Source organism: Arachis hypogaea, chromosome 15 (assembly GCF_003086295.3).
Source record: "Arachis hypogaea cultivar Tifrunner chromosome 15, arahy.Tifrunner.gnm2.J5K5, whole genome shotgun sequence".
Taxonomy (NCBI): Eukaryota; Viridiplantae; Streptophyta; class Magnoliopsida; order Fabales; family Fabaceae; genus Arachis; species Arachis hypogaea.
The window spans coordinates 151207226-151279314 of NC_092050.1; the positions used below are offsets into that span (position 1 = coordinate 151207226).

Sequence of the window (72089 nt, forward strand, 5' to 3'; positions counted from 1 at the left end):
GTGAATGTTATCGCCGGGATGTCGGGTGTTTCCTCCTTTCCCTCGACATGATATACTTCTTTGAGATATCTTTTTCGGGATGATTTGGAGATCCCACCTCCTGCGAATCCGCCGTGTATCATGTGAACGTGTCTTTCTGGTGTCCGAGGTGATTGTTCAGCTCGTCCGTCATCTTCGTCCCTTCATCTCTTTCTTTGGTCGTCATCTCGGGTGGCTAGAAATTGATCTAATTTTCCTTCTCTCACCAATTTTTCTATGATATTTTTCAAGTCGAAGCACTCGTTGGTGGAGTGCCCTCGGACTCGATGGTATTCACAATATTCCTTCCGGTTTCTTCCTCCTCTTTTGCCTTTGAGTGGTCGTGCTGGGGGGATTTTCTCTCTGTGGCAGACTTCTTTGTATACGTCGACCAGGAATACCCTGAGAGGAGTGTAGTTATGGTATTTTTTTATTTTCTCCCCCTGTCGATCTTCTTTCCTTTTGGAGTCCTTGTCTTTGTCTCGGTAGGGGGCCCCAGATTTTGAGGTTTCTCCCAGCCGAGCGTTCTCTTCCATGTTGATGTATTTTTCTGCTCGCTCCTGTACTTCGTCTAAGGAGGTAGGGTACTTTTTTGATATAGATTGGATAAAAGGTCCCTCTCGTAGGCCATTGATGAGTCCCATGATGGCAGCCTCTGTTGGTAAACTTTGTATGTCTATGCATGTTTTGTTGAATCTTTCCATGTAGTTGCGGAAACTCTCCCGATCTCCTTGCTTGATCCCTAGTAAACTGGGTGCGTGCTTAGCCTTATCCTTCTGGATGGAAAATCTGGCCAGGAACTTTTTGGCCAGGTCGTCAAAGTTTGAGATGGACTTTGGAGGTAAGTTGTCGAACCATCTGATTGCTGTCTTTGTGAGGGTTGTTGGAAAAGCTTTACAGCGAACGGCATCTGAGGCGTCGGTAAGGTACATTCTGCTTCTGAAATTGCTGAGATGATGGTTGGGATCTGTGGTGCTGTCGTAAAAAATCATATCCGGGAGTTTGAAGTCTTTTGGGATTTTGGTTTTCATGATTTCCCTGGTAAATGGATCTTGTTCTTTGCGTGAATTTTCCTCAGGAGTAGTCCGAGGAGTTTTCGATTTGAGATCGGCTTCTAATTGCTGTAGTTTTTCTTCTAGTTCTCGGCGTCGCCGTACCTCTCTTTGTAGATCCTTTTCGATTTCCCGTTGTTGTTGAGTTTCTTTCTCAAGTTGCTTTAAGCAATCTTGAAGCGCTTCTATTGCTCCCGGTTTTGGTGAGTTCTTGACTCCGTTGGATTCCGGGGTATCTTTCGGTGTGGTGTCCGTGTTTTTGTGCGGCGTTCTATTTTCTAGATCTGAGTCGTGGTCGTTGTCATGGCCGTCCGCCATGGTGTTGGGATGACTTCCAGGTCCCCGACAACGGCGCCAATGTTCCGAGGGTTACCTGAAACTGGAGGTCGATCTCAGATGAGATCTTCTGTATTGGTCGGAGATGGTGTGTCCGACTGGCTGGTGTCGGCCGGAGCTGTCGTGTCCGACTTGTTGGACTTGCTGCACTGCTGATCCTTGGTCACCGGAGGGTGGGGGGTACCTGCAAGAGACTCCGATGCTTAAGTTAGCACAGGTATTAAGCAGGTTTATTGTAGAATCAGAGTATGAGTTATACCTGGGTGCTCCAGTGTATCTATAGTGGTGTAGAGTGACCTTTTTAGATAAGATAAGTTAGTTATCTTATCTTATCTTATCTTATGGTGAGGTCAGCTTATCTTCAACGGAACCGCCCTCTCTCTGTAGGCTTGGGCTGCCTTTGGATTGGGCAGTGTCCCTTCATTTAGGCCCTTTAATGGGCTTTCCTGTCGATTTGGCCGAGTTCTTCGCAAAGAAGTCGGTCCGCTTGACCTGAATAGGTCGGTCGCTTTGCTACTGAACATCCCGGTTCGGACACCTCGACCCAGGGTATGAACAGTAGTGTAGAGTGACCTTTTTAGATAAGATAAGATAGTTATCTTATCTTATCTTATGGTGAGGTCAGCTTATCTTCAACGGAACCGCCCTTCTCTCTGTAGGCTTGGGCTGCCTTTGGATTGGGCTGTGTCCCTTCATTTGGGCCCTTTAATGGGCTTTCTTGTTGATTTGGCCGAGTTCTTCGCAAAGAAGTCGGTCCGCTTGACCTGAATAGGTCGGTCGCTTTGCTACTGAACATCCCGGTTCGGACACTTCGACCCATGGTATGAACAGTGCCCCTGCTTGAGCTCGGTTTTCTTTTTTGAGGCCGAGTTCTCAACTTCGGTCCTTCTCTTAGTAGAGCCGAACTCAAGCACTTTGTCGATTCCTTTGTAGAAGCCTTTTTTGAATGTAGAACGTTTTTTTCTCTAAAAGCGCGCGCTTTTATATCGGCGCTTTGGGAACGTGCAAGGATTTAATGCTTTCATTAATTTTAACATTAATTGCCCCGTTTCCTTTTTGGCTCTTTATTTTGATTTTGAAAACCCAGAAACGGTTTCTCTCCTTCGCCCTTTGCGTAACTTCTTCGCACTTATCCCTTCATTCTCTGCCTTTCACCCACATTTCAGCTTTTCCTGCGTTGCGGCGTCGCTTGGTGATTTTTCTGAAGCTTCTGTTTTTGCCTGTTGTTCCGCGTTTTTCCCTGCGACATTGCTTTTGTTCGTGCTTTTTTGCTCGTGAGAGGGCGACTCCAGTTTTCGTCTTCCATCCTCAATTTCTTTGAAGCTTGCTGCTTTTTCCAGGTTGGTACTCACTTTCTTGCTTCCTTCATAGCTTCGTCTTCAGTTTTTTAGTGAAGCTTTGATTTTTTTTATGTTTGAAAGTTTGAATCTTTTTCGTGGTCTTGTATTTGCTTGTCACTGTAATGTTTTTTTCTTGACTTTCTTTTATAAATTCTCCTGGCATTTCCGTCGAGGCTTTCTAGGGTTTTATTGTTGCTTCTGGTTGTTTCCTGTCTAATACCGATAGAAAATCTGCATCTGTTCCTTGCTTTGTTTGGATATTTCTTTTTGTCTGATTCTGAAAAAGTTTGCACCTTTGATGGTTTCTACTTGGCGTGCTTTGATTTTGAGAATGCTTTTTGCTTGGTAGACCGAAATGACTTTCTGTGTTTTACTTTGATGAAGAATGTTTGCTGTTTGAATTCTTTCTAAGAGATGCTGGGGTGCGAGTTGTAGATTTTTCCTGGAAACCTTGCTTTGTTACTGCCTCCAAAGGATGCCCCAGGACTTTGGTTTGAGTCTTGGGATGTCCGATTGGCTGGACTCCCTTGTTTTGTTGTGTGTTTCTGTTGTGGATGCTGAATTTTGCACAGAGCTGAGGAAGCGCCATAGGATTTGTGGTAACGGTACCTGTGAAGGGGATTACGAGCTTGTTGCCCCTGATTCTGATGAGAGAGTTTGTTTTCCGACTTCCGTCGAGGGGGAGCGTCCCTCCTTCTATGCTTACGAATACTTCTTCAGCCAATTAAACGTTACTTTCCCTTTGACTGCTTTTGAAACTGACTTGTTGTGGTCCTGTAACATTGCTCCGTCCCAGCTTCATCCTAACTCCTGGGGTTTTATCAAAATATTTCAACTTCTTTGCCAGGAGTTGGGCGTAACCCCTTCTGAAACCCTTTTCCTTTATCTTTTTGTCTCGGCCAAGCCCGGAGGTACTTCCAAAAAGAAAGCTTCCTGGGTTTCTTTCAGATCGGCCCAGGGGCATAAAGTTTTTGCCATGTATGATGAGTCGTTTAAAGATTTTAAGAACTATTTCTTCCGAATCCGTGCTATTGAGGGGGTCCGCCCCTTTTTTCTTGATGAAAATGATGAGCCTGCTTTTCCTCTAGAGTGGCAAAAGAATGTAAGAGTGCCATGTTACACATGGGAGATGCTTAGTGAGGTTGAGCGGGCCTTTGTAGTTGTTCTTGAAGATTTGTGGGGGAGGCCTCCCCATCTGGACACGAAGAGATTTTTGAGTGATCCATCTTTGGTTCGGGCTGCTTTGGATACTGTCTGATTTATTTTTATACTTGCTTCCGAGCTTTTCTTCTCCTATGTTGTAACTTGTCTTTTTGATTTTGTGTTTTTCAGAGATGTCGAAGAATAATGATTCTATGAAGGCCTACAAGAAGGCGAAGAAGGCCACTGCTGCTTTAAACATCTCGGCCAAGGCGGCCGGAGAGGGATCTTCTCAGGTTCCAGTTAAACCTCCTATACCAAGTTCTCCCGGGCCGAGGAAAGCAATTCCTACTCCTCGGGTTCGTCTGGTCGATCCTCCACAATCTTCTGCTGCAGCTTCTGGTGCCCCTCCTAGTAAGAAACAAAAAACCACTGAGCCTTTCGACCTTGATGCCCCAAACTTTGATGCGGTTGAGTTTGTGGATCAACAAATCGGCCCTTATGGTGTTCTTTCTATGGACGACGTGTCGCTTCTTCATCATTTTGATTATATAACTCGGAGTGGTATTAAGTTGGCACACATGGGGGCGGCCTTATATCGAACTGCTCAAAGTCTTCCTCTCCATGCCACTAAAGCTTTCATGGAGGAGGCCAAACAGGAGTTTGATCAGATAAAAGGTTTGAAGAAGGAGCTTGAAGTGAGGGTGGCCAGGTTGGAAAAAGATATGGAGAATGAGAAGGCAAGTTCCACTTCTCTGGCGGCTTCTGTGAGACTGGCCGAGGACACGGCTGTGAGACACAAGGATAGTTATGTGACATCTTATCGGGAGGTGTTGCGTCTGAGAGAGGAGTTGGAGAATGCCCGAGCTAATTATTCCGAACTCCAAGGTCATCTTGTTGGCAGCGTAACTGCTGCCTATGAGAACCTGAAGGAATAAGTTCGGGTTATTGCTCCCGAGGCTGACCTGACCCTCTTTAGCTTAGATAACGTTATCAGAGATGGCAAGGTTGTCCCTGATGACGAGGATGAGGATGATGTCGAACCTCCCCCCGTATCCTCTGCCAAGGTGTCAACTCCTGCCGTTCCCACCGAGGTCAGTCCTCCCGCTTCTGATCCTGACTGTTAGATCTTAAATCGGGATGATGGTACTGTGGATGCTGTTCCTCTCTAGACTCGCCCTCCGTCTCCTCGAACTGATGCTGCTAAATAGTCTTCTGGCCCTTAGCCCATTTGTTCTGGATATTTTCGTAGTTGGCCCGGCTTGTGGGATTTTTAAACTCTTTTTGTTAACTGTTGATATTTTCTCGTTGCTTGCCTAGCAACCTTTTGTTTTGACAAACAAAAGTAACTTTCTAGCTTTTGAGGTAGATTTTGGTAGCCTCTGAATCTTTATAACTTTGTGGATTATATCATGCTTTCACGCTTAACTTGGTATCTTTTTGTTTTCAGAGGATGTTGAACCTTGCAGCTCGACCTTTTTGGATTGCTTTGTACTTGAATCCTTTTGTGGTTGTGGTTATGTGGGTCTAACTTATTCTTCAATTTTCTCGTTCTTGCTTGTGTTTCTGACGATCTATGACCGATTTCTTCAAGTTGGTCCTCCAAGTTGTTTTTGTAATCCTCTTTCTTGGATCTTTGTTAGATCTCTTTCAGGGACTACTTTTATAACTTTGTTTAGTAGTAGGAGTCCGACTTCGTTATGTCGGTCTCCTTTAAGTTATTTTGTAAATAACTTTTTAGTGGTAGGAGTCCGACTTCGTTATATCGGTCTCCTTTAAGTTACTTTTGCAAATAACTTTTTAGTAGTAGGAGTCCGACTTCGTTATATCGGTCTCCTTTAAGTTATTTTTGCGAATAACTTTTTAGTAGTAGGAGTCCGACTTCGTTATATCGGTCTCCTTTAAGTTATTTTTGCAAATAACTTTTTAGTGGTAGGAGTCCGACTTCGTTATATCGGTCTCCTTTAAGTTATTTTTGCAAATAACTTTTTAGTAGTAGGAGTCCGACTTCGTTATATCGGTCTCCTTTAAGTTATTTTTGCAAATAACTTTTTAGTGGTAGGAGTCCGCCTTCGTTATATCGGTCTCCTTTAAGTTATTTTTGTAGTCCTCTTTTTTGGACCTTTGTCAGGTCTCTTTCAGGGACTACTTGTATAACTTTTTAGTTTTGGGCTGTCTTTGTTATGTCGGGCCCTTCTAAGTTAAAGTAATCCTCTTTAATAGGGTTGGCCAGACCTCTTTCCAGGGTTTACTTATAACTTGGGTTGACTTGGTCCGACTTCTTAACGTCGGCCAGTCTTTAAGTTATTATTTTAGTAATCCGTAAGACCTCGTCAGGTTCTTTTTTAGATTACTTTTGATAACTTCTTACATTATTCTGTGTTCATCTTTGCCGATTTGTAGAAAGTGGTTGTCATCTCTAGGTCGTCCTCGGAACAGGTCCCCTGCACGAAACAAAACAGTTTACCACTATCAGTACGTGTCAACATCGGAATATGCATTACCACACATCAAAAGCTTTACATCTTACATAATGTACACTAACCTTGAGAAGGTATGCCGAATAGATTGCCGATAAGTTCTGCAGTAATGCGAATGTCCCCGGCGTCGACCCTGAGAGTATTTGTCTCCACGTCATAGGCCCTTGCTAGTTGGAGCATGATGCTCTGCTTCACATGCCATTGAGGTACCCGGCGTAGGAAATCAAATCCAATGGCCTCAATCTCGGCCAACTTACCTTGCTCATTATGTCGTTCCAAGTGGGTAAATAAGTTGTTAATGTAGTAAGGTGAGCAACGCGTCTCGACTAGTTTCTGTTGAGCAAAACAAGTATGGATCAGCAGAAGGTGGTAAAAAATACCCAGATATATTCATTTACTCATGTAATCAATGGGATACCTTTTTACCCATCTGATTTTGTCTTCGGCCGGTTTAGAGATAGGTTTGTCTTTTGCTTAGTCTGGTGTAGTTGCTGTTTTCCACTAGCTGCATTATTGCAAGTACTAATTACTTAAATAAAATCTCAGCAACAGTCCAAGATGGTCTCAAAATCAATTCCAGAGGCAGTTAACAATAAAAAAAATAGTCTAATAATATATATAGTGACATAAAAAATTTAAAGACGACCACTCTATTATTTTATGGACTAATTAATATTAAACATTCAACCTGTTCTATAAAAATAAAGGTCAACAATTGATAGAATTCACGTAGAAAAAATTCTACCAAAGTCGTCATGTAATAAGATCACACATGAATGTTCATCCAAAGTGAGTAACAAGGTGAGCCACATTAATTTTATTTATTTTTAATGGTGTAAGAAAACTAAAATTTTGTAAATAGCATTCCAAATTGCTAAAACCAAGCCAACAAAAAATTCTGAAATTACATAATGTTAATCTTTTTATGAATATTTTTTATCAGTATTAGTAAAATTTATGGATACAAATAATTGTTTTTTTCTGAAAAAAAGACAAACAGAAACAAATCTTGAAAATGATGTGGAGGCCTTATACATATGTTCCATACACTTTTCTAATAAACAGGACCAACGAAGATGAAAAAATAAATCAATAAATAAATAAGAGCTCCAGTAGACAAAATGATCATAGGAATAAAAAAAGAAAAGCACACCATTTTGTCCAAAGCACTCACAATTCACAAAACCTTAAAAAAAAAAGCAAAATATCCAAAACACTAATGAATAATTTTCTATTGCTGGATTATCTAGATACAAGACTAGTATATGGCACACCACTTTATTTATTTAGAAACTAGAGAGAAAATGATAGAGATCAGCGAGATAAAGAACAAAGAGGGCGAAATAATCAAAGTGGGTTACATCTAACAAATTGGGATCCAATTTTTGAAAGTCTGGAGATGAAGTTAAAACATAACATCTCTAAAATACTGCTCTTTATAACAATAATAATTACTTCATCTTAAAAACAAGAACACTCACTACTCTGCAAGGAAACACAAAATTAAAAATAAAAAAAAACACCCCCAATTAAATCAATTAAAACAAAACTAACTAATCTATGAACACCATTACCATCTAATCAGTAGAGTCAATTTGTATCATTCATCACAAATATTTTTTTTATCCTAAATGCAATTTTGCCGTCCAGGTTTAAAAATCATAACGGTCCAGTCCTGAGATGAAAATAATTTTAAATTTATTACAAACCAATAACAACTAGTTCAGGTAACTATTTGGCTGTAGCGGCGAGAGCAACATAGCAGGAATTAGAAATTGTTCAGAATTGAGAAAATTCGCCAAAACTAACCATCCAATATCCTACTAAAGTAACCATCCAACAAATATCAACCAATTTTCAACGATGGTCAGCCATTATACGTCACGTTGCATGCACATGGTCCGCACCGAAAAAGACAAAAAATTTTCAAACTTAACTCATATATAAACACGATTCCAAACTTTTCCGACCTTTTCCGCGCTAAAAAAAATCATGAAGAACTTCAACAACCTAAACTAACTACAAAAATGGCTCCTATCTCACCATGGCTAATCACGCATTTCATCAACAAAATCTTTCTACAATCAAACATGCAACCGCGATTACCAATCAAAAACCGAACTACCTCACCCACTTACCTTGGATGGTTAGGATTCTTCCGGTGAAGATGTTCGTTGTCTTTCCGGTGAACCGTTGAGTAGCAGGCGGCTGGGTTGCAGTTCTGATCGGCGGCTGGGTTGCAGCGAATGCCGGATGCTCAGCGACGACGTCGTGCTTGAGGGCAACAAACAGATCACTTGCGTTCACCTGTGACCTTCCTTGGTTGCAGGTTGCGGGGCTCAGGGTTCTAGCGCAGTCAGGGTCTCTGCAACGAATTGGGAGGGTTTGAGTGGGAGAGGAGAAACGGCGATAAAAAGAAATTGGGGATTTGGGAAAAAAGTGGAAATAGTAAAAATATGGTGGTGTGTTAAAGTAAACAGCCATAATAGAATTAGGGTTAATTTTCTGCTTTAATTTCAATTGGGCCTAATAAAAAAATTTATTGTAGCTATTGTATAGATATTTCATTGTGTCTCTAGCGGGATCCTTATATATATTATAGTCTATAAATATTAAATAATTTTGTTTTATATATTTATTTAATTAAATTCACTTTGTACAGTTCAACTAGTAGTGATATGTTGATTGAGTAAGGGATCCAATAATCCATTATATTAACAAACTGAGTTCATTGTCAGGCCTGGTAATAACAATGTTTTATATACTAAAACATATACAAATATTTAATTTTACTATTTACATTAATGTATATTATCTATACATTTTGCTATATGACAATCGGTGAGAGGATGAGCGGTTTATATATATAAAAATAACCAGAGGTTGAAATGGTTATGACTTATGATTGGGCCATAATGCAGCGTAAAGAGGAAAGCGACATGCATTATTATTATCATTGCATATTGCATTTCCTCTTTAGGCCTTTGCTATCATTGTCCTAACCACCTTAATGTTCAATGGAGGTTTTTTTTAGAGGTATTAAATAATTATTTGAGATATAATGATTTATGTTTTTTTTATTAGTTTAAATTTTTTAGATGAGTAATTTTATGATATTGTATCAGAGTTTTATATCCGAAAGATTTAGAATTTGATTCTTGGTGAATCCCAACAAATAAAAAAGAGAAAAAAAAAAGACTCATACAAAATTTTTGTTTGAAGGAAAGTATTAAAAATATAATAATTCATGTTGTTTCTTTTTATCAGTTTAAATTTTTGGAATGAGTAGTTTTATAACAAGATTGTTAATGATATAATTTTTTTTGTTGTTTTAATTTGGTTATAGAAGGTTAGAATTTGTTAGTGTTGAGAATTGTAGAAGTGTTGATGGTGCTTTTGTTTCATGTATTAATGTTACTCACATTCTACTTGAATTTTTGTATATATATATATATATATATATATATATATAATATATATATTTTGGTGGCTGTCTAGTTATATATTTAAAAAAATATTTATATTTTTTTATTAATTAGTTATAAAAATTTTAATATTATATTATGATTTTTTTTAATTTAAAACTGATAAAAAAATATATAAATAATTATATCTAATATATTGAAAATGTAAATGACATTATTAAAATGCTATATATATCCAGCCACTTCCTATCCTTTGATCTTATATATATTATTAAAGTTAAAATTTGAATAAATTGAAAAGATTTGTTGTAATTGAGTATGAATAGTCCTCACTGATGATGCAACAGATTTTTAAGGATGTAGTCAGGGCATTTAAGAGATAACGAGAAAGATGGAGAAGTTAAATCAAGATTCTGTTTTCTGTTTTAGGGAGTCTTGCTCTCTTCTTGATTACTATGCTTTGATGAATACACGATAACAATTCAGTACTCGGTTCATAGTTCATTCCTTTCTATCTCTTTGATCAATATTCAATTACTTCAAACTCTATCAGAGCATGTGTAAATAATTGGACTTGAATAAGATTGGTTGCTGCATCAAGGAGAGAGTATATTTTTTTACTACCATCCTATACTTATATACTAAAATCGTTATTAGTATAAAATATATGTTAGAATATAAATACATATTAAAAATAAATTAAATTACATATATATTTATATACAAATATATTAGTGACTAATTTTAATGACTAATTTTAGTATACAAATAGCATTTTTTTTATAATAATAATGATTTCCGCCGATACATGGCAAACTTGGAGAACAATAATATGGAAATTTATATACTTTTTTCTTTTGTGTTTTATCCTATTAGAAATTGAATTTCTTTTATATATATTCTATTTCAACAAAGAAATTAATTTTAATGCATTTGATGATGAATAGGAGTGGCAACATGTACCCTACTCGCGGGTATCCAATCCGATCCCACCCGGTAGGGTAGGGTGCAGGTAGGATTTTTGTGCGGGTCGAGTAGGATGCGGGTTGAGTCTCAACCCTACCCGACCAACCCGTACTCTATATATGTATATATTATATACTTATATAAAAATATGTTTTAAGTGGATGTTAAACCAAAGACCTCTCATTAAATGCAAAAAATCCTTAGTCATTAAAAGAAGATCATTAATTGATAATTTAATAAACTTTTTTTACATAAAAGTCAGTTCTATTTTAAATTATCATCAATTTATATAATAATGTTTCTTTTTTTGTAACCCGCGGGTAGGGTCGAGTACCCACAGGTTAAGAGCGGATAGGGTTAGGGTTGAGATATTCTCAACCCACGAGTAGGGTTAGGGTTGGCTCCAAACTCTACCCTACTCTACCCATTACCACCCCTAAATTGATGAATAAGTGTATGTCTTGGTATGCTTACACTATATCAAACAACTTTTGTGTATTATATTCTAAATTTGATCAATCTAAATGTTAATTTAAATATTTCACCATATACCATGTATATTAATTGTCTAAAATCTCCTATAATTTGAAAGCAAATTATTAATACTTTATCGTACTACGTACTTCTATTTTAATATAAATATTATCGGTTATTACATTTTCTATACTGCAACGCTTTTTGAAATGCTAATAATTTATTTTGCGATAGTTTAAAACCGTCCCAAATTTCTATAAAAATTACCGTTAAATCCCGTTTCTTTTATAGTGTTAAATCACAAATTTATTAATATTCAAACTTTATAAAATTTGATAAACCTAATTATTAAAATAATATAATATAATTTAACGATTGAATTGATCAATTTATCATATATAAAATATTAATTATGAAAAATATAAACATATGAAATTTAAAATTACTATTTATACACTAAATATTATAATATCGGTATATAAAAATGCAGTTATTATTAATTAATTACATATTTTAATTATTTAAAAAAAAAAAGATCAAATTCACAAGTCATAAAATGTTATATGTGTGATAAATAATAGAAATACATTCAATATCTTCCTACTTCCTAGCATTTTGATTTTTTAGAATTGACAAACACCATTTCTATTTATACACTAAATTAATCACTATATATTTATGTATAAATATGTATTGTTTAATTTATTTTTAATGTATATTTTGTATTTTAATATGTATATAAATGACTAATTTAGTGATTTATTTTTAGTGTATATGTAATATGATTGTTGTGCAAATCATAAGTTTGATTAACATCTTTCAGTGTTTGATCTGTGAATTTGTTAGTATTTTATTTCTGAATTTATTGGAGTTTAATTTGTGGTTTAGTTGGGTTTGATCAATAGCTCAAATCCTGAGTTTTGATAGGGGTTTAGTTAGAGCTCGCACGATCAATAGTGTGAGTCATGACTTTGATAGTAAATTTTGAAAATATATTATTTTTTAGTTATGTTAGGATTTTTTTTTTTTTTGAGTTTATTAGATTTCAATTCAGGGTTTAGTTGCATGTGGTTTGATTTTTGGGGGTTTAGTTATTGTCATAAAATTACTTCTTTTAAAAGATTAAGAAGATAGAAAAAAGTATATGAATGATTGTATTTCTAATATTTCCCTTCACACCGGTGGCGGAACTTGAAACAAAATTTTGGGGGCAGATAAAAAATAATTGTCAAAATGTTTTTGATATGGACCCGTTTAAGATAAGTTCGTCTAATCTCATCTCTCTGATTTGGGTGATATTGCTAAATTTAAAGCCGTTTTTCAAGATTTCGTTCCAAAAAGTTAAGGTTAAAGTCATCAGATGTAACTTTTTGAACTTTTGAAGGTTATATCTCACTTTCTTCGTGATTCATTAAAGTAGAAGAACTATCTACAGGTGTTGATATTGTAAAAGTTATATGTTCTCCTTCTTAAATATTAGCGTTCCTCTTAAAAAATGTATCAATTCTTTGATTTTTCATTATTATTTTATATAAAAATTTGAATATATATCCTGTAAAATATGTAAAGAAGAAGTTAGAAGGACAAATATTAAAATTTATAATATTTATTGAATTTTTTTATCAATTTATACAAATACAATAATATTAATACTTATTGAATATTCTATTATTTTTTATCATATAAAAAATTAAATTAAATAAATAGTAAAATATAAAATAATATTAAATTAAATAAATAAAAAATATCTAATTTTTTATATTTGAACTTAAAGATAGAGAGAATGTTGTTTATTGAACTTATTAGATACTTTAAGTCATAGTAAAATATTTAAGTCAATTGAACTATTTTTTATCTTTTAAAAAAGTACTACTAAGTTTTTTATAAAAAGTTTGGGGGGCCATGACCCCCCTTATCTGAACTAAGCTCCGCCACTGCTTCACACAGAGTCTTTTTTGGATTTATATTTCTTTTGGGATTCAATAAGGATTGAATTCTAAATCTGTTGATCATAAAAACTTTGATATCATATCATAAAATTATTTCTTTCAAAAATTTAAATTAATCAGAGGAGGAACATGAATGATTATATTTTTAATAATTAAAAAATTTTCTAGAGTTTGATTTATGGGTTTGTTAGTATTTAACTAGAAGTTTTGTTGGGTTTGATCAGTAATGTACTAATGTGGATCATGGTTTTAATGGTAGGTCTTTTTTGTTTTTTTGGTGACTAACGGTAGGTCTTTTGAAGTTTGATTCATGGATTTATTAATATTTAATTTCTGGCTAGGTTTTGCTAAGAAGTTTAATTAGAAAATTTTGTAAAAGATGTTTTAGGATTTGATTTGTGAATTTAATAGTTTTTAATTGAGAATTTTAATAGATTTCATCCGTGCAAATTATAGATTTGATAGTAGATTTTTTGGAGTTTGATTTGCTAGTTTGTTAACATTTGATTTCTAGATTTATTATGTTCTTCTTCAGTTCTTGTAGGAGGTTTCTTTGGGGACTTGAGATTTTGATTTATAATTTTGAATTTTAATTTTGATTTAATTTAAAGAGAAAGAGCGTGTGGTTTGTGTATCAATTAAAAAAAATTAAATGAGTTTGTTTTTCATGAATTAGTTAACTAAGTATTTTTAGCAATTAAATTTAATTAAGTTGGTTTAAATTTAACAAAAATTACTTTCATTATATGAAGCGTGTACACACATGCTTTGCTAACGCAAATGAAATCCTACTTTATCTTGTGTTTGTTCTTGTGTGCGCCTCCTCCTATTCTTTTATTGGTGATGTTGTTGCTGCATTTTATTTTTGTTTCTTCTTCTCCTCCTTTTTATGTTATTGTAGTTTTTTTTTATATATATATATATTTTTTTAGAATAAATCAAGAAGAATTTTGAGAAAATGAAATAAGAAAGAGAAGATGAAGAAAAAAAGATGAAGAATAAGAAGAAGAAGAAGACGAATCAGAAGATGAAGAGGAGGAGAAAGAAGAATTTTGAATTGTACAGGATAACGAGACCAGATGCACCAAAATTACATAGTGATTGCGACACAATTAACTCAGAAACGCACTGGAATTACAGGAGTTTCTGAGTTTATAGCATGCACAATTTTTGGTTCATTTGTTATTACACAATGTTGGTGTTATAATAATATTTCGATTCATTTGCAATCTAAGTGTGTTGTTGATGAACAATTTATCCTAAAAGTTGGGATGACTTTCGAGACAAATTGAATGGAATAGAATGGAATCTAATGCAATTGAATAAAGTGATAATGAATAATTTTATTTTTCTTTGCTAAAAAATGTAGTCAATACTTACCAGTAGCATAAAGTGAACCTTAATTAACACACAAATGAACCGAAATTAGTTCGAATTTGAACAAGCAGTCAAAAAGACTCAATCATCAATAAAAACACATAGAATTCATTTCTGGATCCAAATGAACCTCAATTAAACTAAGAAATGAACCGAAATTACTTAAGAAATAAAAAATTTGGTCAATACTTATCAACTGCATCAAATGAACCTCAATTAACATACAAATGAATCAAAATTAGTTCAGATTTGAACAAGCAGTCAAAAAGACTCAATCATCAATAAAAACACATCGAATTTATTTCTGGATCCAAATGAATCTCAATTAAACTAAGAAATGAATCGAAATTACTTAAGAAATGAAAAATTTGGTCAATACTTATCGGCAGCATCCAGTGAATCTCAATTAACATACAAATGAACCGAAATTAGTTCAAATTTGGACAAGTAATAAAAAAGACTCAATCATCAACAAAAACCCATCAAATTCATTTCTGGATCCAAATGAACCTCAATTAAACTAAAAAATGAAGCGAAATTATTTAATGATCGCACAAAAAAAAAATCAGAACCAATAAAGATGTTAGCAAAATGTTGGTGTTGTAGGTGATGAAAGAAAGATAACGAAAAGAAAAAGAAGAACCTATGTGCACGAATTTAAAAGAAGAAGAACAAGTGACGCTGTGACAGTAGTAAAACATGCATGCGTAAATTTAAAATACTTGATTGGACTTGATTAGAGTTATGACTTAGATGCAGAGTTTTATTCAAAAATTTATTAGATATACAATTATTTATGTACTTTTACTTAACAGCTTAAGTTAAAATTTTAAAACGTTTGAAATAAGTTATTTTATGACATAATATTAGAATCTCTACTATCAAAATATATTGAATTTGATTTTTATTACCGTTAAAAAAAATTGATTCTAATATAAGATAAATTGAAAAAAAAACCCCTTAAACTTTCAAAAACAAGTGGTTTTAAGATAAATTTCTCTCCCCATCGATCCCTTGTGTATAAGCATTGTAAGCATGTCAACATTACAGTTTTGCACTAAGATGCACATTTATGATGTTTATTAAAGATTTTGTTTTTTTTTTTTATTCCATGAGGAATTAGGAATTTATTATATACTTGCATGTTTACAATAATATGCTTCTTCTTTTTAAAGGCCTATCACTTGCTACCAACAATGGAATTGGAGAGCCCCACATCATGAACAGGAAATAGCACATATCATTGCTCCTTCCCCAATGCCTTTATAAATTCCTTCAATTCCCACTCCAAGTTGCCATCAAAAGTTCCCACCTTCAATTTGAAGAAACACAAAATGATGAACTTTTCCTTGTTTGGTAGAAAGCTACAACATCTTTGTAGTAGCCCTTATTTTCATCTCAACTTCAGCTCATTTTTCATTCAACTTTGTTATTTCATGATCCTTTCTCTTTTTGGTTACTTGGGTCTCAAGATATCAAAGACAAGAACTCATATTAAGCCCAATGATTTTGACCTTTTTTATACTTCTGTTTCTACCTCTACTGTGTCTAGCATGACGGCGGTAGAAATGGAAGTTTTCTCTAACTCTCAACTCATTCTCATGACCTTTCTTATGTTTGTTGGTGGTGAGGTTTTCACTTCCTTATTAGAACTTATTTTTGCTAGGTTCAGTAATAATAACAATTATAATAATTCATCCACTTCTATGAAAAATAGTCTTCCAATAAAAGTGGTCAATGATCAAATTGAGCTTGGCTTAGTTTCTATTCCTAATCATCACTCATCACAAGACCATAAACAAGTCAATGATGTCAATGGTATCAATAATAATAATAACAATGTTCCAAGTGGCACAACAATAGTCTCCTATAATAACAATAAAGATATGCTACTTAGGTCTAACTCCCTTAAGTATTTGAGTCATGTAGTTTTAGGTTACTTTTTGTTGCTTCAATTTGTTGGAACTTTCTTGGTTTCTATGTACATGAGCTTCATTCCTAGTGCAAAGCAAGTACTTAGAGAAAAAGGTATCAAAACCCTAACATTTTCTTTATTCACCATAGTTTCAACTTTTGCAAGTTGTGGCTATGTCCCCACAAATGAAAATATGATAGTTTTCAAGAAGAATTCTGGCCTTCTTCTTATTATTCTCCCATATATCCTTCTTGGTAACACCTTATATGCACCATGCTTGAGGTTTGTGATTTGGGTTCTTGAGAAAATTACCAAAAGAGAGGAATTTTCATACTTGCTTAAGAATTCAAAGGAAATAGGTTTTGGTCATTTGCTACCTCCCCTTCATTCTTGGCTACTTGTTGCTACCGTTTTAGGGTTCAATATAATTCAATTTGTGATTTTTTGTTCCATGGAGTGGGGAACACAAATCATGGATGGTTTGAATCCTTATCAGAAATTTGTAGCGTCTTTGTTTCAAATCACAAATGCTAGACATTCTGGTGAATCCGTTTTTGATCTCTCTACCATCTCTTCAGCCATATTGGTTCTCTTCGTTGTCATGATGTAAGTCTATTTCTTTTCATAAATTATTAAGGCCTTATGTATGTATATATTAATTTTTTTCATACAAAAAATTCAGAGGTGTTGCGAGAAAAAAGTTAAAATAAGATAAATGTAAATTAAATAAGTCTATTTATTTTAATTCAATGTCTTTGTATTTCTATTTTAAGATGAACTTACTAATTATAACATTATAAGAATATGATAATATTATTCAAGGAAACAATAATATAAAATTATCTTATTTAGTTTAATATCTATAATTTTATGTATGTAATATTTATAATTATATATTTATTATATTTAATATTATTTAATTATTTCAACTATAATTAAGATATATAAAATAAAATAATTTTAATGTATTTTAAACTAATTTTTTATTTTTTTTATATGAATATATAATATAATGATTACCATAATAGATGTGCTTCATATATATCAACATACTATTTCATTTACCATTGAATTTTATCTGAACTTTATTTACACTGGAATTCGTATATGATTCGGTAATAACTAAACACTATGTTGATCAAGAATCCAATAATAACTATATTCCATACAAATGAGCTTATTAATTATTATATCTCTAAGAGTCTAGAACACATGCTTTCTTAGCTTATTACCATTGGTGTTTAAACTATATTATTATATATTGATAGATTGAGTACCTAACTAAATTATCTTCTACACTAACCGAATCCAATGGATTGATATTTTCAAAACCTTAACTTATTAATTAAAAACAATAACTTTTGCCTATATTGTATAAACTCATCATTTCTTATATAGACAAAAACTAACATATTTGTCAAAATTATGCAAAATTTATATTATATTTTCTGTTTTTCATGCTTTTTTTTCATATTGCCCCTTTGATAATACCTAGTATTCCACCAAAAATAAGTTGAAAAAATGTTAATATCATGTTTCAGAGGGAAAACATATTTATTGAGTTCCTTTGTTTAATACTAAATACATAATTTTTAAAATTATTATATTCTAATTAACCAATAATTTAGTCTCATTCTAATGATTCTATTAGAGTTTTTTTTATAACAATAAAAAAAAAAAAAAACAAAACATATTGGTGTTACAAGATAAGTCACACTGAGTCATTGAAATGAAAGCACTACCCTTTCTTCCCTATGCAGAGAGATAACATATATATTAGAATAGTAGTCTTCATTATATGTTGTTTCTATAGACATTAATTATATATTGCTTGATTGGACGTGAAATTAATGAGAAAAACTTATAGCTTAATAATTACTATGATTAGTTACTTGCCACCTAATTTTTCTCTTACCCAATGCTAACATAATGTGTGGCAATTGAGTTAGATTTTCTAGAAACAAAATTACAATTAAGTGATCTCAGCATTGCCTCAGATATGTCCTTAATTATACTAATATTCATACCCACAGCCCAATAGGTTTATTTCATTTTTCTTTTAGTTTTCTTGGATTTCTTTGCTAGTTTGATACAAAAACTTTATATTTAGAAACATTAAATAATCTGTTTATTAAAGATACATACATATAGAGGAGATGATGTTAAATACTTAAATTAATATAAGGTAAAAACTCAGATGAAGCCGACTTTACGTAAAGTTGATATCTGAGAGTCGTTAGATGAAAATTTAGTCAAATCAATCAAATCATTTAACAGTTCTCAGGTATCAACTTCACGTGAAGTTGACCGTACCTGAGTTTTCACCTTAATATAATGCATATATCATATTATTAGCTTTCTCCTTAGGACAAATGAAGAATATTCAAGGGTTTCTTAGCTTTCTTCATCAACTAGATAATGACCAGACCAGATATCCCTAGTAAATTATTATTGTGTGCTAATCAACAAGATCTATAACCTTAGCTTCCTTTTCACTGCACTTAGCAATATTCCACACTAGATTCGGTTATAGAACCTTTTTTTCCCCTTCTTTTTTCTTTTTCTTTTTTTGCTAAAAGCATATGAGAGCAAAAATATTATGGATATATTCCTTTTATTTTCTCTATTGATTGTTTTGCATAAATTCTATCCTCCCACTTATATGGAATTGGAATATATTTTTAGATTTGGTGAGTCAGTATTAGAATATATCTAAAGGAGCTTACTTAAGATATGATTATTAACCATACGTACATAAATTTATCAAAATGGTCAATATTCAGTTTGTGAAATTAAGGCAGTGGGAATTTTATAAATTATCTTGAAAATCTCACTCTTGATCATGATTTCTTTTTTAAAAAAATCAAAATTGATAATGCAATAATTTTAATTGGCTTTTCAAGAATCAAGAAATATATAAAACTATGAACATGTGGAGGGGTTTTTTTCAGGTTAATTAAACTTATAATAATAATAATAATAATAATAAGAGAAATGTTAGGTAAACAATGACTATCTTGAATAACACGAACAACCACCAATTAAATAAAAATACAATACAACATAATTTAATACTATTAATTAAATTTATTCTTTTAACTCTATTAATTCACATTGTTCACACATTGTTCAAAAAAATTGTTGATTACTTATACTTTTCCTAATAATAATAATTTGATATTGATTGTTATGGGTATGGAAATCAGGTACCTTCCACCATACACAACATTCTTGCCCATAATGGACCACGAGACCGAAAATGATGCCAAGAAAGACAAAAGAAGGCTAGTGGAGTGCCTTGTGTTGTCTCAACTTTCATATTTGGTTATTTTTATTATTTTGATTTGCATCACTGAGAACAAAAGCCTGAGAGAGGATCCTCTCAACTTTAATGTTTTGAATATCACCATAGAAGTCATCAGGCATGCCACTTTTATTTCTTTTCTCTCTTCACTTATATATATATTCTTTCTCAACTATTAATATTTTTTTTTATTGAATTGATTCCTTTATTTTTTTTTTATATTATCTAATCAATTTTAAATGGTTATATTAAGTTATCCTGAACAACCCATTTTTACACTTTATTTGGATTATAGTATAATATTTGTCATTTTAATCATTTGCATACTAATTTAAAATAATATTGATTATAAATTTTTATTTACTAAAATATATTTATTTGATAACTCAGTTACTAATTCTTAATTTTTAGATTAATTATTTATTGTACTTAAAATTATATTGAGAGAAGTTGAAAATAACATAATGAACAAAATATAAAATACAAAAAAATTGAGTAAATTACACTAGCCTCTTATTAAATTTGACGATAATAATATAAATTTTTTAGTTCAACTGGACAGCTAATTTTTTTTTATTCTAAATTCTATATTCTAAATTTTAAATCTTAAAATTTAAATTCTAGATCTTAAATCATAATTTTAAACTCTAAATTTAAAAAAAAATTACAATAATAAATTAATTAATATTAACTAATAAAAATTAGTTCCTATTGCTTATTAATTATCTTGTCATGCCTATACAAAATTATAAAGAAGACCATTGTAACACAGTTTATAAAACACAGGGGAAATTAAATGTTACCTAACTTAAATAATATCAGAGAAAATTAGTGTTTATATATATTTCTACAAATTAAGAAATATTATGATAAATAATACCAATTAACAAGTATTAAAAATTGTTTTGAATTGTGCAGTGCATATGGAAACGTAGGTTTCTCAATGGGATATAGCTGCGGAAGGCAATTGAAAGCGAATGGTAGTTGCAAAGATTTATGGGTTGGATTTTCTGGGAAATGGAGCAACAAAGGCAAGTTCATCCTTATTCTTGTCATGTTCTTCGGAAGGCTCAAGAAATTCAATATGAAAGGTGGCAAAGCTTGGGACCTATCCTAGCTAATATATATAGCACACCACAATTTAATTATTAATTTGCTCCAACAATTGCCACATACGTTATCATAATCATCATAATATTATACTATATACTCGTTTATGGTGGAATCAATAAAGAGCTTCTAGAACTTGTACGAGATTTTGTGATAGTGATCCTAGACCTTGTATAGTTGCACAACGTCAGATTCCATGTAAAGTAGTAAAAGAAGCATCTCTATTTACTCAACTTGTATGTCCTAGTTTTAATGTCCTTTTTCTTTTTTCTTTTTTTTTTTTGTCTTTTTTCCACAAAACTTCTCCTCTTGTAAAAATTAAAACAAAAAAAATATGTGTGGAATGCATAGCATGTATGATTTTTCTACTCAGCTATATATATTTATTTCTATGATGAAAAGACATTTTAAAAGCAAAGAAATTAATACTTTAATTATTAATTAACCTCTGATGGTTATCAGTGGTTAAGGGAAAGGGGGTTGAATCTTAGCCTCTTTTTGTTTATTAACACTTGCTGTCCTTTTAAAGCGTTTCAGGAGATATTTCTGCTTTTTGTCTCGTCACTGGTCAAGAGACTTTTTCTTTTTGTCTCGTAATCAATGAGGAGATATTTTTCAATTTTGTCTCCTTCGAACAGAATCAGAATTTGAATAGAGTAGAGAGAGAAAATCACACACAGAAGAATCCTAGTTCAGCTGCTAAGTGCAGTACACCCTACATCCAGTCTCCATCACAAAAATGATGGAATTTCACTATAATCATCATGATTATATACAATAATTCTCCCTAGAAACTACCCTTCCTATTCGGGACAAGTCCAGAATCTAACCCTAATCCTAAACTTGACTTGGTCACCTATCAAGCTTTCAACTGCTAAGTGCTAACCCAACTTACAAGGGGATTCCCACAGAATCATGAAATACAACACAGATGTACAAAGGACTTCTAGGATATCTATGACTTTTTTCTTTTAATTTTGTATACTCTGCCTTTTTCCGCTCTATGGCTTTTTCTTACAAACCTCACTGTTTGCCTTTTTCCATGAAACTTAAGACAGACAAAACTAAACAGAAAAATACAAAATGAAGAACATTGAAGGAGGAGAACTTCTGTTAGTTTAGGTAGCTATGAGAACTCTGTGCTTTGCACTCTTGACTCCTTGCTTCAAGCTCTGGTTGTTCTCCCTTATTTATAGAAGGGGAAGCCTCCACGGTTGAAACTATTGAACTAAGCTAAACTTCTTCTTCTTCAAACAAAAACCGGTTCGACCAGAGAGAGATGAGAGAAAACCGAATGTAAAACTCAACATGCAATTATTTCTATGTCTTTCCTTCACACCAAGCTTCATCAATTCGGGCCTTCCATCTTGACTTGCTCTCTAAGACGGATTTCTGGCCCTTGATGAGTTCTTGATGATGACAGCTCTTCCTGCTCTTATCCTCTGCCTCATCTTCCACGTAGCTACAGTAGCTACCTCCTGTAGTGGTTGAGCAAAGGAAGAGACGAGCCATGCCTCCAAGGATCTTCTTTCTCTGACCGAATGGATCTCCACCATTTTTGGTCATGGAAGGCTTGAGATTACTTCACCACATCTTGCCTTTTGTGGTAAAAATCTCAGCCACACCATACTTCAAATTTTCTTTTTCTTGATGCCATCATCACAATGGCCTTACTACTAGCTTCTTCTTCTTTCTGATAGTTTGCCTTAGCTTTCATATTTCCTCTGTGAAGTGACCGAAAGTCTGAGAGAGAAGAAAGAGAAGAGTGAAAAAGGCTTCCAAATGAACTAAAGAAGGAAATTAAAATCTATTACATTTAATTAAAAATCCACTTTCCTTTCTTTCCTGCCTTGTAACGTGTAGCACACATTTAATTGCCATCAAATCACTTTTGCATTTTTTCTCTTATGTTACCAAGGCAATTAAGGTTATTTCATAAAAATTTGAATTCCAACTAAAGAGAGAGAGAAGTAACCAAACAAAGCATGCAGATTTTCCTCCTTCTTTCTTTTCAATTCGGGCCAATCCTTTTAGTCTTTTACCAAAGAAATAATTTGGACCTGCTTCTCAATTATCTATCCCAACTAATACATTACTAATTCAGCCACATATATTAAACCATTTTTGTACCAAAGTTAAATTCTAATTTCACATTGGGCTTATTAATTGTTTCTTTTAGCCCAAACCAAAATCTGCAAGCAACAAAAATTTTGATTAGCAAATATGAATTAAAATTCAAATTAATAATTTTATAATTAATAATGTTTGATCATCATCAATTTAATTTGAAATTTTTCAAACTCATCAACCTCATTTATTATTATAATTTCCAATTTGTAAAAAATAAATTAACAAATATATTAGTGCCTATTAATAAACTAATAAACCACAAATTGCTCTATTTAATTTACAAGCTTGATCAAAATTTCCATTACAAAAATCAAGAGGTTCGTTGTTTCATATACACAATTTTATTCAATTCGCCATTAAAAAAAAAGTATTTTTGAAATTATATCAAAGAATTAGCCACTTATATAAGATAACTAACGTTAAAAATATCAAAATTATTGTTGATTTTATCATTGGACTAAAAACCTCAGTAAAATCCACTCTCTTTATTTGATGATTAACCAATAATGCTACTAAAAGAGTTTTGTATCTAGTAATATTTGCTAGTGGACTCTTTTTTTATTACAAATACCCACTTTGAGCCAATTATGATGCTATTAGAGCATTTTCACTTTTTCACAAGAATATATATCTAACAGCAGTGGAGTTTTTTTTTTTTTTTTTTTTTCACTTTTAAGTTTCTGTCAACAAGAATGTGGCTTTTTTTTTTCTCATTAATTTTTTAACATCAACTTCTATTATATTAACTTGCATTTTTTAGCGGGGCATATGATGACTGGAAAATAAAAAATATGTTAACTAAAGTAAATATTTAAAACTTGTTAAGTACGTAGATAAAAACTTACAATATTAATTAAAAACATAAAAAAAAAATAGAATACATTTTGATTGCCACTGCTAGAGAAAAATAATTATATCACTTTGTTTGCTTAGTTTAGAATAGTGCTAGCATCTTTTGTTGAAGATTTTAAAGGGATTTGATAGCTCTTAAAAATCAAACATTATTTAATTATTGTAAAAAAAAAAGGGTACAAATGGATTTTTTGGACTGAATAGCACTATCAATTTATACAATAAAAATTTTCAAATTCATTTTAGAATTCTTTTTTTTTTGGACTTGATTGTGTTTTTTTTTTCTGTGTTCAACGTGGGCTGCTTGCAGCGGCTCTTATTTATTTCACTCCCACATTTGTGTTCGGCTTATTCAATGAAATTTTCATTCAGGAACAGGAAGAAAAGCCACCGCTCAAAAATTAAAAAAATAAAATGACTAAAATAAAATGGAGAAGAAATACTAATTCCTAAACCGGTCCAAAAAGATAAAAATAAAAATACTCCCTAACATCCCCTAAGGAAATGCTAAATTTTGGAGTTTCATGTAGTTTAATATATATATATATATATATATATATATATATATATATATATATATATATATTTGAATTTAATCAAATATTTTTTTATTTATATTTATGTTTTAATATTAATAAAAAATTATTTCTTATTTTCTTGTTTTATTTCATTCCAATTAAACAAGGACTTAAACTAAAAATTAAAAAGTGCAAATAGTTGTTGAATTTGTGTGTTATTGGCACTTGGGATTTTATTTAATTATTTTGCTATCACACTTTCTCCTTGAAAGGTATCATAAGCCAGCAGAGAAGGTGAAAAAAATCAGAGAGTCTGAGAGTTTTAGAGAGGAAGAGAAGAATTGTTATTGAGCATATTCATCAAAACTAACTCAGAATACAATGATAGTAATCACATATATAAGCAGAGGCAGAGTTCACTAACGAGTTTACTAACAAACTATGATAACTGGCATAACAGAAAGGTAGAGCAAGTTGGAAGTCTCCAGAGAAAGGGGGGATTTAACTGACTTAAGCCAGTTGGATTAACAGAATGCAAGCACACGTTTCACGTGCTACTGCTGCATCCTCTATCATGCCCCCGCAAACTCAATAGTGCTGAATTTTTTAAATTCTGCACCTTGAGTTTGTCCTTGAAATGAAGGAACGCAGTGGAGGGGAAAGCTTTGGTGAAAGTGTTTGCAATTTGTACCGAACTTGGAACATGACTCACTTGGATAGCCTTGCTTGAGACACAATCCCTAACGAAATGCAGGTCTATCTCAAAATGTTTCGTCTTTGAATGCAGAATTGGATTTGCTGCTAGAAGTACAGCACTTTGGTTGTCACAATACGCCATAGGAGCCTCTTGAACTGACCACTTCAATTCTCCTATCAAGCCTTTAACCCAAATCAGCTTTGCTACTAAGTGTGCCAGTGCCCTGTACTCTGCTTCTGTGCTTGATCTAGCTACCACTCCTTGTTTCTTTGAGTGCCAAGAGACCAATTTATTTCCTAAATATACACAAAACCCACCAATTGACTTTCTGTCATTTAGATCACCAACCCAATCTGAGTCACAATACGCTGTTATTTTCATAGACGGATCCTTGTGCAGCTTGAGGCCATAGGTGGCAGTGCCACTAACATATCGTAGTATCCTCTTTACCAGCTTCCATTGTGATTCCAGTGGTGCTTGCATAAATTAGGCAACTTTGTGCACACTAAAAGCTAATTCAGTTCTGGTTACAGTTAAGTATTGGAGACTGCCTACCACTGATCGATATAAGTGGGGGTCGTCAAACTCCACCCCCTAGCTTGAATCTTTAAGGATGATGGTAGTGGTGTCGAGCACGCTTTGCAGCCAGTATTAGTCCTCCATCATCAGTCTTGGTCACTTGAATGCCCAGAAAATAGTGCAACTCTCCCATATCTTTTAGTGCAAAGGCTGAGTTGAGTTTGTTAGTGACTGTAGTAATGACTTCTGATGAGCTTCCAGTTACAATTATATCATCAACATAGATTAGTACATAGGTGATTGAGGTGGTTATTTGCTGCACAAAGACTAAGACATCTTATTTGGTGGGAGAGAAACTGAGATCTTTAAAGGCTGAGGACAGCTTATGATACTAAGTCCTAGGTGCCTGCTTTAGGCCATAGAGTGCTTTAATGAGTTTGCAGACCATGGTGCTGTCATTTGAAACATAACCTGGTGACTGCTTCATGTAAACATCCTCTGTGAGCTCACCATGTAGAAAAGCATTATTTACATCAACTTGTCGAATTGGCCAGTCTCTTGCTAGTGCAATCGAGAGTATGATCCGAATAGAAGTTGGCTTCACTACTGGGCTGTAGGTCTCAGTAAAATTAAAACCTGGTCTTTGGGAAAACTCTTGTACAACCAGGCGTGCCTTGTATTTCTGCAGGCTTCCATCAGCATTGTATTTGACTCTATACACCCATTTACTGCCTATGGGCTTCCTGCCAGCTGGTAGTGGTACTAGTGTCCAAGTGTTGTTCTTTTTCAAGGCCTGAAACTTTGCATCCATAGCCTCTTTCCACCTTGGATCAGCTAATGCCTGCTGCACACTTCTGGGCTCGATACTTGCTTGGAAGGCTCTTGGTTTTAAGGTGCCAGTTTTGCTCCTTATAACCATAGGGTGATGGTTTGTTGCTACATTAAGAGAGTCAGAAGGGTTTGTGTCTAAGGTCCAGGGTAGTAGTGCTTCTGGGTCTGAGATGGGAACAGAGATAGGTATATCAGATTGGGCTGTATGTGAAGGATGGATGGAGGTGAGAGAGTTTTGGTTATTTGTGGCTGTGGTAGCAATGAGAGAGGGTGATGTTGGATTGTGTGTAGCTGATAGATATGGTTGGAATGGTGTTGGTAAGGTAGGGTCAGAGGAGGTGCAATTGGGAATTTGGTCATCTATGGCTGGGGAGGCATTAAGGGATGGTGACATTGAGTTGCTTGTAATTGACAGATTAGGTATAGGAGCAGGGTTTTTAGGTATGATGTGTAAAGGTGGTAGAGTTGAGAAGATGGATTCTTGAGGTTGCTTATTTTCAGTGTTGAACTCTGAACGTGGAACCTTGAAAGGAAAGGTTTCTTCATAAAAAATGACATTTCTAGAAATTATTACTTTGCCTGAGCTGGTTAGGCACATGTATCCTTTATGCCTGCTGCTATGTCCTAGAAAAACACATGCTGCTGATCTGAATTGAAGCTTGTTTTGGTTGTAAGGTCTTAGGTGTGGGAAGCATTGACAGCCAAATACTTTTAGGCTATCATACTGTGGTTTCTTGCCAAACAACTTTTCAAAAGGTGACATGTCATCTAGCACTGGTGTAGACAGAATGTTGATGATTTGAGCAGCTGTTGTAAAAGCATCCCCCCAGTATTTGATGGGAAGTGAGGCTGCAGCAAGCATGGTCAGTCCCATCTCAACCACGTGTCTATGCTTCCTTTCAGCCGTGCCATTTTGCTGATGAATGTGAGGGTAAGAGAACCTGTGAACTATGCCTTGTTCATATAGTGACTTTGAGAGACTTACATATTCTGCTGCATTATCACTTTGAAACACTTTTAGCTTAGCATTCAATTGTAACTCAGCCATGTGTTTAAAATGCATAAAAAATGATTTTAATTGAGCTCGACTTCTAATAAGGTATAACTAGGTATATCTAGAGTAGGCATCAATAAAATTGACAAAGTAATTGTGTCCATTAGAAACAGAAAGTTGAGCAGGGTCCCAAATATCAGAATACACAAGCTCTAGAGGAGCATTGTAAGTAGACTCAGACTTGAGAAAAGGTAAAGTATGAGATTTTCCTATGCAACATAAACTACACAGAGACTTATTTGGTGAAATTGAAAGGTTACAGGATTTCAGGACTTTGGTAACTACATTGGCTGAGGCATGCCCAAGCCTAGCATGCCAAAGCATGTATTTCTAGGAGTGTGCCTCGACTGAACTGATAAGTGCAGAGGGAGAATGATCAGTGTGTAGATTCAGAAGCCTATACATGCCTCTTGCCACATCTCCTTGTAGAATTACTTTTTTAGTATCCTGAGATTTAATAAAACAGGCATGAAAGTGAAACTCAAAGAACACATTGTTATCACAGCAGAATTGATAGACACTTAGTAGGTTCTTGGTTATATCAGGCACTAATAGTAGTTTTTGCATTATGAATTTCTTAGAGCTCAAATCTGTTTTGAAATATGCTTTTCCAATGCTATGAATTGCCAAACCTGAGCCGTTTCCAACTACAACTTGATCCGTGCCTTCATAGTTTTGCTTCTCAGTCACATTATTTGGATCTGCAGTAATGTGATGTGTGGCTCCAGAATCTGGATACCGGATTGAATCTTGAACCGTCGCAGGGTTAGCCAAAACACCACTCAAGTTTGCTTTTGGTTTTTCATCTTGTTGTTGTCTATTTTCATACCTCTCTCTGTACTGAGGCTGAGTGTATGAGAATTATTGTGCACTGTCATCTTCATACATGTGCCAGTAAGATCTTGCAGTGTGACTGAATTTGTTGCACAATTGGCATTGAGGCCTCTCTTGCATCATATTTCTTTCTTGACCTTGTTGTGCTCTTCCATAGCTTTGGTAATTCTGAGTTCTTGACCTTTCTGGATAGGTCTGTGGTGACTGCCTTCCTCCTCTAAAATTTTGAAATCTTCCTCTTCCTCTGAAATTACCTCTGTAGCCACCTCTTTAGACAAAATTGGCTTGATAATTGTCTTGAATAGGTTGATGTGTATAGCTGGATTGAGCAACATTTGCTTGTATCAGGAGATCTAGTTCAGGCTTCCTAAATCTTTCCAACATGCTTTCATGTGCAAATAGAATTGCTTCTAGCTCTCCTACTATGATTCCTTGAGATCTTATTAGAATTGATGTGAGTACAGGTGCATAGTCTTCAGTTAGGCCATGAAGAATCGCATTTACATGTTCACTTTCACTTACTTTTTCTCCTACTGAGGTTAGTGCATCGATCGTGCTCTTGATTGTTAGCACATAGTCATTCACTGAGGCACCAATCTTTGTGTTGCTGAGCTTATTCCTCAACTGTATTACCCTGGCTTTGACTTGTGATGCAAAGTGACTCTCCAGCTTGTTCCAGATCTGGTAGGTAAAGATGCATCCAACCATTCGAGTTGTATATGGCTTTGTCATTGAGGCGAGTAACCATGATTTTAACAGCGTGTCTTGCTTCTTCCACCTCTAAAATTCTGGATTGCTTTCTCCATTTTCAAGAAGTTGCTGTGGAATTCTTGTTCCGATGATATGACCTAGTAAGTCATTTTCTTCAATCATTGCTTCAACTTGGTCCTTCCACTATAAGAAATTGTCATTGTCAAGCTTCATGTAGATTGGATTGGCTGTGAATCCTGGTGCACTTACCGTCGGAGCTGAGTGCATAGCAGGAACAGGATCATTTGACGTAGCCATGGCTTGAGTGTAGAGCAAGCTCTGATACCATGAAAGGTATCATAAGCCAGCGGAGAGGGTGAAGAAGATCAGAGAGTCTGAGAGTTTTAGAGAGGAAGATAAGAATTGTTATTGAGCGTATTCATCAAAACTAACTCAGGATACAATGATAGTAATCAGATATATATGCAGAAGCAGAGTTCACTAACGGATTTATTAACAAACTATGACAACTGACATAACAGAAAGGTAGAGCAAGTTGGAAGTCTCCAGAGAAAGGGAAAATTTAACTAACTTAAGCCAACTGGATTAACAGAATGCAAGCACACGTTTCACGTGCTGTTGCTGCATCCTCTATCACTCCTATTTCACAGGCCAAATTCGCACGAGATATTATAAGAACAATACAATGAACATTGAAAACTTTTCCATTATGAGAAATATTGACTTGCTTTATTAATTAGGGGGTGAAAATCGATCGAATAGAGTCAAATTTTAATTTAATAAGTCTGATTTATATTGTAAATATATAATTTAAGTTTAAGTGTGTTATCTTTTATTTTTTATTTTTATATTTGATGAGTCTATTTAAATTCAACAAGTCCATGAGCCTAGTTAAAAATTCTGTTTTGTAAAATATAACTCAAAACAAATTTAAAAAATCTAAATTGATACTAAATACATTTTAGAGTTTATAACTTATAATTATATATCAATTGTTAGTTATATATCATAATTATACTTAAAATTCATAAATAGTTAAAAATTTAAATTAAAAATAATTTATTTTTAGAAAAATAATATTTTAACAAGTTAGCCCAATAAATTTCGTAGACTTTTTTTAAAGACTATGGCATGCACGACCAAAAACAAAAGACTATGTATGACATAAACTTTTTAAGAGTATATACTCAAATAGATTTTTAAGAAATTTTGTATTAAACGTCTTGGTTTCCAAAAAGTTTTTATTATATAGAGGTTTTTAAACTTTATAAAAGTAAAATATATAAATTCTTTTGTCACATTTTTAATGACCTATTTGTACAAATAAAAATGAGTCTAATTAAAGTAAAAAGTTATTTGTCCTAATTTTATAAAGTTTAAAGACTTTAGTGTAATAAAATTTTTTTAGAAACAAAAATGTACGACGCAAAATTTTTCAGAAATCTATTTGAGTATATATTCACTTTTTAACTAATAGACTTTACAAAAATTTAAATTTAATTTGTTTAATAAAAAGAACTAAGTCGAACCACACTTAAATGAGCTGATGAGTCATGAGTCCATGTTGGGTAATCTGACAAGCCCGATTCCACTCCTATTTACAATCATCCTGTATAAATTAAAAAATTAATCATCAATTAATCACGTATATATAAAAATACATAGTAGCCGTACAATATACAAAAAATTACGAACTAGATATAAATTTATAATCAAACTTTCCAAAAGTAACAATTTAACTTACAACTACTAATCAGATATATTTTCAGTCAAATATTGCAATCATAATAATCGAATATTTTGGTACGTCTACTAATCAGTTAATTAAACCTTTCATACGTTATATATAAACCTTTCATTATTGGATCACTTGGGTTATTTTGTGTTGGTATAAGATTTTGTATGATTTTTAATATATATATTCGGTAAAGAATTTGGTTATATCGGTTAGAAATATTTGATTACGCATATAAAAAGGTTTGATTATTTCAAACTTTTGTTTATCTTACATGGATTGTTGATTATATGCTAATTTAATTGTTAAAGGGTTTGATCGTTTTGGTTACTGACGTGTACCTATAAATTCGGTAACAAGATCAAAATCAAAATCGACCAAATAATTCGGAGATAATAATGCAGGAGAATTCAACTACAACTTGATTACAGTTTCAAACAAGACAAACATCATCTCTAATCCATTATCAACAACGGCACTTACTATCCAACCAAAAAGATCGGAACAAATAAAGAGAAGTTAACACTTCACTCGTCTATATAAACAAACGAGATAGCCCAAGAGAAGACAGGTCACAAATACATTTCATTTCTCATTCGTATTGCTTTCTTAATATCTTGTTCTGACTTGAGCATCGGAGTGTTTTTTGTATGTGCTCCCGCTGCATTGCCGAAGTGTTCTGTCATTTTCCTTGGACGACGAATAACTCTCATCAAAGCCGAGCAGTCGTGGAAGGAGTCCTTATACCTCGGTTGAACTCGAACAGAACATTTGGCGCCCATCGTGGGGTCCGAAAATTTATCTGACCCCACTATTTTTTGCCTAGATTTTGTATTCTTCTTTCTGCAGGATTCCCAGCATGGCCGATAATGGAGTCCAACAACCCACGCAAGCAGAACTCCTAGCTCAGATTGCTGAGTTTCAGGCAGAAGTTCGAAGGATAGCCGAGCTGTCCTCCACCAATAACGTGGGAAAACAGGAGGAAGGAAATTCTAAAGGCTCGGCTCAGGGTAACACAGACCCACTGAGCATCAGTCCGCCAAAGGAAAAGCTGACCTTAGACAATCCTTTCCCCGAGGAGATCACCAAGTTTTAGATGCCGAAAAATTTCGTGCTACCTACTACTCTTGAGCTATATAAGGGGTTTGGTGACCCCCGCGCTCATGTTAAGAAATTCTAATCTATGATATTTTTTAACGGTGCTAACAATGAACCTGTACTTTACCGAGCTTTTCCTACTTATCTTGATGGTGCTGCATTACTTTGGTTTTCTAAGTTATCTGCAGGTTCGATCTCCTCATTTGAGAAGCTAGCGAGATCTTTCATCGACTATTTCGCAGCATCAAGAATATAAGTACATGGATTAGATTATCTAGGCACTATCAGACAAGGACAACACGAAAGTTTAAAGGATTACATGACCCGGTTTGCTGAAGCAACCATGGAAATTCCAGACTTAGACCCAGCAGTCCACTTGCACGCCCTTAAGGCCAACCTCAGACCCGGTAAGTTCTGGGAGACAATCGCAGTTCACCAAACCTAAAATGCTGGAGGAATTCCGAGAAAGGGCCGCAGGACAAATGGAGATCGAAAAATTTCGTGAGGCTCAGAGAACGGACAGACAACCACCCAGGAGAGAAGAAGACAAGACTGTAAGATCACCAAACAATAAGAAACCAAGGAAGCTATTCAAGTTCACCCCTAAATTTGATACTTATACCAGATTTAACACAACGAGAGAAAAAATAATCAAAGAGATTCTCAATGCCAAAATAATAAAACCCCCCGCCCGAGCAGGAAGCTACCAGGATCAACGATTTGTCAACAAGAATAAACACTGTGCTTTCCATCAGAAGTACGGACATACAACGGACGAATGCGTAATCGCCAAGGACTTATTAGAAAGATTAGCCCGACAAGGCCTCCTTGACAAATATGTCGAAGGAAGAAGAAGCATGGAAAACACTCGAGACCGAGAAGAGCATCAACGAACCTCAGAAGAAAAGGATGACAGTAGGTGGCCCAACCCTAACCCACCAAAGGGGGTCATAAACTGCATATCCGGAGGATTCGCGGGGGGAGGCGAGACAAACACGGCACGCAAACGAAGCTACCGAGCAATGCTGGCAATCGAAGGAACAGTACCCCAAAGAAACAACGACACAACAGATCTCAAAATTACCTTCATCCAGGCCTACCTATCTTCGCTTGGCCCAAACCTGGACGACCCAGTGGTGATTTCCATCCAAACAGGTGAATTATTGGTAAGAAAGGTCCTCCTAGTCCTAAACCCAGGTAGTAGCGCAGATGTCCTCTTTTACTTTACTTTCCAAAAAATGAAATTATCTGAAAAAGCCATACAACCTTCATCCGGAGAATTGGTAGGGTTCTTAGGAGAAAGGGTGCCAATAAAACGCTACATATGGTTAAAAACAACAATGGAGAACACCCCATTATCACGGACCATTGATGTCCATTACCTTATAGTCGACTGCCCCAGTCCTTGCAATATTATTCTCGGAAGACCCACTCTGAACATATTCAGATCAGTGGTATCTACCTTACATTTATGTGTTAAGTTTCAAGCACAGGATGGCAAGATAGCAACAGTCCACTCAGACCGCCAACAAGCTCGGCAATGTTACAATGCAAGCCAAAAAGGAGCCAACACCAGAGGAAAACTTCAACAAGAGGTCAAGGCTATCCACAGCACAAACGAAGTACTGTCCCTAGCAGAACTCGATCCTCGGGGGGATTCCCAGGAAAGACCTTAGCCAGCAGACAAACTCCAAAAAGTCCCCATGACCTCAAAACCAGAACAATTTACTTACATCGGTCGAGCTCTTAAAGGACAGGAGAAACTAAAACTCATAAAGGTACTACATGACAACGCCGACTTGTTCACCTGGACTCCGACAGACATGCCAGGGATAGACCCGAACATCATTTGCCACAAATTCGCCATTGACAGAACAATCCGACCTGTTGCTCAAAAGAAAAGGAACCTCGGGGCAAAGAAAGCAAAGGCAGCCCTGGAAGAGACTAAGAAGCTCCTCAGTGCCGACTTCATCAAAGAAATCCGCTTCACCACATGGCTCTCGAATGTGGTAATGGTAAGAAAAAACTTAGGTAAATGGCGCATGTGCATCGGCTTTACAAATCTTAACAAGGCATGTCCAAAAGATGCCTATCCATTGCCCTGTATTAACAAACTAGTAGATAATGCATCAGGATTCAAAAGCTTAAGCTTTATGGACGCATACTCTGATTACAACCAGATCTGCATCCAGAAGACCAAAGCAAAATAGCTTTCATAACTGAACATTTGAATTTTTGTTATAAAGTAATGCCATTCGGCCTAAAGAATGCAGGTGCAACATATCAGCGACTAATGGACAAGGTATTCCATCAACAAATAGGTCGAAATATGGAGATCTACGTAGTGACATGGTGGCCAAGACTCCATCAGAAAGATCGCACTGCGATGACCTCGAAGAAATATTTAAACAGATCCGAACATATAATATGAGACTCAATCCAGAGAAATGTGCTTTTGGAGTACAAGAAGGAAAGTTCCTCGGCTTCTTGCTAACTTTGCGAGGAATCGAAGTGAACCCCGAAAAATGTGAAGCGATACTCAACATGGCAAGCCCGAAAACAATAAAAGAAGTACAACAGCTAGCAGGGAGAGTCGCCGCTCTATCAAGATTTCTGCCCGCAGTATCAAACCGATCATACCACTTTTTCCAGACGATTTTTAAAACCAAAAAGTTCGAGTGGATAGAAGAATGTGAGACAGCATTTGTCGAACTTAAAACCATCCTATCCTCACCACTAGTACTGCAAAGTCCATAGATCGGTAAACCTTTGTATTTGTACTTATCTGTTTCCAATTATTCTGTGAGTTCAGCCCTAGTTACTGAGGCAGGAAAAGCACAAAAACCAGTATACTTCATTAGTAGAGTCATGCAGCCAACAGAAAGGAGATATCCCAGAATAGAACAACTGGCCTTGGCACTGGTAATAATAGTAAGGAGGCTAAGGCACTATTTCCAGAGCCACACAATAGTCGTGAGGACGAACCAACCACTAAGACAAATATTGACAAAACCAGAATTGGCAGGACGGCTGGCCAAGTGGTCCATCGAGCTTTCTGAGTTTGACATTCAGTTTCAATCAAGACCGGCTCTGAAATCACAGATCCTGGCAGACTTCGTTGCCGAACTTACATCTAGCGAGCACTATCACGAATAGGCTTGGGAGTTGCACGTAGATGGAGCATCAAACCGAGAAGGAAGTGGAGCTGGGATAGTACTAAAGGAATAAGAACAGTAATGGCCGAACAATCCCTTCAATTCCACTTCTCGACAAGCAATAACCAAGCCAAATATGAGGCGCTCATAGCAGGTCTCAAGCTCGTCCTCAGATTTCAAGTATAATGCCTGATAGTACACTGTGACTCCCTCTTAGTGGTCCAACAAATCAAAGGAGATTTCCAAGTAAAGGATCCTCTGTTAGAGCAGTATTGGCTCATAGCAAAGGATCTTATTTCAAAGTTTGATAAATTTATCATATCACATGTGCATAGAGAGAAGAACACTAGAGCGGATGTATTATCCAAACTTACTGCTACTAGAGCAAATACACACACATCGGCACTATCACAACTTACACTAGAAAAACCCAGCATCGAATCATTGTGCATAATGAACATCACTCATACAAACGACTGGAGAATACCTTTTCTTGAGTATATTAATACAAACGAGACTAATCCTCAAAGCTTTAGGCAAAAAGCAAGTTTTTTTACGGCAGGAGAACTATACAGACGTGGTTTCTCACACCCACTACTAAAATGCCTCGGCAAAAACGAAGCCAATGAAGTCATGAACGAGGTCCACGAGGGCGTATATGGCAACCACATAGGAGGACGAGCTCTGGCGGCCAAGATTATCTGAATAGGATATTACTGGCCAACAATGCAAAGGGACTGCATATTAAAGGTCAAAACATGCGACAACTGCGAAAAGTATGCCGCCATCTCAATGAAGCCCGCCGAGGTATTGCACAGCATGGAGGTAAGCTGGCCTTTCTATAGATGGGGCTCGATATCCTCGGCCCATTCCCAATAGCGCCAGGACAAGTAAAATTCCTCTTAATCTCAATCGACTATTTCTCAATCCACAGCACAAACAAAGTGCTGTCCCTAGCAGAACTCGATCCTCGGGGGAATTCCCAGGAAAGACCTTAGCCAGCAAACAAACTCCAAAAAGTACCCATGACCTCAAAACCAGAACAATTTACTTATATCGGTCGAGCTCTTAAAGAACAGGAGAAACTAAAACTCATAAAGGTACTACAAGACAATGCCAACTTGTTCACCTGGACTCCGGCAGACATGCCAGGGATAGACCCGAACATCATTTGCCACAAATTCGCCATTGACAGAACAATCCGACCTGTTGCTCAAAAGAAAAGGAACCTCGGGGCGAAGAAAGCAAAGGCAGCCCTGGAAGAGACTAAGAAGATCCTCAGTGCCGACTTCATCAAAGAAATCCGCTTCACCACATGGCTCTTGAATGTGGTAATGGTAAGAAAAAACTTAGGTAAATGGCGCATGTGCGTCGGCTTGACAAATCTTAACAAGGCATGTCCAAAAGATGCCTATCCATTGCCTTGTATTGACAAACTGGTAGATAATGCATCAGGATTCAAAAGCTTAAGCTTCATGGACGCATACTCTGATTACAACCAGATCCTTATGCATCCAGAAGACCAAAGCAAAATAGCTTTCATAACTTAACATGTGAATTTTTGTTATAAAGTAATGTCATTCGGCCTAAAGAATGCAGGTGCAACATATCAGCGACTAATGGACAAGGTATTCTATCAACAAATAGGTCGGAATATGGAGATCTACGTGGATGACATGGTGGCCAAGACTCCATCAGAAAGATTGCACTGCGATGACCTCGAAAAAATATTTAAACAGATCCGAACATATAATATGAGACTCAATCCAGAGAAATGTGCTTTTGGAGTACAAGAAGGAAAGTTCCTCGGCTTCTTGCTAACTTCGCGAGGAATTGAAGTGAACCCCGAAAAATATGAAGCAATACTCAACATGGCAAGCCCGAAAATAATAAAAGAAGTACAACAGCTAGCAGGGAGAGTGGCCGCTCTGTCAAGATTTCTGCCCGCAGTATCAAACCAATCATACCACTTTTTCCAGACGATTTCCAAAACCAAAAAGTTCAAGTGGATAGAAGAATGTGAGACAGCATTTGCCAAACTTAAAACCATCCTATCCTCACCACTAGTACTGCAAAGTCCAGAGATCGGTAAACCTTTGTATTTGTACTTATCTGTTTCCAATTATTCTGTGAGTTCGGCCCTGGTTACTGAGGCAGGAAAAGCACAAAAACCAGTATACTTCGTTAGTAGAGTCATGCAGCCAACAAAAAGGAGATATCCCAGAATAGAACAACTGGCCTTGGCACTGGTAATAATAGTAAGGAGGCTAAGGCACTATTTCCAGAGCCACACAATAGTCGTGAGGACGAACCAACCACTAAGGCAAATATTGACAAAACCAGAATTGGCAGGACGGCTGGCCAAGTGGTCCATCGAGCTTTCTGAGTTTGACATTCAGTTTCAATCAAGACCGGCTCTGAAATCACAGATCCTGGCAGACTTCGTTGCCGAACTTACATCTAGCGAGCACTATCACGAATAGGCTTGGGAGTTGCACGTAGATGGAGCATCAAACCGAGAAGAAAGTGGAGCTGGGATAGTACTAAAGGAAGGAAGAACAGTAATGGCCGAACAATCCCTTCAATTCCACTTCTCGGCAAGCAATAACCAAGCCGAATATGAGGCGCTCATAGCAGGTCTCAAGCTCGTCCTCAACTTTCAAGTACAATGCCTGATAGTACACTGTGACTCCCTCTTAGTGGTCCAACAAATCAAAGGAGATTTCCAGGTAAAGGATCCTCTGTTAGAGCAGTATTGGCTCATAGCAAAGGATCTTATTTCAAAGTTTGATAAATTTATCATATCACATGTGCATAGAGAGAAGAACACTAGAGCGGATGTATTATCCAAACTCACTGCTACTAGAGCAAATACACACACATCGGCACTATCACAACTTACACTAGAAAAATCTAGCATCGAATCATTGTGCATAATGAACATCACTCATACAAATGACTGGAGAATACCTTTTCTTGAGTATATTAATACAGGGACCATCCCCAAAAACGAGACTAATCCTCAAAGCTTTAGGCAAAAAGCAAGTTTTTTTACAACTGTGGCAAGAGAACTATACAGACGTGGTTTCTCACACCCACTACTAAAATGCCTCGGCAAAAACGAAGCCAATGAAGTCATGAACGAGGTCCATGAGGGCCTATGTGGCAACCACATAGGAGGACGAGCTCTGGCGGCCAAGATTATCTGAATAGGATATTACTGGCCAACAATGCAAAGGGACTGCATATTAAAGGTCAAAACATGCGACAACTACGAAAAGTACGCCGCCATCTCAATGAAGCCCGCCGAGGTATTAGACAGCATGGAGGTAAGCCGGCCTTTCTATAGATGGGGCTCGATATCCTCGGCCCATTCCCAATAGCGCCAGGACAAGTAAAATTCCTCTTAGTCTCAATCGACTATTTCTCAAAATGGATAGAGGCACAACCACTAGCAAGAATAATAGCCGAAAAGGTACAATCTTTCATATGGAAAAATATCATATGTAGGTTTGGAATACCTAAGGAGATAATATCAGATAATGGTATGCAATTTATAGATAACAAACTTGCATCATTCTTGAAAAACTTTAACATACAACATCATTTTAGCTCGGTCGAGCACCCACAGACAAATGGGCAGGCCGAAGCTGCTAACCGAATAATCTTGCAGGTGATGAGAAAAAAGCTCACTGATGCAAAAGTTGAATGGGCAGACTTGATCCCAGAAATACTGTGGAGCTATAACACAACAATACAAACCACTATAGGCGAGACCCCATTCAAATTAGTGTACGGAACAGAGGCGCTGATACCGATTAAGGTCGGCATCCCCACCTTAAGGGCTGAGCTATACAATCAAAACCACAATATTGATACAAGGAAGGCCGAGTTAGATCTCGTGGAGGAAAATAGAGACGTCGCCGCTATCAAACAAAAAGCAATGAAGCAACTTATAGAAAGAAGACACAATAAGAAAGTAGTACCCAGAACATTCAGCAAAGGGGACCTAGTCCTCAGAAGAACAGAGGAACCAAGACGACCTTCATCACATGGCAAACTCGTCGCAAATTGGGAAGGACCATTTCGGATCGCAAAAGTACTCGGAATGGGGGCTTACCAATTACAAACACTAAAAGGCGACTCACTATCAGGAAATTGGAATATCTCTTCACTAAAGTTGTATAGATCATAACATGTACAATCCGCAGATGAAGGTACTCTTTTTCCCCTTTAGAGGTTTTTTCCCAAATAAGGGTTTTACCTAAGGAGGGTTTTAATGAGGCCGGATGCCCAATATGTCAAATTATCAAAGTTAGACAATGTACTGACATATGGATAACCGATCTGTTCCTTACTTTCTCTTTTTTCCTATTCTATTCCCAAATGCAAAAACATTAACCAAGCATGCATATCTATATATTATCAAAATACCAAATTGTCAAACTGACCCAACCTTGGTCAGCACAAACAAAAAAAAATAGGAGTTACTCCAATCCAAACTCAAAAAGACAATAAACATAAAAAAAGAACGAGCAAACCACACAAATATACATAAATTAAGAGGGGGAAATATTCTCATCATGGTCCTCCACGGTCCCATCCACAACCAGCTTCCCGCCAATAACAATCTTGGTCACATCAAGCTGACCACAATCAAACTCGGGGGCCAACACAGCAATTTAACTGACAGCTAGGTCAAATCTGAAGGAGAACATCTCCACTCCCTCCTCTTCCAACTCATGAACCCTGGAGGTTAGCTGCCCCTTAGTCTTATCATTCTCTTTCACCTCTGCCTGCAGAAGCTGGACTTGATCCCGAAAGCGAACAACCTCCTCTTCAAACTCTTTCATTTTCGCCGTAACATCTACAATGATGTCGTCCTTCTCCTTCGACGACTTCTCTAATTCGGAAACCCTCTCCACAGCCACCTGTTGTTCAGCCCCGAGAAGTTCAATAGTGCGACCCACGCGCATCAAACGCGAAGCGACAATCTGCATCAGAAGACAAACATAAATCAACAAACATAAAAAAATAATAATGACAAAGACACAAAAAATGCACAAATGTATATAGCTGACCTGAATAAACTTTCCCATCCCCTCCATGCCAATCCGACGAGTCATAAGCATATCTCTAGGGTACTGAGAAACCCTGTCAAAAAGCTCGGCAAAGGGAAATTGATCACTCCACAACGAATGCGAACTAGTGGCAGGAATGAAGCCATGGAGCCTTTTCTGCCTCTCAAAAGCAGACCTATTGCCACCAACAACTTCCTTATCACCCTCCGAAATAACCTCAAGAGACTTCTCGGTGTCATCCCTCTTCCTCTTAAAAGATGATGCCGGCTGGGCAGCAGACTGAGCGGCATCCCCCCACCCTCCTTCACGGTCCCAAAGCCTCCCGCACTTTTCTCCTTTTTCTTTTTGAGAAATGACTGAAATCGGGAAGGATCAAGAAGAGGAACTCGCCCACCTACAGACAGAAAGCAAACAATCAAGAAAATGCAAACATGACAACAAAAACAGCAGCCAGCATTACCTATGTAAGCTTTCAAACCCTCACTGTCACCAGAATCACGAAAACAAAGAACTTCGGGAATAGATAAATATTCCCCATCAGCAAAACTCTCTATCAAAAAGTCTAAGAAACAGTCTTCATCCTCGCTCCGCTCCGTAGCCTCAAGAATTTGGATCGTCTCCGAGCACCAATAAAGGGAAAATATTTCTATAAGCTCGTTGTCCAGATAAAAGGGATACTCGGTCTCTACTGACCGCACTTTAACAAACATAGATTTAAAATTTTTGAATGAAGATTTATATAGCAGGAAAATGGAACACCCAGAAAAGCTGCTCAAACATACCCACAACCCTTTCTGAACCCCTTTTGATTGAAATAATGAGAAAAATACAAACAAAGAGCATGGAAAATAAAGAAAGTCCATGAGACATTGAAAAGCACGAAGAAATGTCCAAGAGTTAGGATCCAACTGCGAAGGCGCGCAGTTGAGTTGGGTCAGAACATCACACTCAAAATTAGTAAAAGGAAATTTTATACGAAGTTCAGTATGGCATGGGGTGTACATGTAGAAATATTGCCAACCCCCTCTCTTCTCATAAACCCTATCCTCACCAGAACAGTGGAGAAGCTCAACAACTACACCCGAACCTTCTTTGACAATTTTCAAACCCTTAAGCTCACACATTGACTCGACGTCCACATACGACGAGGAACGAGTCCTAACATCATTATGTACCCAGTGATACCAGTTGTCTTTTTTCACTTCAACTACCTTCTGCTTTTCTTTCTTTTTCTCTTTCGCCATTTCAAAAACAGAAGCAAAAGAAACTTTAGGAAAAGAAACTAACTTTTAGAAGTCATGATGGGGGTCAACTGGTAGGAGAAATTTGAAACAGCAGAATGTCAATTCCAAAACAGCAAACAAATATTATTACAAGCCCACTAACTTAGTAGGTAACTCAAGTGATAACCTCTCAAAGCATCGAAAACCCAAACAGTGAGGAAGCGCATTAATCGCAGCACATTTCACAAGGAAAAAGTCTCTTGACTTTCTTTTGATCTCTCCCAGGTTTCTTTTTATTTCTTTCTTTTTCAAACACTTAAACGCAACCCATGGAAGGCCCAAGATTGCAAAAAAAGACTCAATACATCACGAAACTAATCAAACCTATACTCGCGGGAAAAACACACACAAAAGACGAGCATATTAAAAGCTTACCCGTTGCTTTTGTACAAAGCCAGACAAGCTTGGGGGCTATGACATGTACTCTATAAACTCGGTAACAAGATCAAAATCAAAACCGACCAAATAATCCGGAGATAATAATGCAGGAGAACTCAACCACAACTTGATTACAGTTCCAAACAAGTCAAACATCATCTATAGTCCGTTATTAACAACGGCACTCACCATCCAACCAAAAAATCGGAACAAATAAAGGAAAGCTAACACTTCACTCGTCTATATAAACAAACGAGATAGCCCAGGAGAAGACATATCACAAATACATTTCATTTCTCATTCGTATTGCTTTCTTAATATCTTGTTCTGACTTAAGCGTCGGAGTGTTTTTTGCAGGTGCTCTCGCCGCTGTGTTTCGCATTGCCGAAGTGTTCTGTTATTCTCCTTGAACGACGAATAACTCTCCTCAAAGCCGAGCAATCGTGGAAGGAGTTCTTATACCTCGGTTGAGCTCGAACGGAACAGTTACTTTAGCTTTGATTGTTTAATTATATGTGAAAATTACCTTATAATTTAACATTTTTGTCTTAAAATCAAATTCCTCTGTATAATTAAACTTTTTTTTTTTAAAACACTAAAAGAAATATTAGCCATTCAATTGTGAAAATAACTACTATGCAAAGAAATACTCTAAACCACATGTATGTGACTATGTGGTTAAAGTCAAAGCATATAGAAGCCAATGCATTGTTGTTAAAGGAATTAATGGCATATATAGTTTCACCCAACTTACCAAAACACCTTCCATCGTTTGAATTTGTTTGATTTGTACGAATTTTACTTCAACCACAAATCAAAAAGTTATTTCATCAGCATAATTACCCGAAATTGTGATGCTTAAGTGAATATCTAGGACTATAGTCTTTATGATGATATCATTAGTATTTAAGGTTATTGTTATCGTCCAAATTGATAACCCAATTTCCCTACCCCTAGTCTTCCCGCAACTTAATTTCTTTAAGTTGTTGTGGCTTTCTTTATAGTTTATAACCAAATATGATAAGTGATTTGAATCAGTTTGATGATTTTCAGCGCAATCTCAAATTCAAACGTCTGTGAACTTTTTGCAGCAATTTAAAATTAGCACAGTTTAAAACCGTCACAAATCCCATAAAAAAACTGCCACTATTTTCCGTGTTTCATATATATACTAAATTATTACCGGAATAATTTAACCTAAGAGAGAACTAAGAAATTCATTAAAACTTTTTAAATTTCAACTTTTTTATGCTAACATTACTGCTTAATTACTAGCTCTGACGATTAATTAAGACAGATTTACATGTTTAAAATATTTTAAAAATAGCATATATTAAAAGAAATTAACATATAAGTAACTAATAAGTAAGTAATACTACTTAATATATTAATTATACCATCCAAAAAAATTCAATATAAATAAGATTTTTATATATAAAAAAATATTTTTTATTTATTAATATACGTAATTTATGGAATATTTATCAATTTAAATAATTCTGAAACGTATCTCAAATACATAGTAGATATTAATAAACATGTATTTCAGATGCAACGCATCCAATATATAAAAAAAGATTTAATATGTTAATTTTGGATGCACCCAAAATTCAATTCGTTTGATAATTCAAGATGAGTTAAGTTATCTATGAGTCACTGCATTCTAAATATAAAAAAAAAAAAAAAAAAACATAAAAATTATATTAATCTCTAACTTTTTAAATTTAAGACAAATCTTCCATCAAACCTTTTTTTTTTTAAATCACTTTACTTTTTTCCCAAAATATATTAGAAAAGATTTTATATTTTATTTAATAGAGATGAATTTATATTTTATTTAAGACAAAAATCACTTCCCAATGCCTTTATAAATGCATGCCTCCAATTCCCACTTCACGTAATCATCCAAGTCCCCATTCAATTTCAAAAAACACAGAATCAAATTAAATGATGAACCTTTCCTTCTTTGGTAGGAAGCTACAACATCTTTTTAGCCCTTATTTCCAATTCAACTTCAACTCATTTTTCATTCAGCTTTGTTATTTTATGATCATGTCTCTTTTTGGATACTTGGGTCTCAAGGTATCAAAGCCAAAAACCTATGTTAAGCCTAAGAACTTCGACCTGTTTTATACTTCTGTCTCTGCTTCTACTGTCTCAAGTATGACGGCCATAGAAATGGAAGTTTTCTCTAACTCCCAACTCGTCCTCATAACTTTTCTTATGTTTTTTGGTGGTGAAGTTTTCACTTCCTTACTAGAACTTGTCTTTGCTAGGTTCAATAACAATTCATTCACTTCCATGAAAAATGATTATAGTGTCAAAGTTAGTACTAATAATAGTCTTCCAATAAAAAAAGTCCATGATCAAATTGAGCTTGGTTTAGTTTCTATTCCTAATCATCACTCATCACAAGACCAAAACCAATTCATTCATGTCAATTATGATATTAACAATAAACATGTACTTAGGTCTAACTCCCTTAAGTATTTGAGCCATGTAGTTTTAGGTTACTTTTTGGTGCTTCAATTTGTTGGAACTTTCTTGGTTTCTATGTACATGAGCTTCATTCCTAGTGCAAAGCAAGTACTTAGAGAAAAAGGTATCAAAACCCTAACATTTTCTATTTTCACCATAGTTTCAACTTTTGCAAGTTGTGGCTATGTCCCCACAAATGAAAATATGATAGTTTTCAAGAAGAATTCAGGCCTTCTTATTATTATTCTCCCATATATCCTTCTTGGTAACACCTTGTATGCACCATGCTTGAGGTTTGTGATTTGGGTTCTTGAGAAAATTACCAAAAGAGAGGAATTTTCATACTTGCTTAAGAATTCAAAGGAAATAGGTTTTGGTCATTTGCTACCTCCCCTTCATTCTTGGCTACTTGTTGCTACCGTTTTAGGGTTCAATATAATTCAATTTGTGATTTTTTGTTCCATGGAGTGGGGAACACAAATCATGGATGGTTTGAATCCTTATCAGAAATTTGTTGCGTCTTTGTTTCAAATCACAAATGCTAGACATTCCGGTGAATCCGTTTTTGATCTCTCTACCATCTCTTCAGCCATATTGGTCCTCTTCGTCGTCATGATGTAAGTCAATTTTACATACAGTTCTTAAAAACAACAACTGCGCGTGAATTTTCACTATATTTCTTTTCATGAATTGTGTGTAATAATTTGATATTGATTGTTATGGGTATGGAAATCAGGTACCTTCCACCATACACAACATTCTTGCCCATAATGGACCACGAGACCGAAAATGATGCCAAGAAAGACAAAAGAAGGCTAGTGGAGTGCCTTGTGTTGTCTCAACTTTCATATTTGGTTATTTTCATTATTTTGATTTGCATCACTGAGAACAAAAGCCTGAGAGAGGATCCTCTCAACTTTAATGTTTTGAACATCACCATAGAAGTCATCAGGCATGCCACTTTCATTTCTTTTCTCTCTTCGCTTATATATGTATTCTTTCTCAACTATTAATATTTTTTTTATTGAATCGATTCCTTTATTTTTTTTTATATTATCTAATCAATTTTGAATGGTTATGTTACTATATCCTGTGTTAGAATATAATTAAGATCAACTAGGATCAATTAGTATTATTTAGTATATCTGAATATTTATTATAAGAGATTATGTCTTTATTATTACGATTCTCTTAGTACCTATAAATACCCTTTTATATTGTATCATTCCAAACAACTTGAATAGACAACTTGATTACACTCAATAATACACAAATTCTTCCTCCAATTTAGTCTCTTGTTTCTAACATCATGAACAACCCATTTGCACTTTGTTTGGATTATAGTATAATTTTTGTCATTTTAATCAATTGCACACTAATTAAAAAATTTAATATTGATTATAAATTTATTTACTAAAATATATTTATTTAATAACTCAGTTACTAATTCTTAATTTTTAGATTAATTATTTATTGTACTTAAAATTATATTGAGAGAAGTTGAAAATAACATAATGAACAAAATATAAAATACAAAAAAATAAGTAAATTACACTAGCCTCTAATTAAATTTGATGATAATAATATAAAATTTTTAGTTCAACTGGATAGCTAAGTTTTTTTATTCTAAATTCTATACTCTAAATTTTAAAATTCTAAATTCTAGGGCTTAAAATCATAATTTTAAACACTAAAAATTTATAAAAAAATAAAATTAAAATTAAAATTTTTTTCAATAATAAAGTAATTAATATTAGTTATTAACTAATTAAAAATTAGTTCCCTATTACTTATTTATTATCTTGTCATGCCTATACAAAATTATAAAGAAGACCATTGTAACACAGTTTATAAAACACAGGGGAAATTAAATGTTACCTAACTTAAATAATATCAGAGAAAATTAGTGTTTATATATATTTTTACAAATTAAGAAATATTATGATAAATAATACTAATTAACAAGTATTAAAAATTGTTTTGAATTGTGCAGTGCATATGGAAACGTAGGTTTCTCAATGGGATATAGCTGCGGAAGGCAATTGAAAGCGAATGGTAGTTGCAAAGATTTATGGGTTGGATTTTCTGGGAAATGGAGCAACAAAGGCAAGTTCATCCTTATTCTTGTCATGTTCTTCGGAAGGCTCAAGAAATTCAATATGAAAGGTGGCAAAGCTTGGGACCTATCCTAGCTAATAATTCCTATATATCAGGATTCTAAAAATCAAATGGATTATTAAACCAACAGAGTTAGAAGTTCAAAAGTTAATATTTCAATCGAGATTCATGTAGGATTGAATTAGATATAATAAAATATATAGCTTTTAGGAGAGAAAAAGTAATTTTTTATATTTTATTATTTTTAATCAGTTAATTGCTAAAAAATCGTACCGATTTGACTAGTTAACTGGTTCTTCAACTGAATTTTTTTTTATTTTTTGACTGATTCATTATCAACCAATTTTTTTATCTAAAACGAACTGATCTAGTAAATAATTCTCGATTAACCCATCTAAATCGATCGGTTTGGTCCGATTCTTATAACCATGATGTATTTATAATCCAATGTTAATAATTATTAAAAAAAAAGTAAAAAAAGAAATAGCAAACAAGGCGGAACCTTTGATGTATATTAAGGTCTGCATATATGCTTTGATACAATTGTCAAGTTATTAAGGCAACCTCTAATGGAGCATATAAAATAAAATACCTCCCCATCAAGACATGCCAAAAAATGAGTAATAAGCAAACCATATAAGGAACCTTTCACTTAACAAAGTGGCAGATTACTTCATCAGTTATTGAGGAAATTTTAATCATATGTAGTCCATCCACAACTTATGCTATATAGATCAGCATCTCTTTACTCTTGGAGACTAGTGTAGCAAACTAAGGCTGTGACACAATTCCATACAAGGCTTATTCCCCAGAGACATATTTTTTCTCTTCTTCATAGTATCTCTTCTCATTCTGTGCCTTCTTGGCATTTCGTTTCTGCAGCATTCACACAACAAAAAGAGTAGCACAAGTCTATGTCATAAAACCTTAGACATCGAATTCTGAATTAGAATTTCAAATGTATGAAACTCAAAATGGTTACAGGTCCTAATCATGATCATGAAAACCGGATCGAACAGGTCAATTCAATTGGGTTAACTGAAAAACCAAACATCAAACCGGTCCGGTTCAAGATGAAAATCGGTTGTCAATGGACCGGTCAAAAATTGGTAAGCCTTGTAAATTGGTAAAACCGAACTGATTTTTTAACAGTTAACCAATTTAAATAACAAAACACAGAATTCCATTTTAAAAGAAAAATATATATTTGATATACGAATATAAGATTGAACCTCTAGCTCCACCTATTCGATGATCGGTTAGGTTTTCGGAACCTTGCTCCTAATAGTAGACCTAGCTACATCTTTCTTGGATATTTGCTTTTAGAAGGGAATTATACAATTTGTGATATACTATAAGCATACAAAAGTCACAAACACAGATTTTAACGGCAGTTCAAAATTTCCAAAATTTTGAACAAATGAATGAAAAAAGAGACACACAATACCTTGTAAGCTTCATGGTTAGCTATTATCCTTTGGGCTACAGAAGTAGTGGTGGTATCTTTCGGGCTTTCGAGCAAGCGGAATATCCCCATGTTCTTCGGAACCTCATAAGGATCACTTTCAGACTGAAACAAGACAACATGCTCCAATATCAATACCAGCAAAAAAGGAAGATAATATCTTTGCCACATATGAACAGAATAGCTTTCAGTGAACTTACCTTAAGTGAGTTCTCAGCAACAGTCCCATGCACAACTTGAGAGATATTGAAAGTTGTAATCTGTTTGATTCAAAGGAACAAAAAATATGAAATGAACATTAGATAATTTCATTCAATGCTTGATTAAGAATGGTTAGGAAAATGGAAAAGACAAGCACAGTGCACACATAAAAAATTGACATACCATATCCTTTGTAACTTTCCAAGGTGCACCGATAATGACTTCATTGGCATAACGGCAAGACAGCACGCTAAGGCTACGCTCATGAAGACGCATAATAGGATAGTGACTCCCCCGGTGTTCCCTAAAGGTAAGTTGTTACTTGTTACTCTCTTATCTAGTGTTAACATAATACTTAGATAATACCAATCAAAGTCAAATTTGCTAAATAAGAAACTATACCTCACTGTTTCATCTGAGTAGATACCAACTAAAAGAAAATCTCCAAGCTCCCTAGCCCTCTTAAGAATCTAAAAGAGTAGTGAATAACAGAAAATAATAAGTCAATAAGAAAATACCATCCATGAGTATTAGCTGAGATAGTGCCTTTGGGAGAATGAAATTTGGAACTTGATTAAAATACTATGAAAAATTTATGTACCTCAACATGCCCTGCATGGAACAGATCAAATGCCCCATCAATGTATATAATTCGAGCATTCGCTCCAGGCTCCTGAAATTAGATGAAATGGCAATGGATTAACCCAATAAAAAAGTTCCTCACAACATTATAACACACACAAATATCACCATTCACTAAAATTTTGCAAAGATAAAAATGTTCCATGTTCTGAAGATTAGTGATTACTCATAATGTTAGAACCTGTCTCTGAAACTATAACAGACACCCCTTGTGTCTCCTCTCGTGGAAAATTTGCCAATATATAAAAAATACCATGAAGCCAATGATATATCAAAACCAGTGTGTTACATCAAGTAGATCTCCAAAAATATTAATATACTTTGCAATGGCTCTAAAAGAATTAATAAAAATATTGCAAACCAAAAACAAATATAATCTAAAGACATTCAGATTAATCGGTATGCCAAACTATCAAGTATCAAGTATCAACTGAGTATACACATATTGCAATGGAAAACTTGACTACGCAAGAAATCAAATACCTTGCCATTTGAAAACTGGGAAATCCGGCGCGATGTTGGTAGGAATTGGGATATGTGGGAGTCCTCGGACTGGCTTTCTTCTTGATGTTGCTCACCATTAACAATATGATCTTTACCATTTTCTCGACATCTTGAAGAAGCAAGTATCCTTCCTGGATTGAAGCAGAGTAAGAGCACATACACATGGTTCACAAAATTTCAGGCCTTCTAATACAAGCAGAGAAACTTAGTACCTACAATATCTGTACTGGAAACTCCTTCAGTACGTTTAATTTGCTTATAACGCCCAGCTTTCTTTGCTGCAGCATAGACATCTGATCCATCTGGAAGCAGGCAGGGATCATCGCCATGTATGATATAGTCAATTTTGTATTCATTAAAGAGACGCTTCATGAACTCCTCAGAAATTGCATATGGAGCATCAGGAATGACCTCGTCCACCCACTTCAATCCGTTTACAAGGGTCAGCCTGGAAACAAACCATTTTTTTCAAATCAAAAGTTTATCTTCATAATGCAGTTTACAAAGCTGTCAGTACAAGTAGAAATATATGCATATATTGTTCATATATGGCTACAATATAAAATTTTATCAAACTGCTCTATTCCTCTTTAACTTGAATTGCTTTAATAAGCTCTTTTGAAACTTAATTCTTCCTTTCAATAGAATCCGAGTTTTTCTCTCATTGTTCCATATAGTGAAATGAACTTAGAAACTTACATGAACAAGAGCTTACAGCAGCAGAATCTGCATCGCCCTTACACTATTGTTTGATACCAGTTTCAGTAACAATTACCTACCCAAAATTTTATAACTTAAGTACACTTCTAATTCCTTGATAGCTAGGTATATCATCATTGATCGGGATACTTTTAATCATGTAAGTCAATAACTATATACAGAATTAAAAAATGCAAAAGGATAAGATGCTACAACATCAAAGCTTAAGATGAATCATATATAGTTACTTCTTTTGATCAATAGAACAAATCAAACGGAGATTAACAGGAAAAGGGGCATTTAAAAGGAAACAGGATTCAAATATGCTATGCAATAAGATCCTAAAACTAACACACAGAGGCAAGCTGCATACCTCTCCTCCACGTTGAAAACCGGCGGCCCTTTATGTTCCGCAATAACCTCATCATTGACAACCCCAACAACTAACTCATCACCAAGGGCTTTTGCTTGTCTGAGTGCATTGGCATGACCATAATGCACAAGATCAAAGCAGCCATCCATGTAGACACGAATGCGCTTCTTCTCACCGGATTTCCTCTTGTGGAAGGATCCAATCCCACCAAAGTAGCTTGTTGACAAGCCCAGCAAAGCAGCTGTCACCATTATTCCACCAAACAGGTGAGGGTAGTAGTATACCCCATCCCAAATCCAGCTATTATTTTCATAATCCATGACTTCCTATCTCTATCTTTGTCTCTATTCTCACTTATGATCTATGTTGGGATTTCCAGGATTCTCAGCAACTAACTTGCTATTCCTAGTTGCTACTATACACAAGGAGACACAAACCTGCAATGAACTCATCATATCAAAAGGGGCATAAAAATGCAACTTCTTTTTCACCCTAATAGATTCATATAGCATCATTTTCAAGCAATTAAAAACAAAACAAAAAAACTTCACAAAGCAGGGGAAGAATGCCAAAGATCCAAGTAGCTAGCTAGTAAGAGGAAAATCAAAGTGACCATAGCATGTAAATTTGAAAATGGAAAGCATGAATTAAGAATTGAGCATACTCATGGCATAAATCTAAAGCTTCAAAAAAAGAAAAGGAGTGGACCAATAATGAAGCGTAAATAGGAAAACCAGAATGAAAATGATGCTTTGAGGTGAATGGAATATAGCATAGAGTACACAGATTCAAAAGGGTAAATTCCACAAGAATGGGAATTGAAGAAGAAAGAGAAAGACAAAGCAAACCTGACACTAGAAATCTCCCAAGAAGAAAAAGAGTGAAGATTCTGAGTTTTGAAGAGCTAAGTATCATAAAGTAGAGAGAGAGAGAGAGATGCGAATCTTATTCTTCTCTTTCGCGTTTGATTCGTTATGTTTCTGTGTTGAATTCGCATGTTAGAAAAGCTCCTTTCTGACCGACTTGAATTTATGTAGTCATCAATTCACTCCTCCGTTTAATAAATATAAGAGGTTTAAGTGTTTTTTTTTGGTGACCGAAGAGGTTTAAGTGTTTGTTTGGGCGTTATTATTTTGATAAAAAAAAATTTTTTAATGAAAAAAGATTTTTTTTAATTATTTAGTATGTTTAGTAAATTTTGAGCAGTAAAAGTAAAAGTACTAGAAAAATTAGAAAAATATCTTTTTTTAGAAACTGTAATTTATATCTTTTTAAAAAAAAGATATTTTTCGTATAATAAATAAACAAAAAAGTACTTTGTTATATTCAAACATAATTGATAAATAAAAAGATCTTTTTGCATGAGATATCCAAACATAAAATTACTTTTACTTTTATCTAAAATCTTTTAAAAAAAAATAACTCGAAAAAAAAAATCTTTTTAATAATTTTTATTTGTGATAGATTAATCTTTAGTTTGTATACTAAAAACTCCTTTCTACTTTTTTTTCTTTTCATTTAAAAATAAAAATTAATGCAAAGTCATGATCTAATTTTTTTTCTGGACAGAGCTCCGATTCTTTTAGAAGATTATTTACTAAGGTATTAATTTTACTGGTATTGCAATATATATTAAAATTAACTTTATATAGGAACAAGTTATATTTATAAAGAAACTTTTGTTAATTAAACTATTAAAGTATTATTTTGATTTTACAAGATTAAGCTTTTAACCAAAAAAACAAAAAACAATCAAAAGAAAAGAATGATATAATCTCTCCTGCATAACTAATTTCGAAAATAGAAAGTATATGAACAATTTTTTAGTTAGTTAACATTAATTTTTCTTTTTAAATTCTAAAATTTTTTTATCTTTTAAAAGTTTGAAATTTAAAATTTAAGATAAATAAAATAATCATAAAAAATAGTTTCTTAACATATTTCAAAAATATTACGTAGATACCAAAAATAAATTCTAAAATAGTCACTGTATATATGTATTGGTTAATTTATTTTTTATATATATTTTATATTTTAATATATATTATATATAAATAATTAATATTACCGTTGATTTCTTAAATGTATTTAAAAGTATTATAATCTAAATTGGGTTCGAATATATTAAAAATGACAATTTTGCATGGGAAATAATAACAAATATTGACTAATTAGAATTTGGACATAGACGTGAATGAATAATTATGATATAAAATGTACATCAAAATATAAAATATATATTTAAAATTAATTATTAAATATAAAATATATATTTAAAATAAATTAAATTATATATATTTATATATAAATATATAATAACTAATTTTAATGTATAAATAATATTTTTATAAAATGAAATATCACGTCTGGGTTACTCATGGCCATAGTTAGCAAAACCGGACCGGACCGGCCGATTCGATCGAAAAATCAATAAATTGGACTTTAAACCGGTTCGGTCTGATAATCTGACTGGATAAAGTAGCAAACCGGTATAAATTGGTTAAACCTGATCAAACTCGATAAGACCGGTTCGATCAAACCGTTTGAGTTTCAAAATTTTTTTACAATGTTGACGTTGGGGTTCGAACCCCCCTCATCCAGAAAAAGCATAATACTCACTACCACTAAGCTACTAAGCTTGTTATCAATATATATGTAAATTAATATATATATATAAATATCTTTCAGTAAATAATTTACTTCTATTTAATTTATTTTAATTTTAGTTATAAACTCATTCATTCTTAAATTAATTATATTTTTATTTAACAATAATTATAAACTCACTTATTTTTTTATAATTATATAATATCTATTAATATTATTTTTCAATAAAAACTTGTAGTATATAATAGTATAATAGATATAAACTAATTAATAAATTATGAAAATTTGAAAATAATAGTTATTTTAATATAAAAATAAAATAAAAATATTTATAATAGAGTAAAATTAACAAAATACTTATTGTTTCTGTTTTATATTATTTTAGAATAGTTAGATATTTTTAAAATGTTAGTGAAAATATGTATTTTAAATTTTAATTTTAAATTTATGATTATATTTTATTTTTTATTTACATAAAACTGGGTCAATCGGTTCAACTAATAATTCACCGATTAAACTAATAACCCAATAACTCAATAATCTGACCGGTTCGATTCTGACAACTATGCTCATGACTCCGTAGCATAGTTCATTCTTGTAGGGAACATGTTCATGAGCCCACACGTATTGAACCGTTTAATTTGTTTGGCTTCCGTATACTAATTTCATTTTGAATTGGTTTTTGTGACGACACGTGTTAGTTTCTAATCTTGTTAAATGCCTATCATATCAATCATCTTTATTAATCGAAAAGCACAACAGAAGCTGAGGTTTATCTATTCTTTGGTATTTTTGTTCACATAAAAATAGTTGTATTAACTCCAAATCTTCAACTACTAGTCAAACTACTATCGTCAATATCTCTTAGCTTTAGTACCACGTAGCACAAATAATATTTCGATTTTCTTGTGCCGATAGCACCAAATTCATCTTCATCACTAAGATTTCTTTCTTTTTTTTTTTCTTTTTTACGTGTGCATGAATAACCGGAGACTTAGACTATCTTTAATAGAGAACTCATCCTAATTTATATTTACAGTCCACTTGTCATCAAAAATAACTTCACATTAGCTTTTGCGTCATAAACAGTAAATATGAACTCAAAACATATCTTTCTTTTTCATTAAGAAGAACTAACTTTAGTCTCTATTGTGATCACACTTAATTAATTAATTAAAGTAATTAAAATTAATATAATTACTAGTTTTTTTATAATAATATTATTTAAATTTATAAATTCAAAAACAATTCACTATTAAAAATATTAAAATTAAAAAAAATTCATATATAACAATAATATATAATATATAATTTGAAATTAAATTAATTTGTAAAATTATTTAATATAAAAAAAAACATAGTTAAAGCTCTATAGTTATGTTTTTTTTTTTACCTAATATAGGAGATTCGAACCCGCAACTTCTTAATTGAGTATGGGAAAACTATGTCATTTGAATTATAACTCATTGGTAAGCTTTACAGCTAGTTAATAATAAACATTGTAAAATTGCCATATATAAAAATTGCAACGACTAATTTTGTAACGGCTAATTTTGTAATGTGGTTAGTATTTTAAATATTATAAATAAAAATAAACAACCTAACCAAAAATTATTTTATAATGTATAAAAATTAAATTTATTTTTTTACGTAAACAAATTTAATGTAACAATATAATATTTAATAATGATTTAATATAATTTTTTATATTAATTATGATTTAAATAATTAATATAAATTACTAATTAAATAAATATATAATTATTTAATATAATTATTATAATTATTAATTAATTAATTAATTATAATTTAATTATTATTTTAATATATATGTTATATTTTTTTAATTTATTTTTTAATTAATTTGCCATATGTCAAAATTTTATTGGATTGTAAGAGTCTCTCTTCAGAGGAACTTTTCTTCTTGACCTACGTGAAGGAACTGAATTATATTTCACTCTAATCTTCAAAGTTTCTTTATGTCAGAGAAGGAACTTTATTTTTATACCATTGGAGTTGCTCTTAGGATTGGCAACTTGATAGATTTTTACTTTATTTGACTCCGTTCTGTTCATAGAATTCATTCTGGCTCTACCTGCGAATAATAAAAATTTATACCCTAATTTTTTTTTTGAAGTAAAAAAGCTCAACACAATAAGGTGGAGTAAAAGAAAAGAAACAAAAACTCATAATGTTAAAAATAACAATCCCTAGCTATTTCCGGCATTGCCATCAACAACCATAGGATTCACTACCAATCCACTCATCGTAACTTGTAAAGGATCTGTTAATAATATCCATCACACTTGAACCTTGATTTTTGAAGATTCTATCATTTTTTTTCTAGTCAAATTGTCCTGATACCACAAAAAAATAAACCAACCAACCACCGCTTCCGTTCCATCTTTCTCGTTAATATATCCGTCCAATTTTCATAGTGTTACTTGAGCTTACCTGGAATAGTCCATATCCTTCCAAGAGCGAACAACCAAGCACACCACACCTTCCAAGTGAGCTTACAACCAATGAACAAGTGAAAAGCAGTTTCAACAGATTTATGACATAAAACACACATGTTATCATTCTAGCCAATAACACCTAATCTACACAGTCGTTTCCTTGTATTCTGATGCGTGAGCATCTTTCCTATCTTTTTCTAGTGAATTTGCATTTAATTTGTTGAGTTTAATCAAGAATTACTTATCTTTTAGCCATTATAGATGCTACTTTGAGTCTTGTACAATTCTGTTTATTTTAGGTATCATTTGGTTGGATTTGATGGAGCTTCCGCAGAAAAAGAGAAGAAGGCTATATAGGGCAGGAATGGCTTAAAGGATGGAGAGGAAGCTTGCACAAATGGAAGGAGCACGAGAATTAAAGGAGATGACCAGCGAGGAGCGACGCGTGCGCGTACTTGACGAGTGCGCGTGATTTGCAGCTTTCCATGGCGACGCGTGTGCGTACCTGACGCGTACGCGTGATACGCGAAGAAGACCATTGACGCATACGCGTGATTGACGCGTACGCGTGACTTGCGTCACGTGCAGAAAACGCAGAAAACGCTGATTTTAATTCTAATTTAAACTTTATTTTTATTTTAAAAATAGGAAAATATATTATTTTAGTTTTAGAAGATAGATTTTAAATTAATTAGGATTAGATATAAAAGGATTCCATTCCAACATTAGTTAACTTTTCAATTCCACCTCAACCCAATTTACAATCCTTATTTTCTCTCTGAACCATGAGCAGCTAAACCTCCACTGTTAAGGTTAGGAGCTCTGTCTATTGTATGGATTGATTCTATTATTTTTTTATTTTAATTCATGTACTGATTTATAATTTAAGAATTGTTTTCGTTCTTTATCTTATGAATTTGGGTGGAACGGAAGTATGACCCTCTTTCTAATTGAGTTCTTGTATAACTTGGAAAAGCTCTTTACTTGAACAACAGCTTGAAAACATATTCTCCTAAATTTTAAATTATCTGGACTTAACGAGATACGTGACATATAATCCTCTTATATTTGGGTAATTAGGATTTCTGTGGCATATAAACTAGAATTGAACTTCACCCTCTAATTGGAATTAAGTGACCAAGGAATTGGCGGTTGATGAATTTTAGAGGAGACTAGAAAGGTCTAAGGAATTAGGGTCTAGTCACATATAGTTTGCCATGAATTAAATATTGCATGATTAAAATAAATTAATAAGAAAAGTCAATTCGGAAAATAGATAACTCTGAAACCTTAACTGTTTCTCCATACATATTTCACAACCTGTTGACTGCTTGCTTTGTTAAATTTTTGAATTATTGTTTAATGCTTTTGAATACCAAAACACTCTTTTCTGTTTGTCTGACTAAGCCAATCACTCAATCATTGTTGCTTGATCCATCAATACTCGTGGGATCGACCCTCACTCACCTGAGGTATTACTTAGTACGACCCGGTGCACTTGCCAGTTAGTTTGTGGTTAAAAATTACCGCACCATATTCACCTTACCAACCAGTGCAAACCAAGTAAACAACTCAACCCTTGGTGGGACGAATCCTCTCCAAATAATACTAGTGAAGCTATAGCTTGTGATATCCGCGGGAAGTAGCTTTGCCTACAATACCTGCATAAATGAGTTAGTAGAATAAACACCTTTTTTTTTTATCAAATTTCCAAATCACTCTGTCCTCTCTCTCAGTTATCAGTTTCACTGATTGTAGAACCGCATGAAACTGGTTTACTAGTTCTATCTCCCATTGAAATAACTCTTGTCGCCACTGGAAATTCCAAATCCACTCTAACCCATCCCATAACCCACAATCCCCTATGATAGATCCTTGAAGATTTGAGACCGAGAAAAGTCTTGGAAAAGTAACTTTCAAAACACCACAAGATAACCAGCTATCCTTCCAGAAGCGGATTATCCTACCATCCCCTAATTCCATAATCAAGCATCTGATCATTTTCTCTCTCACTTGTGACTCCTTGATTTATAGTTGACAAATATCTTTTCAAGGACCCCCTCTTATAGGTACAAGCTGATCACAAATCATCTTAGAAGGATTCGTGTTATTACAGGAACATACAATTTTCTTCCAAAGTGGACAATCCTCTTTCGAAAATCTCCATCACCACTTAAACAGGAGCGCTGTATTCCGAATTACCGCATCACCAACTCCCAAACTTCCTGCCTTTTTGGGGCCTGTACAACTTTTCATTTCACTAGAGGCATCACATCCCTCCCATCCTCCTTACTCCACAAAAAGCGTCTTTGTAAGGATATTATTTTGTCTGCTACTGCCTTTGGCATTTTGTACAAGTTGAGATAGTAAATAGGCAGGTTATTAAGAACAGATTTAATGAGAACCAACTTACCCGCTTTATTCAGAGACTTTGCTTTCCATAGACTTAGCCTTTCCTCTATCTTATCAATCACTGGTTTCCATGTCTTGACCAGTCTCGGATTTACCCCCAGAGAAATGCCAAAATATCTGACAGGTAAATACGTCTCTTTACACCTACCCTAACAGTCGATACATCTGTCGTGGCCAACTTTACTCACAATTAACCGGGATCAAGCTAGATTTGTCCAAATTGATATTCAGCCTTGAGATCATCTCAAAGCAGCGCAGCAACCGCTTATAATTTCTGATCGTCTCTTCTTCAGAAGGACAAAAAATTATAATAACATTCGCAAACTGCAAATGTAACAACTCAATGTTATCCCAATTTATACCCTAACTTATTTTTACGGATGTCTATTATATTCCTATTGGTTCCTATTAATTATTATAATTTATTTATTAATTAATTTTAAAATTTATATAACCATCGTTATATACATAACATAAATTATATTTAAAATTGAATAATAATATAATATCAAATAATATTATTAATAATTTTTTAATTTGTTTGTATATTAAATATATTAGGGGACAGATAAGAGCAGGTATTTTTTTTAAATTCGACCTCGCACTATCTCTTTTAAGATCCCCTCCTGCCAAAAGCTTACTCCACATTGGAGCCGAATAGTTACCTGCCTCAATCGGATGGTGACAGACCGAATATCCATGTGTTGGGGTCATTTACTACCCCTGTCGAAATTATTGTGATTTAGTTGAATTTCAATTGTATCACATTAAAAAAATCGATTACTATATAAAATTTACATTAAATAGGTATAAAATGATATATATATATATATATATATATATATATATATATATATATAATTTTTAGTGTTTATATAATATTTTTTATTGATAATAAACAAAATTTATTTTCAAATATTCAAGATTATTAATATAAATCTGGATTAGATTCATATAAAAAAGGCATAATTTTATAAAATTAATTTTTTATAGATGTTAAATTTGAGCTTATAAATTAAATAATAATAATAATAATAGTGATTTCATAATAAAATTAAAATTCATCATTATAATGGGAGATTATTTATATATTGACTTGTGTAAACAAAATTTTTAAAACTATTTAATTAGATATTTTTGTTGTAAAATTTTTAAGACTTCCAATAAATATTAAAAGTGTTAGAGATATAATTATTTATGTGCCTCTTTTTATTAATTTAAATTTTTAAAAAAAATAATTTTATGATATGATTTTAGAATGTCTAAACTCTAAAGTTCAATCCATGTTGAACCTCAAAAGAAAAAAATAAAAATAAAACAAAGAAAAAAGTCTATAAAAAAATTCAAACAAATTTAAAAGAGACTCTTTCTTGAAGCATAGTTATAAAAATCAAATCGGACTGACCGATTTAACAAAAAAACTGATAAATTGAATTTGAAGCCAGTTAGATTTAATCCTTGTACTCAGGGACGGATTTACCTTAGGGAATGTGGGGCCAAGTGCTTCCATTAAAATTTTGTTAAGTTACATGTAGTATATGGAATAAAAATTTATTTGCCCCCACTCAATAAATAAATTTGACCCCACTATAATTTTTTTTAATCTATTTCTGTTTTCATAATGTATAGAAAAAAAATCTCACTATTTTATAATAATATCATATTAATTATAAAAATAATTAAATAATAATAATAAATAATAATTAAAAATTAAGTCAGTTATTTAAATTTAAGTACTAAAAATAATTTTTTTTATATTCTCTAACATTCTAATTCTATTCTCTTATTGTTCTTTTTTGATTCTCTGACTCCTAAATAAAACTCCTTAACTTTATTATTTAATTTCTTTTGATTCAATTAAAGATTTATTTTTATTTTTTAATTCATTCAATTATTTTGTAATTATATTACTATATATTTTTATTATATAGTTAAATATTATTGAATAATAAGATCCATTAATAATTTAAATTTTAAACTATAGTAATATTAACTAACAACAAATAACGGTTATAATAAAAAGTAATATCTAAATATACAGATATCTATTGATGTTTCTTCTTTTAAAGTTAGTTCTAGTTTTTTTAGTAATAACGATATCAATTAAAAAAAATTAATTATGAATATTATAAAGAATCAATTTCGTAATCTTATAAGACATGAATTTTTAAATGATTATTTACTAATATATATATATATAATAAAATATTTAATTATATTAATAATAAAAGAATTATTAAATTTTTTTAAATATCAAATTTAAAAAAATAAAATTCTAAGTTATATATTATTATTTAAATTACTATATAGGTGTTTTAATTTATTAGTTAAATAACTAGAAGATTAATTATATTTTATAATAATAAAATATAATTATAAAATTATTATCATGTTATACATATTTTGTCCCCACTAATAAAATTTTTTGGATCCGTCACTACTTGTACTGTTTAAAGAAGAAAACCAGTGTGAACCAGTAAGACCAGAATAAACCGGTTAAAATCGACGAGAACCGGTGGTCCAAACAGGAACCTTTGAGTTACAACATCTCCCAATTACCACTGGCCATCATGCTTCTTATTATGGTATAGGTGACAAATGCTAATTATATAGTATACATTCAATTACATAATTTTATAGATATCTATTTTAGTTTAATTTTGTATTCTCTATTTTTTGAATTAATTATATTTTAATTATATACTATTATGAATATAAATATAAATTTTACTAAAAATTTATTAATCTACTTGATCTATTTCAATGCTAGTATTGTGGTTAAAGTTATTTGTTTTTATATTAGTGTTAAAATATACTGATATTATAGTTAAATGATAGGTTTTGTGAATTAATTGTTACTCTTATTGTGTCAAATTAAAATACTATTGTAGTAGTACTCACAAATTTTATGTTTTTTTTATGTTAGTTATTTTTAGAATTGGAGACTTGATTCTTCATAAAATGTTAGTGAAGATATGTATTTCAAATTTTAATTTTAAGTTTTTGACTATTTTATATTTTTTATTTACGTGAGACCAATTTTATCGGTTGAACTAATAAACTAATGAACCAGTAGCTTGATCGGTTCGATCACCAATTCGATTCTGATAACTATAATTTGAAGATATGTTTTAGAGATATAATTATTTATGTGTCTTTTATTATCAATTTAAATTTTTTAAAGAAGAGATTTCATAAAATGAGGCAAATATTTTTACTAGGCTACTAATTTATAATTAGATATTTGTATAAAATTCATTCATGCCAACAATTTATACAAATTGAAATCTTAGTGTGTGAGTATTAAAAGCTAAAACATCATTATCTATGTAATTCAAAAGGGTGAGTTCGAGGTTACATCTGCTATTGCTTTTCCAGTTTATGTGATGTTGCAAATGTAAATTTAGGTATTGTTACGATGGGTAACCGGAGATTAATGGGTTGGATTAGTTTGGCTGGCCTAATCGTCTGAATGAGGGAGTATCCGAATGGGTTGGTGATCCAAGACCCAGTCTGACTTCAGTGTGAGAGAATGGGGGGTGGTACCTGCAAAGACACTCCGATGCCAAAGTCAGCAAAGGGAGCAAAACAGGTATAGAGAGTATTGGGCTTCTGTTATACCTGAGGAGCGTCAGTGTATTTATAGTGGTGAACCCATAACCACCGATGGAGTAGTTCCGCCATTTAAGGTGGATAACCGTCCCTTTATCTTAGGGAAGTTGAGATATGGCTCCTGGAAGTGGGTAGAGAGATTTTAGGGGCAATTACTCATTTGAATGAGTGCTTATCTGCCAGCTAATCCTCGTCCCCGACTTCTTTAGGGTAAGTCGTGGTAAGAACCGACTTCATAGAGAGAAGGTCGGTGTAGGGCGAGGCTCGATCCTTTGGATTGGGCCTTTCATTTGGACCTGGGCCTTATCATTGGGCCAGGGTATGAACAGTGCCCCTACTCGAGCCCAATTTCTTTTGAGACTTGGGTTCGAGTATTCTACTCGGGGTCGTAGCCGACTTGTGAGGGAACCGACGTGATTGTTCGGAACCGACGTGACTTTCGTGACTTTTGGTTTTCACAATTACGTCTAATCAAACGTCGCATCCATTAGAGGTTTGCGTAGGTATTAATTACCTTGGTAATGGTGCACCCATTAATGACCGCTTTCCGTTTTTATCATTATGCCCCTAACGTGTCTATAAATACTTTTCCTCTCTTTCATTGTTTCGTTTCTGCGATTTTCCAAATTTTCTTCTCATCTGTTCGTGGAGCATTTTTGTTTGAAGGCTTTCATCTTCCTCTACCTTTTTTCCAGGCAAAGGTTGGTTCTTTCTCCCCTTCTCTTTTACTAAGTGCTTCTGTTTGCATGCTTTTTATTATTTAGAGGGAGAGGAGGTGACGTCGTAGGCTTCTGTTTAATTCCATGCCCCCTTAGGAACTCTCGTTTTTTATTCTTTTTCTTTTTCCTGTGTAGGTTTTCATCATACCTTAGGAAAGAATGTCTTCTGTAGAAGTTCTTGCTCAATGGGTCGATGTCACGATCTTAGGAGAGGAACCTTTGATCGATACCGAATTTATCACCAACCTTTGCACTCATCACCGAATTTGTACTTCTGAGGAGGATGAGCCGAAGTATGAATGGTGGTCCCGGGTCCGGAAGACCGGGTTTGTTTCGGGAGGGCTTCTGAAGTAGCCCCTCATTTCTTTTATATGTATGAGAGTATGATCACCCGTCTGGGCGTTTTTCTCCCTTTTTCTGATTTTGAGATTGCCATCTTACGTCACTGCCGAGTTGCTCCTACCCAACTTCACCCCAACTCTTGGGGCTTTCTGAAAATCTACCAGTTTATCAGCCATGCTTTAGACTTTCCGACTTCCTTGAGGATTTTCTTTTATCTCTTCCACATGACCAAGCCCTTCAGTGGGCAAAATAACAAGCAACAATGGGTGTTTTTCCAAGTTATACAAGGTCGGAGAGTTTTCACCCTTTTTGATGAATCATTCCATGACTTCAAAAATTATTTTTTCAAAGTTCAAGGTGTAGAGGGTCACCACCCCTTTTTCTTGGATGAGAATTCTTCTCCTCGCTTTCCTCTATACTGGTTGGAGGCCTCCCCCTGTGAGAAATATAGTTTGGATGATCTGGATGAAGTGGAGGCAGCCATTGTGGGGTTCCTCCGAGAAGTGTGGGGGAAGGCCCCATATCTGGATACCAAAAAATTTCTCCAGGGGTCGCCGACCTTTGTCCAGACACAACTAGGTAGCTTTTATTTTTCTACTTTGTTTCCGACTTGCGATTTATTTTTACCGACTTGTCTGACTTTTTTGGCTACTAATTATTTTTTACAGAGATGGCGAAGAAGAATTCTAGTGAGTCTTACCAGAGAGTCCAGGAGGCCAAGGCGAGGTCCCGTGCCAGGACTGGCGGCGCCAGGGTAACTAACTCTCCTCTTCCTCCTCCTCCCCTTTCTTCCCGAAGTTTGGGGACTCCTTCTCAACCCATCGTCATTTCCTCCTCGGCTTCTTCTCAGCCGCCCCCTCCCCCCCGATCTTCTCCTGAGCCAGAGAAGAAGAAGCGCAAGACTTTAGCGTCTAGCTCTTCTTTTGAAGGTGAGGCTAAGGTGGATGCTCCTGCATTCATCCGGAAATACATTTATCCCCATACCCGTATAGGTATGGATGATGTTTCTATCCGGAACCACCTCACTATTCTGGCTCAGGAGAATATCAGGGCGGCGGCGGTGTGCACCAAGTTTCTTGATATTTTTGAGAAGACTCCTCTTAGCTATCTGGGTTCAACCTCGAGGGTTGAAGAGTTGGAGGAAAGGCTTCTCATATATCAGAAACATGAGAAGGAGTTGAAGAAGGAGGTCGCTGAGTTGAATGAGGAGAGGGATGGCCTTCGGGAGAAGGAGAGCAAGTTACAAGCCCAATGCAATATGGAGGAGGGCTTGAGGAAGAAGGCGCAGGAGAGTTATTCGAGCCTGTTCGAGGACCTCGTGGCGGTGAGGAAGGACTTGTTGAATTCTCGGACTGCTTACACCGAGTTGGAGGATTCTATTGCTGAAGAAGCCGAGGAGGCCTGGAGGATTTTTAAGGAGCAGGTCGGAGTCCTTGCTCCCGACCTGGATCTCTCTCCTTTGGATCCTGACAAGATCGTCATTGATGGTGCCATAGTTTATCCTCCTCCCTCTCCTAAGCCTGTCACCGATTCCGATCTGAAAACTCAGGGGCAGAGGATAATTGAGTCCCCTCCTCGTTCCAAGGATGCTCCGAGTTCCTCGAAGGCTCCCAGAACCTCCTCTCCGTCTCCTATGGATACTTCTCTCTTTGGACCTGATGGCGCTCCGACTACTCTTCCGGACTCTGGTGGTGATCCGACTATTCCTGGTGGTGATGTTTAAAAAATTGTTGGCTATATGGGGGCCCGGCCTGTGGGTCCCCTCTTTTTTAAACTCTTTGTATGTTTGTGGTGGTAGTGGTCTGTTGACATTCCTCTTGGCCTTTTAAGGCCGTAAATAAAATATTTATAAATACCCTTTTTTGGATAAGGGTTTAAGTTACCTTTTGTGTGCATGCTTTTCTGTTTTTGATACTTTAGGGAATTTCTTCGACCTTTTTGAAAACCTTTTTCTTTGGCTTGTCTGTCCTCCTGAGCTTTTTCGCTTTAAGGACTTAGGACAGTCTTTTGACTTTTTGATAGGTTTTTCGATCTCTTTTTCACTATTCCTTATACTCAGCTTTGTGGTTTATTGAGTTCCTATGACTTAGGTTATTTTTGCGATGCGTTTTTCTTTTTTCTACTTGGTTTTTCATTTCGACTTATGAGTCGGAATGTCTCTGAGTTTCTAACGATCAACTTTTATAACCTCTTTACACCGACTTGTACCTCGTCGTTTTATCCTGACGACCATCTAGGTCGGTTCATGGGATTTTCACGCTTTGTCGAGCTTAAGTCGGCGCGTTTCGTAGAAAGAAAAAGCAAACGAGAAGGAATTTTATAAGAGATATTGTAAAAGATCTTTATTTATTTGAAAGGTACTTTTACTGCTACTAAGGGTTTTCAGTAATCTCTTCCCCCTTAGCCTCTACTATGATGCCTCGTTAAAAACCCTTTCTTCAGAAAAAACCCTTTGATTTTTGGGAAAAAATCATGAAGTTGGGAAAAGAGTACATCAGGGAGTAGAGTTCGCTTTTAACTATAGTACCTTTTCATGTTACAAGCATGCCACGACCTTGGTAACTCGGGGTCGTTTAGGTCAGTCACCTTATAATAACCTTTTCTTAAGACCTCGCTAATCTTGTAGGGCCCTTTCTAATTGGCAGCGAGCTTTCCTTCCCCCGATTTGCTGACTCCAATGTCGTTTCTGATCAAGACCAAATCGTTTGGGGTGAAACTCCTTCGAATGACTTTTTTGTTGTACCTGGTAGTCATCCTTTGTTTCAATGCTGCTTCTCTTATCTGGGCTTGTTCTCGGACTTCGGGGAGCAATTCAAGCTTCTCTTTGTGCCCCTGTATGTTCCCGATTTCATCATGGAGGATCACCCTTGGGCTTTGTTCACTGATTTCCACTGGTATCATAGCTTCTACGCCATAGACAAGTCGGAAGGGTGTTTCTCCAGTGGCAGATTGGGGCGTCGTCCGGTAAGCCCACAACACTTGGGGAAGCTCTTCTGTCCAGGCTCCTTTTGCATCTTGTAGTCTTTTCTTTAGCCCTGCCAATATGACTTTGTTGGCTGCCTCAGCTTGTCCATTTGCTTGTGGATGTTCCACCGAGGTGAACTGGTGTTTGATCTTCATACTAGCCACTAGGCTTCTAAAGGTAGAGTCGGTGAACTGGGTTCCATTATCTATAGTAATGGAGTAAGGTATCCCATACCTCGTGATGATATTCTTGTAGAGGAACCTCCGACTTCTTTGGGCTGTGATGGTGGCTAATGGTTCTGTTTCTATCCACTTTGTGAAATAGTCTATTCCCACGATTAAGTATTTGACTTGTCCTGGCGCCTGGGGAAAAGGACCTAACAAATCCATTCCCCATTTTGCGAAGGGCCATGGAGAAGTTATACTAATGAGCTCCTCAGGGGGAGCCACGTGGAGATTTACATGCATTTGGCATGGTTGGCATTTTTTCACAAACTCTGTGGCATCTTTCTGCAAGGTCGGCCAGTAGAATCCAGTTCGGATTACTTTCCTGGCTAGCGACCTGGCTCCGAGGTGATTTTCGCAGATCCCATTATGGACCTCCTCTAGCACTTCAGTGGTCCTTGAGGTCGGTACGTACTTCAACAATGGCGTTGATATTCCTCTTTTATAAAGGATATTTTTCACCAGAGTGTAATATTGTGCTTCCCTCCGGATTTTCTTAGCCTCTTTTTCCTTCTTGGGGAGGATGTCGAATTTTAGGTATTCGACCAAGGGATTCATCCATCCGAGGTTTAGCCCGGATACCTCAAGGACATCTTGTTTGCCCTCTGCTTTCATGACAGAGGGCTCTTGGAGAGTTTCCTGGATCAGGCTTCTATTATTCCCTCCTGGCTTAGTACTTGCTAACTTTGAGAGGGCGTCTGCTCTGCTATTGAGATCCCGAGTTATATGCTTAACCTCGGTTTCCGCAAAGTGCCCGAGGTACTCCAGAGTTTTTTCCAGGTATCTCTTCATGTTTGGGTCTTTGGCCTGATACTCTCCATTTATCTGGGAGGTTACTACTTGAGAGTCGTTGTATATCATCACTTTTATTGCACCGACTTCTTCTGCCAGCTTCAATCCTACAATCAGGGCTTCATATTCTGCTTGATTATTTGAAGCTGGGAATTCAAATTTGAGGGATACCTTTATTTGAGTTCCCCTTTCATCCACCAGTATTATGCCTGCACCGCTTCCTGTCTTGTTTGAGGATCCATCTACATAGAGTTCCCATGTAGTTGGCTTTTTCTCTTGGTCTCCTGCGTACTCTGCTATGAAGTCAGTGAGGCATTGGGCTTTAATTGTTGTCCGAGTTTCATACTTCAAGTCGAACTCGGAGAGCTCTATTGCCCACTGAACCATTCTCCCTGCAACATCCGTATTTTGGAGGATTTGCTTCATGGGTTGGTTCGTTCATACTCTTATCGTATGCGCTTGAAAATAAGGCCGTAGCCTCCGTGAGGCTATTACTAAGGAGTAAGCAAACTTCTCCAGCTTGTGGTACCTTAGTTCGGGGCCTTGTAGAACTTTGCTGATGAAGTACACTGGATGCTGTCCGACCTCGTCCTCCCTTATCAGGGCTGATGCGACAGCCTTGTCTGCTACAGACAAGTATAGGACGAGATCTTTCCCAACTTGAGGTCGGGTTAGGATTGGAGGTTGGCTCAAGAACCTTTTGAACTCTTGGAACGCTCCTTCGCATTCCGGAGTCCATTCGAACTGGCATCCCTTTCTTAATAAAGAGACAGTGGAAGGGATTTCAGTGCTGATCCTGCCAAGAACCTGGAGAGGGCTGCAAGTCAGCCATTTAGTTGCTGAACCTCCCTTAAACAAGTCGGGCTATTCATTTCCAGGATAGCTTTACACTTATCGGGATTTACTTCAATCCCTTTTTGTGTCAGCATAAACCCTAGGAATTTTCCGGCCTCCACTGCGAAGGTACACTTTGCGGGATTCAGCCTCATCCCGTGTAACCTTATGGTGTCGAAGACTTGCGAGAGGTCTGTTAGTAGATCAGCTTCTTCCCTAATTTTTACTAGCATGTCGTCCATGTAGACTTCCATTAAGCTCCCGAGGTGGGAGGCGAACACCTTGTTCATCAACCTTTAATATGTGGCCCCTGCATTTTTTAATCCAAATGGCATGACCACGTAGCAGAAATTTGCTCGGGACGTGATGAACGATGTTTTCTCCTGGTCTGGCTCATACATAGGGATTTGGTTATATCCCGAGTAGGCATCCATAAACGACAAGTATTGATACCCCGAGCTAGAGTCTACTAGAGCATCAATACTTGGGAGTGGATAAGGGTCCTTAGGACATGCCTTATTTAAGTCGGTGTAGTCGACACACATCCTCCACTTGCCGTTTTGCTTCTTGATTAGCACTACATTTGCTAGCCATGTTGGATATTTAACTTCTCTGATGAAGCCAGCTTCTAGGAGTGCCTGTACTTGCTCCTCCACCGCTAGAGCTCGTTCCGGACCGAGCTTGCGTCTTCGCTGTTGTACAGGTCGGGATCCCGGATATACCGAGAGCTTGTGGGACATAAGCTCGGGATCTATCCCAGGCATATCAGAGGCTTTCCAGGCGAAGAGGTCAGAATTGTCTCTTAGGAGCTTAGTCAACCCTTGCTTCAGGGTTTCCCCTAGGTTGGCTCCTATGTTGGTATTTTTTCCTTCCTCTTTGCCGACCTGTATTTCCTTAGTTTTTCCTCCTGGCTGTGGTCGCAACTCTTCTTTGGCCCTTGCACTGCCGAGCTCTATGGTGTTGACTTCTTTGCCCTTTCCCCTCAGGTTCAGGCTTTCATTGTAGCACTTTCTTGCCAATTTCTGGTCCCCCCCCCCCACCGTTGCTATCCCTGCTGGTGTCGGGAATTTCATGCAGAGATGGAGAGTAGATACCACCGCTCTGAGTCGATTTAGGGTAGCTCTGCCGATTAGGGCATTATATGTTGACCCTTCGTCGATGACTATAAAGTCTATGCTCAGAGTTTTGGATTTTTTCCCCTTTCCGAAGGTAGTGTGGAGGGGTAGAAATTCCAGTGGTTTTATTGGCATGTCGCCTAGCCCGTACAAGGTGTCGGGGTAGGCTCTTAACTCCTTTTCATCTAACCCTAGTTTGTCAAACGCAGGCTTGAAAAGGATGTCTGCCAAACTTCCTTGATCTACTAGGGTTCTATGGAGATGGGCATTGGCTAGGATCATGGTTATCACCACTGGATCATCATGTCCAGGGATTACTCCTTGCCCATCCTCCTTTGTGAACAAGATTGTGGGGAGGTCGGGTGATTCACTCCCGACCTGGTAAACCCGCTTGAGGTGTCTCTTGCGAGAGGACTTGGTGAGTCCTCCACCCACGAATCCTCCCAAGATCATATGTATATGTCTCTCGGGAGTTTGTGGTGGTGGGTCTCTCCTGTCCCCGTCCTCTCGCTTTCTCTTCCCATGATTGTCCGACCTTTCCATAAGATATCTATCAAGCCGACTTTCTCTGGCCAACTTTTCTATCACATTTTTAAGGTCGTAGCAATCATTTGTTGAATGACCATAGATCTTATGGTACTCACAGTAATCGCTGCGACTTCCTCCCTTTTTATTTTTAATGGGCCTGGGAGGTGGCAGCCTTTCAGTGTTGCAGATCTCTCTGTATACATCCACCATGGAAACCTTTAGAGGAGTATAAGAGTGATATTTCCTTGGCCTATCGAGACCGAGTTCTTCTTTCTTCTTGGGCTCTCTTTCCTTCTCTTTTGCAGAGTGGGAATGCTCAGGTCGCCAACTCGGCTCTCGTAGTCTGGCATTTTCCTCCATGTTAATGTACTTTTCTGCTCTTTCCTGTACATCGCTTAGGGAGGTGGGTGCCTTTTTGATATGGACTGTGAGAAGGGACCTTCTCTAAGTCCATTCACTAACCCCATGACAGCTTCGGTGGGTAGGTCCTGAATCTCTAAACATGCTTTATTGAACCTTTCCATATAGTCCCGCAAAGGTTCTCCGACCTCCTGCTTTATTCCCAGGAGGCTCGGCGCATGTTTTACTTTATCCTTTTGGATGGAGAACCTCATCAAGAATTTTCTCGAGAGGTCTTCAAAGCTGGTGACTGACCTCGGAGGGAGGCTGTCGAACCACTTCATCGCTGCTTTTGACAAGATAGTCGGAAAGGCTTTGCAGCGAGTTGCATCAGAAGCATCAGCCAGATACATCCGACTTTTGAAATTGCTTAAGTGATGCTTCGGATCTGTGGTTCCGTTATAGAGGTTCATATCAGGGCTTTTGAAGTTTCTTGGAACTTTTGCCCTCATGATGTCCTCACTAAACGGATATTCTCCTCCCAGGGGCGACTCTTCTCGATCGCCACGGGAGTTCCGACTTCTCAGAGAAGATTCTAGTCTTAAGAGTTTTTCCTCTAACTCTTTTCGTCGCTCTATCTCTTCCCTGAGATTTCGCTCCGCCTCTCGTTATCGTTCTAACTCATGTTCCAACTGTTCTAAACGACCTTGGTGGCCATGGACCAGCCCTATTAGCTCGGTTGCGTGGGGTGGCCCTTCCTTTCCTGACTCTCGTCCATCCGAAGAGTTTACCTTTGGATTTTTAAACCCAGAGGTGCCTTCTCGATGTTGATCACTGGCCTCCGGGTGAGGAGTTGGGTTCGCGTCGTTGTTTCCGGTGTCCAGGTTTTCCTGCTCGGAATCAGACGCCGTATGACCATCTTCCGGTGATTTGTCCATCATAACTGGTTGATCTCTCGGGTCCCCGGCAACGGCACCAATGTTACGATGGGTAACCGGAGATTAATGGGTTGGATTAGTTTGGCTGGCCCAATCGTCTGAATGAGGGAGTATCCGAATGGGTTGGTGATCCAAGACCCCCGTCCGACTTTAGTGTGAGAGAATGGGGGGTGGTACCTGCAAAGACACTCCGATGCCAAAGTCAGCAAAGGGAGCAAAACAGGTCTAGAGAGTATTGGGCTTCTGTTATACCTGAGGAGCGTTAGTGTATTTATAGTGGTGAACCCATAACCACTGTTGGAGTAGTTCTGCCATTTAAGGTGGATAACCGTCCATTTATCTTAGGAAAGTTGAGATATGGCTCCTGAAAGTGGGTAGAGCAATTTTAGGGGCAGTTACTCATTTGAATGGGTGCTTATCTGCCAGCTAATCCTCGTCCCCGACTTCTTTAGGGTAAGTCGTGGTAAGAACCGACTTCATAGAGAGAAGGTCGGTGTAGGGCGAGGCTCGATCCTTTGGATTGGGCCTTTTATTTGGACATGGACCTTATCATTGAGTCAGGGTATGAACAGGTATAATATCTAACCATTATTGTACTGGAAAAAAGAAAAGAAAATCAAAACATGTAGAAAAGCAACAAGAAAAGGGGCATATACATTCAATGTCAAATGACCATATACATTCAATGTCAAATGACCATATACATTCACAAAGGGGCATGTAACGCAATAATAATAATAATCATAAGAAAAGCGAAAGTGATCATCACTACCATCATTTGCGTTTAGTGGACAAATTAAAAGATGTGGGGGCATGAACATAAGAATATACCATAAAAGAATTAGATGCCAAACTACTTTTAGAAATTTAGATACACTAAGCATCCCCATAATAATGCAAGTATATGTGTAATGCACATTCTTATTAGCAGTTAATAAATGTTCAATTGTAATACCAAAAAAAAATGTTGAATTGCACCTTGAAAGCGTAAGTCAATGTCAAGCTGGCAACATTACTCGTACATGCGGATGTCCAACCTGCTGCAATTCGATCAGAATGGGTTCGTAATCTAATCCGCAGTGAACTGGATTGGATTCGAATGTTAGAACAATTTTTTTTTCAAAGACTATAAGTTATTTTATTTCAAATGAAAAAAAATATTTTGTCCAAAATTTAGGACTACAGAAAAAAAGTGGGTTCTCCCATTTTTGTTTAAACATTAGCGAGGTACAGTAAAAGAATTAAGAGGTGAATGTTATAGTGCCTTTAAAATTGTGCCTAACTTACCAAAAAAAATAAATAGATAGTATTTAATAAATTTTAAATATTTTATTTTTTGCTTTAAATATTTTATTTTTTACTTTTAAAAACAAGTTAGGCAATTTAGGCACCATAGTAAAAGACACCATAAAACTCATCTTAAAAAAATGACACTAAGAAAAAAGCAAAGTTAAAATTAAGTTGGGACTTTAATGGGTAAGTTTACAAGTTTCTAATTTTGTTTGGTATCAATTGCTATAAGTTCTTAGGGATTCATAGATTGGCGTTCGAACACCCTCCTATACATTTTTTTTATATAGGCCAGGCAATAATCAAAGCAAAATAGACCAAGTTCTTACTCACAGATAATCCGGGACAACAATTTGGAGTCTCTACCAATCAAAAAAGGAGATGCAGTTTGAATTCGGGATCAAGTGCGTTATTGGACTCTTGCTCCAAATTTCTGAAGCATCTGGACAGTTGAAGATGAAATTTAACAAGAATTCTGATTCAGCATTGCAAATGGGACAAATTGATAAAATACTAAAAATCACTGATTTATAAGCTGCATGATGAAAAATTTTTTATAGAAGAACTTCCACCCAAATACCTGAATCTTGTGTGAAACTGTCAGACTCAAAAAAAAATTTAGATTTTCGGTTTCTAAATGTTAGACCAATTATGTTCTTCCAACCCGTATT

The 72089-nt window shown here is 35.2% G+C and overlaps 6 protein-coding genes across 8 annotated transcripts; 5 read left to right on the top strand and 1 right to left on the bottom strand.

Moving 5' to 3' along the window:
- Positions 1-15658: 15658 nt before the first annotated feature.
- LOC112751351 (sodium transporter HKT1) lies at positions 15659-21254 on the top strand. Of its 2 annotated transcripts, none has more exons than XM_025800451.3 (3): positions 15659-17078; positions 19679-19894; positions 20695-21254. In XM_025800451.3, exons 1-3 carry the CDS (start codon positions 15892-15894, stop codon positions 20891-20893), a joined length of 1602 nt encoding a protein of 533 aa, XP_025656236.1. In that variant the 5' UTR covers positions 15659-15891; the 3' UTR covers positions 20894-21254. The 2 variants fall into 2 exon arrangements, with proteins under 2 accessions (XP_025656236.1, XP_072073338.1); XM_072217237.1 differs by having other exon boundaries at positions 19679-19756.
- An 11057-nt stretch (positions 21255-32311) lies between these two features.
- LOC112749261 (uncharacterized) lies at positions 32312-33541 on the top strand. Its single transcript, XM_025797521.1, has one exon. It carries the CDS (start codon positions 32312-32314, stop codon positions 33539-33541), a length of 1230 nt encoding a protein of 409 aa, XP_025653306.1.
- A 4043-nt stretch (positions 33542-37584) lies between these two features.
- LOC140179424 (uncharacterized) lies at positions 37585-38229 on the top strand. The gene has a single exon (XM_072218305.1). The coding sequence runs from the start codon at positions 37585-37587 to the stop codon at positions 38227-38229; it is 645 nt and encodes a 214-aa protein (XP_072074406.1).
- A 21-nt stretch (positions 38230-38250) lies between these two features.
- Positions 38251-39215, top strand: LOC140179425 (uncharacterized). Its single transcript, XM_072218306.1, has 2 exons — positions 38251-38349; positions 38694-39215. Exons 1-2 carry the CDS (start codon positions 38251-38253, stop codon positions 39213-39215), a joined length of 621 nt encoding a protein of 206 aa, XP_072074407.1.
- Positions 39216-43694: 4479 nt separating this feature from the next.
- LOC112747246 (sodium transporter HKT1-like) lies at positions 43695-46647 on the top strand. 2 transcript variants are annotated; one of them, XM_025795208.3, is made up of 3 exons: positions 43695-44857; positions 44977-45192; positions 46234-46647. In XM_025795208.3, the coding sequence occupies exons 1-3, from the start codon at positions 43710-43712 to the stop codon at positions 46430-46432; spliced, it is 1563 nt and encodes a 520-aa protein (XP_025650993.1). In that variant the 5' UTR covers positions 43695-43709; the 3' UTR covers positions 46433-46647. The 2 variants fall into 2 exon arrangements, with proteins under 2 accessions (XP_025650993.1, XP_072073340.1); XM_072217239.1 differs by having other exon boundaries at positions 43698-44857; positions 44977-45054.
- Positions 46648-46842: 195 nt separating this feature from the next.
- Positions 46843-51289, bottom strand: LOC112751352 (ethanolamine-phosphate cytidylyltransferase). Its single transcript, XM_025800452.3, has 10 exons — positions 51091-51289; positions 50243-50679; positions 49383-49618; positions 49150-49301; positions 48626-48697; positions 48427-48494; positions 48208-48328; positions 48024-48083; positions 47806-47928; positions 46843-47234 (listed from the first exon to the last, which is right to left on the bottom strand). The coding sequence occupies exons 2-10, from the start codon at positions 50560-50562 to the stop codon at positions 47160-47162; spliced, it is 1227 nt and encodes a 408-aa protein (XP_025656237.1). The 5' UTR covers positions 50563-50679; positions 51091-51289; the 3' UTR covers positions 46843-47159.
- Between the last annotated feature and the right edge of the window lie 20800 nt (positions 51290-72089).

Bases quoted from the DNA above. Each gene is read 5' to 3' on its own strand.
- LOC140179424 (XM_072218305.1), top strand. From the start codon at position 37,585: ATGGCCGAACAATCCCTTCAATTCCACTTCTCGGCAAGCAATAACCAA.
- LOC140179425 (XM_072218306.1), top strand. From the start codon at position 38,251: ATGCAAAGGGACTGCATATTAAAGGTCAAAACATGCGACAACTACGAA. The intron at 38,350-38,693 runs GTAAGCCGGCCT...ATAATCTTGCAG, and splicing joins AGGTATTAGACAGCATGGAG to GTGATGAGAAAAAAGCTCAC.
- LOC112747246 (XM_025795208.3), top strand. From the start codon at position 43,710: ATGATGAACCTTTCCTTCTTTGGTAGGAAGCTACAACATCTTTTTAGC. The intron at 44,858-44,976 runs GTAAGTCAATTT...TATGGAAATCAG, and splicing joins GTCCTCTTCGTCGTCATGAT to GTACCTTCCACCATACACAA. The intron at 45,193-46,233 runs GCATGCCACTTT...TGAATTGTGCAG, and splicing joins ATCACCATAGAAGTCATCAG to TGCATATGGAAACGTAGGTT.
- LOC112749261 (XM_025797521.1), top strand. From the start codon at position 32,312: ATGCTGGAGGAATTCCGAGAAAGGGCCGCAGGACAAATGGAGATCGAA.
- LOC112751352 (XM_025800452.3), bottom strand. From the start codon at position 50,562: ATGGATTATGAAAATAATAGCTGGATTTGGGATGGGGTATACTACTAC. The intron at 49,619-50,242 runs GTATGCAGCTTG...GTTTGTTTCCAG, and splicing joins GTTTTCAACGTGGAGGAGAG to GCTGACCCTTGTAAACGGAT. The intron at 48,084-48,207 runs GTATGTCAATTT...TGAATCAAACAG, and splicing joins GGAAAGTTACAAAGGATATG to ATTACAACTTTCAATATCTC.
- LOC112751351 (XM_025800451.3), top strand. From the start codon at position 15,892: ATGATGAACTTTTCCTTGTTTGGTAGAAAGCTACAACATCTTTGTAGT. The intron at 17,079-19,678 runs GTAAGTCTATTT...TATGGAAATCAG, and splicing joins GTTCTCTTCGTTGTCATGAT to GTACCTTCCACCATACACAA. The intron at 19,895-20,694 runs GCATGCCACTTT...TGAATTGTGCAG, and splicing joins ATCACCATAGAAGTCATCAG to TGCATATGGAAACGTAGGTT.